The sequence below is a fragment of the Octopus sinensis genome, linkage group LG2 (genome assembly GCF_006345805.1).
Source record: "Octopus sinensis linkage group LG2, ASM634580v1, whole genome shotgun sequence".
Taxonomy (NCBI): Eukaryota; Metazoa; Mollusca; class Cephalopoda; order Octopoda; family Octopodidae; genus Octopus; species Octopus sinensis.
Window position 1 is genome coordinate 147,591,329 of NC_042998.1, and position 66,524 is coordinate 147,657,852.

General features: G+C 37.6%; 1 protein-coding gene and 1 long non-coding RNA gene across 2 annotated transcripts in view; one reads left to right on the forward strand and one right to left on the reverse strand.

Annotated features, from left to right (window-relative positions):
• Positions 1–17,752, reverse strand: part of LOC115232421 — a 71,396-nt gene extending 53,644 nt beyond the window's left edge. Inside the window, exon 1 of the mRNA XM_029802284.2 lies at positions 17,610–17,752. Within this exon, the coding sequence (XP_029658144.1) occupies positions 17,610–17,641 (32 nt within the window). The 5' untranslated portion in view covers positions 17,642–17,752. The remainder of the gene's footprint in view (positions 1–17,609) is intronic.
• A 23,350-nt stretch (positions 17,753–41,102) lies between these two features.
• LOC118761949 lies at positions 41,103–60,674 on the forward strand. The gene is made up of 4 exons (XR_004997750.1): positions 41,103–41,288; positions 50,293–50,305; positions 57,159–57,163; positions 60,663–60,674. It is a non-coding gene; the product is annotated as an uncharacterized LOC118761949 (long non-coding RNA).
• Positions 60,675–66,524: the final 5,850 nt, after the last annotated feature.

Sequence of the window (66,524 nt, forward strand, 5' to 3'; positions counted from 1 at the left end):
ATCATAGTGTGTGTGTGTGTGTGTATATATTTTATCTTACATCACTTAACTTTATTCAAATCATTTTAAATATATATAAAACAAAAAATAGAGGTATGTTCATGGCTGAGGGGACAAGCTACAAGCTATATTGAATGATTGGAGAAGACCACTTAGTTTACCAACATAAACAGCCTTGACCTTTAATCAATCTCTCTCTCTCTCCCTCTCTATAATCAAGTTAATAAAACAAAAATATTAGAAATAAAGGTTTTAGGTAAAATAAGGGAACTTTCTCCAGTGATGTTCCTCAAACTTCAAACAGTTGCAGTGACATGCTAAGGATGACTTACTGTCTTCTCTTATGCACACCTTGCAGATCAAAATATAGGCACAAGAGTGGCTGTGTGGTAAGTAACTTGCTTACCAATCACATGGTTCCGGGTTCAGTTCCACTGCATGGCATCTTAGGCAAGTGTCATCTACTATAGCCTAGGGCCGACCAAAGCCTTGTGGGTGGATTTGGTAGACAGAGACTGAAAGAAGCCCATTGTGTATATATATATGTGTGTATGTTTGTGTGTCTGTATTTGTCTTCCCACCATTGCTTGACAACCGATGCTGGTGTGTTACGGCCCTGTAACTTAGCAGTTCAGCAAAAGTGACTTATAGAATAAGTACTAGGCTTACTAAGACTAAAGACGGTGCCCTAGCATGGCTGCAGTCAAATGACTGAAACAAATAAAAGAATAAGAGAAAAATACTGTTAAATACATCAAGACAGCCACACCCACAGTCTCTCTCTTTCTCTTTCTCTCTCATACACACACTATCTACCTTTGTGATAAAGACACCCTCTCAAATCTGCTACCTATTCAACTTTCTAACAATCTACACAAATCCATTTGTCACATATTCTGATAGAGTATGTGCCTGTGTGCATACAGCCTTAACTTAAGTAATAGTGCTCTCTCTTTCTTTCTCATATGTGTAAGTGACGGGGAGGGGCACACACATGCGTGTGTGTGTGTGTGTGTGTGTGTTACTTCAAACCCACAAAAGCAATGTCATGTCAGAACTTTTGTGTATGTGTTCAAATATATATATATATATATATCTACACACACCCACAATATATATTCATGTATGCAGCTCTCCAGCTTGCCGGTCAAACAGTCCAACCCATGACGTTAAATGACAATGATGATGATATATATATATTATATATATATATATCATCATCATAGTGTGTGTGTGTGTGTATATATTTTATCTTACATCACTTAACTTTATTCAAATCATTTTAAATATATATAAAACAAAAAATAGAGGTATGTTCATGGCTGAGGGGACAAGCTACAAGCTATATTGAATGATTGGAGAAGACCACTTAGTTTACCAACATAAACAGCCTTGACCTTTAATCAATCTCTCTCTCTCTCCCTCTCTATAATCAAGTTAATAAAACAAAAATATTAGAAATAAAGGTTTTAGGTAAAATAAGGGAACTTTCTCCAGTGATGTTCCTCAAACTTCAAACAGTTGCAGTGACATGCTAAGGATGACTTACTGTCTTCTCTTATGCACACCTTGCAGATCAAAATATAGGCACAAGAGTGGCTGTGTGGTAAGTAACTTGCTTACCAATCACATGGTTCCGGGTTCAGTTCCACTGCATGGCATCTTAGGCAAGTGTCATCTACTATAGCCTAGGGCCGACCAAAGCCTTGTGGGTGGATTTGGTAGACAGAGACTGAAAGAAGCCCATTGTGTATATATATATGTGTGTATGTTTGTGTGTCTGTATTTGTCTTCCCACCATTGCTTGACAACCGATGCTGGTGTGTTACGGCCCTGTAACTTAGCAGTTCAGCAAAAGTGACTTATAGAATAAGTACTAGGCTTACTAAGACTAAAGACGGTGCCCCAGCATGGCTGCAGTCAAATGACTGAAACAAATAAAAGAATAAGAGAAAAATACTGTTAAATACATTAAGACAGCCACACCCACAGTCTCTCTCTTTCTCTTTCTCTCTCATACATACACTATCTACCTTTGTGATAAAGACACCCTCTCAAATCTGCTACCTATTCAACTTTCTAACAATCTACACAAATCCATTTGTCACATATTCTGATAGAGTATGTGCCTGTGTGCATACAGCCTTAACTTAAGTAATAGTGCTCTCTCTTTCTTTCTCATATGTGTAAGTGACGGGGAGGGGCACACACATGCGTGTGTGTGTGTGTGTGTGTGTGTGTGTGTGTGTGTGCTGTATCTCAGTGTGGTCATTTTGGTATACAATGACCATTTGAGACACGTTTGTTCTTTACTCTCAATATTTTCTTTCCATGGGAGAACATATGCTCAAAAAGTCAAAGATTTCTTCCAGTTTTCTTTAACATCCACCTTGTTTGATTTCTGTCTTGTCTTCATGTTTTTCAATTTTGTGCTATCTAAAAGTCGTGTGTGTTTGAATGAATATTTCTATAAAATTTTACAAACACACACACACACACATATATATATCTTTTATCTTTTACTTGTTTCAGTCATTAGACTATGGCCATGTTGGGGCACCACCTTTGAAAACTTTTTAGTCGAATGAATCAGCCCCAGTACTTATCTCCTTTTTTAACCTGGTGCTTATTATATTGGTCTGTTTTGCCAAACCATTAAGTTACAGGGACATAAACACACCACCACTGAGTGTGAAGGTGATGGGGGACAGACACACTTTATGTACAGACACACACACACATATGTTTAATAGATGGTTCTCTGTTTAACAAGTATGTGACTGACTATTCCCCAGACACACGTATACCCAGTATTGATGAAATGTTATAGAAAGTATCAGAAGTCACAAGCCCTATGACATGCACATATAGTGCAAATTTCAGATACTTTGGTACAAAATAGTGGTATACAGCTTGATACATGGATATATGCATATAGACATTTGCTCTGTATGTTTGAGTGTGTTTGTGTGTGAGTGCTCGTGTGTGTGTGTGTATATATACATACATACATACATACATATATACATACATATATATATATATATATATATATATATATATATATATATATATAATATATATATATATAATATATATATATATATCCAACCCATGCTAGCATGGAAAACGGACGCTAAATGATGATGATGATGATGATGATGATATTTATATATTCTTTCTTTTACCTCTTGTTTCAGAAATTTGACTACTCGAAGGGTTTTAGTCAAACAAATCAACAACAGGACTTTTTTTTTTAAAGCCTAGTACTTATTCTACTGGTCTCTTTTAATGAACCACTAAGTTATGGGACATAAACACACCAACACTGGTTGTCAAGCAGTGGAGTGGGGAAAACAGACACACACACATGATGAGCTCCTTTCAGTTTCCATCTACCAAATCCATTCACAAGTCTTTGGTTGGCCCAAAGCTATAGTAGAAGACACTTGCTTGTGGTGGCATGCAGTGGGACTGAATCTGGAATCCCGTGGTTGGGAAGCAAGCTTCTTACCATACAGCCACCCTTGCACCCCACTCCCCCACACTTACTAACTCACATACACATGGTAAGCCTGTTGTCATTATCAAACCTCACCATTCAACATCTGGTTTCCATGCTGGTTTGGGCTAGATGATTCGATATTAAAAAATTCACCTTGTACACTATGTAAAATGGTTGTTGATAGGAAGGGTATCCATTCATAGAAGCCATGCCGGAACTGAAATATGTGACTCATTGTCCAATGACTTGTGAGTAGATACTGACTCAAACTGTGATGACACATCTAACATCGCATGGAAACTGGTAGTAACATGATTATGAGGTTTTATAGTGTTTTGGTATGTAAGGATGAAATCTATGAATAGCAAGTGAGTTATCAGGTCTGATAGAGTGCAAAAACTTCTGTGAGAACTGTCCAATTCCAGAATGTCTATAAGTAGAACTAATATTGACAAAACAATATCTGAAATGGAACAGAGCGAACTGGTGCAATCATAAAATCTGAAACTAAATTAGAGACTGAGAACCATGTATCTCTCTCAGCTCAATTTTGTCATTCTCAAAAAATGCATTCCCTCTTCTCACCTTCTAAACTGAGTTTCCTTAAGCTTTCTACCTTTTCACTACGACTATCTCACTTTCTGAATGAGACAGCATGTTTGTCTCTTTTCAAATGTTTGACTATTCTACCCTCTCTTTATTTGAATCTTGCTATGTTTTACTCTCCCCCATCAGCAGCACTTTCATTCCAATTCTCTAACTATTTTTATCTATCATCACTCACCCTCCTACCTTCCTATGTCTCTCTGTCAGCCTCACTGCTTACACTACATAACAATATGTCTGACTAAAATAGATCGATTTGATGTGTGGTGACTATATAATGTTTATCAGTTCTCTTATAGATTACACACACACACATAAACACAAACATGCATACATATGTATATAATTTCCATGCGACCCAAATTCTACCCCTTGAGACAGAGATAGAGCATGACAGACACAAAGAGAGTAGAGAGCTTCACATAGAGAAAGAGAGAAAGAGAGTAAGAGAAAGAAAGAAAGAGAAGAGGAGTGAGAAAAGAAAGAGGTACGGGGAGAGGTGACCTAACAAAGGAAGGCATCCTACTGGTGTTGGCAATGTGCGGACCCACTGCTAATTCTGCGGAGTTTCCTTATGTCCAAGTTGGAAATGTAACAATCACAGAACTGGTCGATGAGAAGTTCAACTGTGCTGTGGAGGGGCAACACAAACTGCTGGCTTCTAATATATCCTGCTGGATAAATGGCTGCCTGCTACTTTTGTGAAATGAAATGGTGGTTATATATAGTGTTGTGTGTGTGCTTGAAAAAAAAAATAATATCTATATCTATATGTATATCCTCCTGTGCATAAATGTATATATCATTAATTTTGCTGTGTGTGTGTGTGTATTTGAATGTACATCCTCTCTATGTATAGACATGTACATCAATAATTTTACTATGTATATGTTTGACTATACATGTATATGCTTGAGTATGTATATTGTTCTGGAATAAATAAGTGTACAGCAATAATTTTGCTCTGTGGGTGTGCTTTGACAGATGTGTGTGTATGTGTATGCCGGTGAAAATAGTGTCTATGTATGTGAATTGTTTTGTATGTATGATGGAGTGTATAGAATTAAAATGGTGCAAGTGGGTGATGTGTGCATATGTGTAGTAGTATGTGTTTGTGTTTCTATATGTGTTTTTATATTTGTGAGTGTCTATGCGTGTGTGCGCACACATACAAGATTGCATGTGAGCACAGGAATGTCCTAATGGTTAAGAAGTTTGCTCTGCAATAATGAGGTCTCAGGATCCAATGACTTCCTGGGCATGTCTCTTTTTACCTAACCTCAGATGCCCCACAAGCCTTGAGTGAAACTGAGTAGATGGAAACTATGTGGAAGCCTACTGTGTAATACTGATTTTGTGTAAGGATCACAGGAATATTCAACCATTTATATAAACCAATGAGTAGGTAGCTCATTTGATCAAACTGGAACACATCTTAAAAAAACAATAGCAGATTCATTCATTTTACTTTTTATATTTGTTTGTATATGAGGTATAGGCATAGCAGTGTGGCCAAGAATGTCCCCTTGCATCAATATGGTATTAGGTTCAGTTTCACTCTGGTAAATTTTGCATTAAATTCCGTTGCACAGAAGCCAGTGAACATGAAATCATCATCGTCATCATTTTAATATCCACTTTTTCATGCTTGCATGGGTCAGATGAAATTCCTTGAAGCAGATTTTGTATGACTAGATGCCCTTCCAGTTGCCAACCCTCACCCATTTCCATGACAGAATATTAGAAATGAATGACACTGCTTGAAAAATATAGAAAAGTTGGATCATTATTATTTCATTTGCTCCATCAGATTTTGTTCCCATTTTCTAGACAGTTGTATTTTGCAAGACAACAAAGTAAATCACATCCATTTTTCATTGAATTAATAACAGGAAAAAGTTACAAACTATCACTATAGAAAATTTCAACAAAACTTGACAGTGCAAATGAAACCATAAACATTTACTCTTTTACTCTTTTACTTGTTTCAGTCATGTGACTGTGGCCATGCTGGAGCACCACTTTTAATCAAGCAAATCGACCCCAGGACTTATTCTTTGTAAGCCTAGTACTTATTCTATCGGTCTCTTTTGCCGAAGCGCTAAGTTATGGGGACGTAAACACACCACCATCGGTTGTCAAGCGATGTTGGGGGGACAAACACAGGTACACACATACATATATATACATATATATGACAGGCTGCTTTCAGCTTCCGTCTACCAAATCCACTCACAAGGCCTTGGTCAGCCCAAGACACTTGCCCAAGGTGCCACGCAGTGGGACTGAACCTGGAACCATGTGGTTCGTAAGCAAGCTACTTACCACACAGCCACTCCTATGCCTAGGAAACTTATAGGATGTAAAAAGTTAAACATACTACCTTCAATTTGGTGTTTGTACCTATTGTTACCTATGGTCATGAATCTTGAGTAATGACTGAAAGAATAAGATCACAAATACAAGCAGCAGAAATGGGTTCCTCCAAAAGTTCTTCAGAATAATGTTACTTGATAAAGTGCATAGTTCAGAGATCAGAGAGGTGCTCCAAGTAGAGCCATTACTTCTCTGAACTGAGAGATCAGTTCTGATACAATGGACATGTGGTAAGAATGTCCTAGGAATTGCTAGACAGGTTTTATGGGAAAAACCAAATGGCAGGAAACACAGGGATAGACTGCAAACAAGATGGCTGGATAACAGCCATGAGTGCAGTTAGTCTCAGTTGGGGTTCTTGCCAGATCAATTGGAGGCAGTTGCTTCTGAGTGGACCAGATGGAAGGTGCGCTTAAGGACTCTGTCCCACAACCTCCCTAAAAATAAATGGGAGAAGAAAATGTGATAAGATGAGAGATAAAGATGGATTATAATTCCAAAAGATACAACCTTGTGGATTCTGTCTCAGAATTACATTAAGGCTACATGTGTTTATAGAATGCTCAGCCACTAAAATATTAATTCAGGAGTACATAATTCAGTTCCTCAAAGAATTGAATTTTCTTTGTCAAATGACAGGAATCCATCATCATGATCACTCCATCACTTACATTCATGAATCACTACTGCAACAATCAATGTTCAACTCATTCTAATAAAAGTGTCTTTCAACACAATAAGTCTATGAAAAGATTTTCTCTTAGACAAAAGACTACAGCATCATGCCTTTCAACAGTGTATATATATTTACTATGATACATAGATGGTGATTTTAATTTAATGCCATTTCAATTGTGTATACTAAATTTTGTACAGCATGTCAAACTTACTGCAAAATCAGTGAATGTATTATTTCCTTTATATTAAAGCACAAATTCCATCTTAGCAAGTAGCAATAAAGTGCATAGCAATGATAAATCTCAAGTAGGGCAAAACATACCTGTCGTTCTTATGAGTCATTGCCGGGACGATCTCCATCTCGCTCTGATATACAACGTGTTTTTAACACAAATCTCTGACAAAACCACAGCATCATGCCTTTCAATGGTGTATATACATTTAGTATGATGCATCAATGACAGTTACTTTATTTAGGCAGTTTTTTTAATTAAAAAACAGGAACATGATTAAAACTTATGTGAGATCTAATTGTTTCCCTTTCTCTTTCTTAATCCTAAAGAGCCTTTAAGGGCTCAAAGTTAGCTCCTGTTTCACATTGTAAAGCAAATGTGAGATAAATTGCTCTTTTGGTTAATAAGACAGCTATGTATTGAACAACTATGTGTGAAGCATGTGGCCTAGTAGTGAAGGTATTGGGTAGACGATCTTAAAACATGGATTCCTGGTCTAGGCAACACAATATACCCTTGAACAAGGTACTTCTTTTCATGTTGCACCAGTCTACTCATCTGAAGAGCAGTGAATGAGTGCTTCCGCAACCCTGTTACTTGGATGTACTGCTGGGTAGGGTGAGAGGACTAAGATGATGTCTACGTCTACCTATAGCTACACAAACACCTAAAACAATGATGCTATCCACCACATCATATTCACTGGCACGTGACAGCTAAGCTATTTGAATAATTTCCAACAACCTCATCAACTGAAGGAATGTAGATTGAAATGGTCTTCTCAGAAATATGAGATGCTTGCAGTAAAATAAGGATTCACGTTTTATAAAAAGTAGGTAGTTTCATGACCTACACACCTGACAAATTTTCTGACATCTATTATGTGAGAATATTATAGTATTATGAGAGAGAGAGAGAGAGAGAGAGCAAAATTCAGAGATAGAAAGAATGAAGTAATCCAGTAGGTATTACCCTTAACTAGGTAAAAACACTGTTATGAACGACAGAGTGGACAGGAGAAAATATTGAGGTATCTCTATCTCAAAATCTGTTATCAGCTCATCTGTTTGTATTACCAAAACATTAGCATCCTGTGGAATATAAACCAGCTGATGAAATGTTTTGATCAGTTCAACGAGCTCATCCTATATTTTTTTTTTACCCCACTCCTGCACTCTTTCTTTCTAATTCTAATTCATTCACAAACTCTCCCGTTTTCTCTTTCTCTTCTCTCCGTCAATGACAAAAACATTCTCAGATTTTTATTTTTCTCGTTTTCCTAAACTGTTTACCATTTCGTCTCTTCTCTCTTTCTAACGATATAATGTATACATCGACAACTACATAATTACTTAGTCAGGTACAAAAGCGACGCAGGCACACGTCTATACACACAATCATTTATACAAGGGGAACACCCTCTTATAAACACACACACATGTAAATACATTTAAGGAATTATATAAAATACATATGCATCCGCTTACTACACACACACTCCCAGTACATTTAAGATTTTATAAGTAGCAACATGCACATAAGGTCGAAATTTAAAAAAATGAAAGGAAGGGGAAGGAGTTGAAACCCTAACAGATAAACAAGGTTGAAAAGGTAAAAGAAGAATGATGTGAAGAATGTCGAGTAGGGGGTCGGTGAGGTAGCATCGCTGGTTCTGGAGATGGTGGTCGTGTTTACAGAGTAGTAACAGCAGCGGCATTGACCGTGATACAGGTTGTAATATGTATTGGAAGTGGTTAGTGGCAACGGTGGTGGTATTCACTGGTTGTAGAAAAATTGGTAAGAACCAGCGATGGGAGGGAGAAGTGTGAAGGCGGTCGGAATTTAGGGAACAGCAACGGTGGTTTGAGGGGTGAGGTGATTTTTTTTTGAACCTGAGAGATAATTAGTTGGTGTCATTAAACATACAGAATCAGGAATCCTCGTGTCAATCATACACACACAATCAAGAATTCTCACCAATCACACACATATGCACAGAGTCAAGAATTCTCATGTCAACCACACACACACTGAAAGTACGCGCACACGCACAGTCAAGAAGAATTCTGTCAATTACACACACACACTCATACACGTTCCTCAGGTGATGCTCACACCACCACAATTGGAACCAATAATAAAACGACACCAGATGAAGTAATGTCCTTCGTTCGCTGTTCTGGCGGCGACTGACGAGATAAACATAAATGGTGATGGTGGTAGTGATGGCGGCGGTGGTGAACACGTAAGATTTGGTGGAGGCGACTACTGTTAAATTTCGTTTATTCCTAATAAATGACTTTCTGCCGTTTCTCAGTTTGTAGTAGTAGTAGTCATCGGGGTAGTAGAAGTGGTAGTTGTAGTGTTAGAGATGTTTGCTCTATTGCCATTACAACTCTAATGGGTTAAACCTTCATTAGTGGCCGATAAACGAGAATTAATTATTATTATTATCAAGGAAAGCAATAAGATGGTAGAATCATTACTGCATTGAACAAAATGCTTAGCAGCATTTCTTCCGATTCATTACGTTCTGAGTTCAAATCCCATCGAGATCAACTGTACCGTTTATCCTTTCGAGGGTCGATAAAATAAAGTACCAACCAAATACTGAGGGTCGATGTAAACGACTTAACACCTCTCCTCAAAACTACCTAAATCACAAACCATTATTATATTTGTCTCTTATGATGATGATGATGATGATGACGACGACAACGATGATACTGCATCAGCTTCTAGATAATGTGGTTGTTTGTTGGCTAATGTTGTATCGGTTGATCATCGTTTGACAATTTATTGATGATTATATTGATTGTTGGTCGATACGGCTAGTGATTGATTGGCTGTTACGTGCCTGTGGTTGTTATATCAGCTGTTAAATAGTCGCTGCTGTTGATATTGTACTTTATAGTAACATCTGTTCTCTTACGTACAGTATGTTGTTATTTAACCCCAGCGTAGCTTTCACGAAACACACCTAAGATGGAAGGAGCTCCGGTCGTGGTCACCCCCTCCTATATTCGGAGTATCCAGGTGATTATCCGATGTGTCCTTCTCTTCTTAAAACAGTAGTTGCAATTTAAGGGCAATTTGGCTGCTATTTCTAGCAAGTTGAAAGACCACATAGAATGCTCCCCTGCAGTTGGTTCGTCGCGAGATCCATTGTTGTCAAAAATCAGGTGTGATGTTATTTAGGTCCGCTGTTGTTATGCTTCTAGGAATATTTTTTAACAGTGATGGTATTACATCAGTTGTTATGACTGTCTTAAAATTGATGTGAGGTTTCCAACAAGAATTTAAAAAAACTATTATTCAGTTTGACAACTTCGTACATAACAATAAAATGGTAGAGAGCAAGATTAGTCACTCTCGACTTAACCTTTCTTTGTGAAGGTAATACTATACCAGTAATATACTAATGCCAACTCAAATGACTACAAATCTTTCCAACATATGTTAGTCTAGTATCAAGGTGAGAAAATTATTATTATACAAGTGGTAAGCTGGCAAATCGCCTACTGGACAAATTACTTGATGGAATTTCGTTCCTTTTTAGGTTCTGAATTCAAATTCCCCCAAGGTCGACTTTACCTTTCATACTTTCAGGGTGGATAAAATAAGGGCCAGTTGAGCATTGGAGTCATCACAATCGACTAGTCTCTTCCCCTAAAACATTTCAGGCCTTGTGCCTTTGACAGAAAGGGTTGTTGTTCAAGGCAATGAGCTGGCAGAATTGTTAGTGCGTCGGACAAAAAGCTTTTGTTCTGAGTTAAAAAGCTACCAAGGTCAACTTAGGTTGAGGATACCAGTCAAGTAGTGGGTTTGGGTGGGGGGAGGTCAATGTAATCGACTTCCCCTCTCTTCAGAATTGCTGGCTTTGTGGCAAGATTTGATACAGTTATTATCATAAGGTGACAAGCTGGCAGAATTGTTACCATATTGGACAAACTCCTAAGTAGCATTTCTTCCAGCTCTTTATATTCTGAGTTCAAATCCGACCAAGGTCAATTTTGTCTTTTATCAGTTTGGGGGTCAATAAAAAGAAAATGCACCAGTCTAGTACTGAGGGTTGATGTAATCATCATCCCCACCCCTAAATTTGCTGGCTTTGTGCCTACAGTAGAATTATTATTATTTACTCTGAGGAAGAGAAGTAATGCATCAGTGGCATATAGTGGTTGTCATTGGATGTGCTGCCACACTGACCATACTACGAGTAACATTAAAATTACTTAAATTAGGCATCCAAACTGTATTCCTATTCAAAATGCGGGATCCAAAATGTAAATAATATAAACTTAATTCAATTGGGATACATATATGACACTAAAGTAAAAAACTAAAATTCAACTCTGTTGGTCATGAATAAGAGCTTTCCCTCTGGGATACAAGTCCGGGCAGAAAGTCACCTCACCAGCGAACACACAACCTAGGGTTGCTTTTATGGAAGACCAGCAGTTATCCGTGCATGCCAGCCTCCCCTCTCCACACTGCTGATGTTATCCAAGGGAAAGGCAAAGGCCAATACAACTTGGCACCAGTGATGTCGCAATTCATTTCTACAGCTGAGTGAACTGGAGCAATGTGAAAATAAAGTGCAGCCCGGTTCGGGAATCGAACTTACAACCTCATTATTGTAAGTTCAACACTCTAACCACTCATTAAGCCATGCGCCTTCACACACTAAAGTAAACTGAATTAATAACACCCTACAAATCATAAGTATTCTAAAATAAGCCATATTTTTTTTATGTGCACACACTGAAAAATAAGAAACCATATAATTTTACTTTACTTAAATTATATGTAAGTTCTGTTCTTCTTCTTTGAGATGTAAAATGTTCAATAACCTCATCATACAATGAACCACTTTATTCATAGTTTTGAAAACAAATTAAAATCAAAGTTATATGATGATATTGTAAGAAAAAAATTCTTGTAAAAAATTAGTTTTAGTTTAGGAATCTTAAATTAATTTAAACATATTTCTTCTCACAAAACTGGAATTTAAGACGTATAGTTATTGTAAAAGGTTATTAAAGACAATGAAGCCTTGCATTTATGGCAAACTTGAGATGTGTTTTAAATGCAGTGACATAGCTAATGTGTGTGTGTGCACCTCTTGAGGCAGCCTTTGAGTTTGCAGCACCAACCCCATAAAACAGACCCAAAAGTGCTACCTGGGGCAAAGTGTCCTCATCACCTCACTAGTCACACTATTATTTTAGATGTGTGCTGTTTCTTTATTCACACGAGTAAATGTTGCCTTAAGTCACAAACAGAACTAGAGAAGTTACAGCCGTGGAAGCAAGGTCTAGAATCGAAGGGCCTTAGAGTTAACCTAGCAAAAACAAAAGTTTTAGCGAGTAGGAAGGTGGACAAATCACAAATCCCTTGAAGTAGATGCCCCTGCTTGATCTGTAGAAAAGGAGTAGGTAGAAACTCCAGAAGATTTTTAAGAGGTGCAGCAATAGGTTAATTGGGAAGATAGTTTTTGTGTGTGGCAGATGCACAGGTGCAATAAACATCAAAGATGTAAGGAAAACAGATTCCATCACATGCCGGGGAAAAAACTAGAAGTAGCTGATAGCTTCTGTTACTTAGGTGACCAAGTCAGTAGCAAGGGTGGATGTTCTGAGAGCATAGCTGCTAGAATAAGAATATCCTAGGCAAAGTTCAGAGAGCTCCTACCTCTGCTGGTAAGAAAGGGCCTCTCACTCAGAGTGAAAGGTAGACTGTATGATGCATGTGTCCTTGTTTGTCCCCTCTATGTTTAGCCCCTTGTAGGTAATAAAGAAATATGTATGATGCATGTGTGCAAACAGCCATGCCACACTGCTGAGGACATGCATAGGCTTGAAAGAAATGAAGCTAGTATGTTCTGCTGGATGCATAATGTCAGTGTGCATACATGACAGAGTGTAAGGACCCTGAGAGAAAAGTTGGACATATGGACATAAGAAGCATCAGATGTAGTGTGCAAGAGAGATGACTGTGCTGGTATGGTTATGTGTTGTATATGGATGAGGAAAGTTGTATGAAGAAGTGTCACACTCTAACAGTGGAGGGAACCTGTGGAAGAGGTAGACCCAGGAAGACATGGAATAAGGTGGTGAAGCACAACCTTCGAAAGTTGGGCCTCAAAGAGGCAATGACAAGAGACCAAGAACTTTGGAGATATGCTGTGCTTGAGAAAACCCAGCAAGCCAAGTGAGATCATAGTTGTGGTGGATGCCAGTGTCACATAACTGGCCCATTTAAAAGCACTCTTCAATTGTTGAGCAATATGCTGTGCTTGTGAAGACCTGCTGAACCAAGTGGAATTGTAGTCATGGCTGATGCCAATGCCACCTAACTGGCACATACAAAGCACTATTTGAATGTGACCGATGTTAGTGATGCCTGACTGACACCCATGCCAGTGGCACATAAAAAGAACCATTCGAGTGTGACCAATGACTGAGTTGACAAAAAGCCCAGCAGATTCAGTAGATGGAAACTGAAAGAAATTGTTGTGTATATATGTGAGTATATATCATCATCATTTTAATGTCCACCACCTTATCCCATGTCTTCCTGGGTCTACCTCTTCCACAGGTTCCCTCCACTGTTAGAGTGTGACACTTCATACAGCTTTCCTCATCCATACACAACACATAACCATACATGGGTCAGACAAAATTTATTGGGGCTGATTTTTCTACAGCCTTCCTCTTGCCAACGCCAACCCTTATCTGTTTCGAAGCAAGGTAATATTTTCCTATAGCCAGACATGTCTTCACAGAATATTGGAAATGAATGACATGCATTTACAACAATCGCATGATATCACAAGGAGACACAAACATACATACATATGGACCTTATGGTTAGGAAGCTGATTTTAAACCATACAGCTACATCAGTGCCCATTATATATATATATATATATAATTAATTTTGTGCCTAAAATTACGCACACACACACACAGAGTTTTGGGCCCAAAATTACAAACTTGAGATGATCAGTCTTAAAATTTAGTAACTCTTTTTCTTTTTGTCCAGTGGTACCTATTAAATTTCCAAATGGATTTATGTAAAATTGTTATAGAAGACAAGGCATGTCTTAGTTGGATAGTCGCATAAACTAACATCCATTTTACCTATTTGGGTGGTTTAGATACCAATGAGGACTCGTTACACACAGAGATTCAAAGGACAATACACAGAAGTAGTTTTACATTGTCCTTCTCTCCAAGAGTAGATTTGTTTCAGAGCTGTGAACAAATGAAGCAGTCATTAATTATTCACAGCATTCAGCTGTTTGAGAGTGAAGTGTACAAACATAGGATCTCTGTTCAAAGCTAAGTAAGTCTTTGAGAGTTAAGTATTTTTGTCAAGGACAGAGTGAAGCACTGAAACAGGATATGAAAAGCCAACTCTGTGATCAGAAGTTATGATTACGGAAGTATACTCAACTAAATATCAAGTGTTCACAAACCTTCTCAGACATAAAGAAATAATAAACAAAAAATCAGCCTCTGTGTGTGTGTGATTTTGTTTTTTCTTGCTAGCAACTGATGGGAAACCAGTAAGGTGTATTTAGTTAAACGTCATCATGGTGGTATAACAACTGGACATAAACATAAGGAAAAAATAATGTTTAAATCAGTCATGGGCAAACTGCAGCTAGTGGGACTTAGTGAATGGCACCCTAAATGAAAAATTACCTTGAATTCTTCTTTTAGAAGCGTGGCTCACCTGATGATGAGCTGTATCTCATGCAGCTCACTTCTCATAAAAGGATGCCCATGCTTAGTTTAAAACAACTGCAGTAAACAGTATAGCAATGCAAATTATGAACCAACAAAAGAGACTATGTGGTCAATCGACCTGCTAGAAATAACAGCCAAATCTCCCTTGAGCATATCCTATCATTATCAGTAATAACAATACTGTAGATAATACAGCTCTACATGTTTCTAAAATTTTCATAAAACTCCCTCAGCTGACAAACTTTGATTTGATTAGTCTTGGAGTAAATCAACTCTGGGAGAATCAAGTACCAAGATGCAACTTTTCAACAATATCAGAACTGGATCTTATGCAAGGTTTTGCAATAGTAAAATTGACCTGTTATTCTATGAAAAACTTTAATTGAAAAGTGGACCAAAACAAATAATTGAGTTTATGAACTCTTTGATGCTAACCATTCTGCTAGTTTAGTTGATAAATTGGTTACCTGATGAACCACTCAAAGAACAGGTGCCAAGTTTGTGTCAAACATTTTTTGAAAAGGGGTATAATCTCCATCTTGAAGGAAACTGGGCCTTTAAGATTCTTTAATGGTCCTCGGTCATTTTTTCTTTTAGTATTTATTATTGATAAAGAGTTAAAACTAAACTTGCAGAATTGTTAGCACATCAGAGAAAATATTTAGAGGCATTTCTTCTGACACTTATCAATAAATTAAATACCAGTTGAGCACTGGGGTTGATGTAATTGACTTATCCCATTAAAATCACTGGTCTTGTGCCAAAATTTGAGAACAATTATTGCTAAAGAGCATCTCTGGATATTATTTACTTGTTATTGATAAAGAGTAACAAGAGATATACAAATTATGACAGTGAAGCCTACCAGAGTCTCATAACCGCCTCCACTGCCATTGCCACCACCATCATTTAATGACCACTTTCCATGCTTGCATGGGTCAGATGGAATTTGTTGAGGCAGATTTGTTCAACTAAATGTGGTGCTCCAGCATGGCCGCAGTCAAAATGACTGAAACAAGTAAATGAACACACACACACATAAAATCATTCAGTTTCTATCTCCCAAATTCACCCATAAGGCTTTGGTTGGTTCAAAGCTATGGTAGAAGAGGCCCAAGGTGTCATGCAGTGTAACTGAATGCAAGACCATATGGGTGAGAAGCAAACTTTTTTAATCACACAGCCCTGCCAGTCCCTATATTTGTTACACCTCATCAAAAAGCTGATTGCTGGAACTGATGAGGTAACTGGACAAGCTAAATGTACTTTATTAAAAAGAAAACTGTCAGATGTTTGCAAAGATCAGAAAGTTGATTCCATTGAAAACCTAAATAGAGACTGAAAGATAAAGCAGGCACCAAACTCCATGAGTTTCTGAAAGATACAGTTCTCCTCATTCTATAACCAGTCTCCAATTACAACCAATATAATCATCATCATTTAGTGTCTGCTTTCCATGCTGACATGGGTTAGACGATTTGACTAAAACTAGTGAGCTGTAGGGCTACACAGGGTTCCAATCTGATTAGGCATGGTTTCTACAGCTGGATGCCCTTCCAAACACCAACAACTCCAAGAGTGTAATGGATGCTTTTTACATGCCACTGACATTGGCCATGACTATGATTTCACTTGGCTCGACGAGTCTTCTCAAAATATTAATTATAAATAATTTGAAAGATAATAAAGTGTAAATGGGACCTTTCTGGAAGGCTTTTGGTCAGAATAAACAGTGAAGAATGCATTTTGGTTCTCATTTATGGATCTGAGCCAAGGCAAGGCATATGCACTGCCAGAAATAAAAATAACAAACACTAATGCAAGTTCGAATCTAACTTGAAACCCACTAGAAGCACTAGATTTTCAAGAACCATACAAAACAAGTCCCTCATTTCTTCTGAAGACAAAATGATAACATTTAACTACAAAAGTACCAAAAAGTGCAACTGTAAAAAATAAATAAATTCAGTGGTTGCTTAATCTGCCACCTCATTTGGGGACACTGGGTTGCCAGAAACAATAAGTACCTATAATGTACAGGTTTGAATTAATCAACAATAAGCCTCTACAAACCCTTTACACATCATCAAAAGAAACCAGAATCCATCCCACAGATATAAATATGATATTGAGGCACAACGAATAAGATTTTACTGTATTATAGACTTTTATAAAGTCCGTCCATAACACTTTACACCCGGGTGTAACAGTAAACATTTATCCGTTAGAATAGTAGATTGTAAAATATCATATGTAAATAACTTTTAGGGAAACAAATGCCCGATTCGAACCGTTATCTTTCATTTAAATCGGATGACACATTATAAAAATTACTTTATAAACAATGGACAATCTACGTGTTACTTCGATCTATGGTGAGATAAAGTTCATGGCACATATAATATTTATAAATAATGAAATACAACTAATTACTAGCTATAACATTTATATTACCTGTAGACTTCTGCTATTTCTTTAGTCTCCATCGTCAATAATTTAAACCTGGCGCCAGCAACAATACCAAGGCCGCTTACATACTTTCTAAACAAAAACACTGACTTCTTCGCTGGTCAAAGCGAGCAAAATTATTTTTAAGCTTCATTTCATTTCTGATGTATGTATTTTAAACTTTTTATCGTATTTCTAATTTATAGTTTAAGTTAAAAGGAGAAAGTAAGGATTATTCAAAGAAATTAAAGTTTTTATCGTCTTCCCTCATTCCTTCAGATATCGCTTACGTAAAGGAAAGATAATCAATTCCGTTTCTGTCTTTACCTCTGGGATTTCTATCCCAACAGTAAATATACACTGATCGAATTTATCGATTATATTCTCTATTACTTACAAAAACAAAAGTCTCAGGCTTATATAGAATAATATGACTGTAGCAATAAAGGCTGCCGAATAGTGTTAAGCTTCCTGCGAACCAAGTTTTCGACTCGATATTGATTCTTGATTTTGGTTACTTTGATTATATCATGAATAACCTTGAGAAATGTCTGGGCAATTTTTCGGTTTAGCATCCCAAAATGAAAGTAAAGATTTATTGTAAGCAATGAGCATTAAAAGATTGAAATTTGAAAAGAATATTTTTTAGTTAATGTATACTATTACACATATTTCGTGAGTCTTGTGTGATCACTGATTGGCAGACTTTCGGAATAGCTATCTGTCCCTCATAGAGAAAACGGACAAGGAATTGGGTGGTTATTTTCTTCTGCCAAAAATTGTTATTGTTCATAGAATAGAATGTTTTTATAATCTCTCACCTCCAATTCCATGGTCTTTTTCAGTTACCTTTTACTATTACACCCGTCTAATTTTTTTTTTTTTTTTTTGAGAAGAACTGGCTTAATAATTTATCTCTTTATATGAAGTTATAACTTTTTTAGGAAAAAAATTAACATTTATTTACATGAAAAAATTACTGGAGAACTTTCATCTAATTCTTCCAAATCTCTGTTAAAACTGTATTGAAACCATTTGTGTGGAATTTCTTTTATCACAACAACTAGTTGCACACCACAAGGTTTAACAGAACCTACTGAAGCAAGCCAACACATTCACAGCATTACCACTGGCAAGTGGTAAAGCTAGGGCATTGTGAAAGCCAAGTGCCCTCATGGGCATCACCTGACACCTCAGTGGGGCAAGCTGCCAACATTGACAAGAACTTCATGGTTAGTGACCCAGTCTCTCCAAATATCTCAAATGCCACAGGTTGGAAGTGATAGTTCACTGTCAGGTCCCAATACTTCAGAGTTTTCTTCTTTTGAGTTACAGAAGCAGTGATCCTCCTATTAACTGTAGCATCTAGGATGTGGAAGGGAGTAAAGGAATCGCAGACTGTGGCATCCCAAATGAGGCAACTACCTCTAACCCAGAGACAGAGGGTAAGACCATCTAATCTCTTTCCATCACTTCTGGATAACCCCAACAGCTCCAGAACTGAGGGAATATTAATCTGATCCAGGGCCCACTTAATGATTAGGTTTAGCTCCCGACCCCTCCAGATGATCGCCTATACTGGCCCGACCCACCAAGTTTTCTACAAGCCATCTTCACCCCTGACAATGTAAGCAGGGTAACTGCTTCTTTTCCAGCAGATTCTGGCACTAGGATCGATGGCTTACAACCTCAGCATCTCAAGGATGGTATCTCCCTGCTCTTGGAGAACCTAACACAGTTCATAAACTTGTTTGCATCTGAGAGTGTCCTTGCCTACATTCGTCCTCTGTTCTTGGGGCCAAACTATTTGATCTCACCAAGCCCAACGGTGACCTCCACCCCATAACAGTTGGTTGTACTCTGCAATGGCTCACAGCAAAAGTGTGCCTGTCCTCAGTTTCTAACTGCCTGTCTGAGGAATTTTCCCCTATGCAGCTAGAATAGGTACTAAGCTAGGTTGTGAGGCTGCTGCTCATACCACCAACTTGCCTTTTGAGTCCCTAAAGGCCGTCCTCAAACTAGACCTTAAGAATGGTTTTAACTCCATCACTTGAGACATAATCTTCCATGCAGTAAGGGAGAATTCCCCCCACCATTTTATCACTTAGCTTGGCAAGCCTATCGGGAGCCCTCTCACCTCTTGTTTGGTGACCACCTCATCCCATCTACCTCTGGAGTCCAACAGTGTGATCCACTTGGTCCTGCCCTATTTGCATTGGGTATTGATGATGTTACCAAGATAGGAGCTGACCTAGACCTAAATGTCTGGTACCTTGATGATGTTTGTTTAAGAGGTTTTCCTGACAAGGTGCTTGTAACTGTGAGGACGACAATCAAGGAACTTGGTTGTAGAGGTCTAACAAGTTGGATGATATAATATATAAATACCATTTTTTTTTAATATTGTAATTTCTGTGTTAGTTTTCAAAGTGGAATCCAAAAGGTATAAAAAAAACTGAGAATGGGTAAGTATGAAAAATTTGAAAAGCAATTCCTTCTCTCCACAAAAATTATAATTCTCATTGTTGAAAGAACAAATAAGTTGGGGTGCTTATTTCAACATCTGTTGGGTAAATACTGTTGATATTTCCACTTTTGTTTGTTGATTACAGACCAAATTAATGTCAAGACATGAACAACATTCAATCTCCTATTTTTTCTCACCTGTGTGGATCATAAATCTAGTGACTGCATAGGAATACAATATACTAGAGTTAACATTGTACTTGCTCCTCCTGCCCCCACATAAGGTCCTGCACTTACCCTTATATTGACCCTTTAGAATTCCCTCCCTGCATAAATTTTCCCTGCAACCATTAACTTACAATATTCCAGCCAGAGCCATTTCACTAGTATCACAGAAGCTATGGACACAACCCCTTCCCCTAAAGCAAACTAATGAAATGGAAAAAAATCTTGATAAGACTACAAACTCAAAACCATTTGGCTGAGTTTAGAAGTGGTGGTGATGGTGAAGATACTTTATTCATTTAGTCATAGCAACCCTCACCACAAACGTAATTAGCAGTAATGAATTAATGAATACAAATGTGTGTACATGTCAAGAATATTTACAGATTTGATTACCTTGGTTTAGTTACATTTTTGTCAGACATCTATTTATATGTCCAAAATTAATTTTATATTGACTTGTATCTGTCATTAAAACATCCAAAATGATGTCAAAATAAAATAAAATCTTTTTAACTTGGCTTCTAAATGTTTAGCAGAATTTGCAGTTAAAAATCCAAGTGTTACTTGGAAGGATTAGAACATTAATGCATCTACTTTGATCTCTCAGTCAAAACCAAGTGGGGAGCCACAGCATAATTATTAATATCTACTACACTGGCCTTGTGCCATTTCTCTACAGAGTATCAGGGAGAGATCAACCTATGTCAAGAAACTTGACCCAGAATTGAACAATGCCTCCTGCCTGACCTCTGGTGACATGAAACCCACTAACTCAAACAACCTGCACGTCCTTGCTGGTATTGCTCCAAATGGAGATCCATAACACACATATTAAGATATCCGACAGGAAATGGCCAGTTGAGGCAAGATGACAAAAGCTACTAGTGATGGTGGTCAAACTCTGGCCCAACAACTGGGGCCAAGAAGAAACTTCCTCAGCTCTGAATGGAAAAACTTGGGAGCAAACTGCACTCTGACTGACATGGAAATCCCCACCCTCTGCTGAAGACCTCTCTCCTGGCCCAGAAGCATCATAGATTCAGTGGAAAACACTCAACCACATGAAAAGAACAGGACAATCAAAAGTTGCTTTGGTCAGATGTGGCTACAAGACCAGCCCAATCAACTCTGAATATGAAGAAGCAGACCATATTATGGAGCACTGCCTTGTCTGCCCACACTACCTAATTCCTGCAGCTCTAAAGATTTTGCAGAGTTCAATAAAAATGCAAAGAAATGTATAAAGAAATAGGAAACTGTCATATAACCACTTCGCTTCAAAGAATCAAAAGAAGAATAAAATGAAATAAAATAAACTAACTACCTAAATGAACAAAACTAAAAGAACAGACAATAAAGGTAACCGTGGTAGTTATTAATAACTTGTCTAAAAATTACATTTATTTAGAACAAGCTGTTGTGTTTATTGAAAGACTAGCATGCAATTAGAAACAATGAATTCCTTTGAACAACAACAACAATAATAATGTAGATAATAAGTCAAAATTAATATAAATTAATTAGTGATTGTTTGTATATTAGCATCTTTTGATGGTGTATTCAATTATTCTTTATTCCATCATACATACACTTATTCCTTTATTCATGAATTCATATTCATTCATCTCTTCATTTAATCTCATAGAAGAAGAAGGAGGAGGAGGAGGAATATAAACCTGATCACTGGAAATGATCAAAACTTTTACTAGTGGTTTCCACTGAGGTCATTGTCTGGCTACTGATTGATGATTCTCTCTCTCTCCCTCCCTTCCTCCCTCTCGTTATCTCTTTCCTTCTCTTTATCTCTCTGTTTTTTTCCACCTCTTTCCTTCTCTTTCAAACTTGCTGTCCTCCTTTTCTCTCTCTCTCTCTCTCTATTATTCTCTGGCTCCATCACCACTGTCCCCACTCTCTCTGCCCTTCTCCCTCCCCCTCTCCTTCTCATCACTCATTCTCTTGTTGACTAATAAAGAATAGAGAATAGCAATAATGACTTTACACAGGAAACAATACTACTCTTTATCAACATCATTGTCGTCATTAACATCATCTTCATCGACATTGTCATCGTCATCATCATTACCACCACTACCATTAACTCCAATACCACTTCCACTACCACAAATCCCACCATCACCACTGCCAATACCACTATAACCAGTTCTATCACCAACATCACCATAACCATCCCTGCCACTACTACCACTGACACACTAATACCAACAACAACAAACACCATCACCACCACTAGCAATAATAACCATGGGTGTACAACCAGGTAGACTGAAGTAAGGTGGGTTTTGTGCCTTTCTAGGAATACAATACCAATAGCTGCAATAAGATTTGAACTTAAATCCATATCATCACTAGAGTAGCACCTTAACATCTACAGTTCATCGTATCTCTGATCACATTTTATCTTTCATCTTTTATTATTTCAGCCATTAGACTGTGGCTATACTGGGGCACCACCTTGAAGAATCTTTAGTCAAATGAACTGACCCCAGGACTTTATACTTTTTTTCTTTAAGCCTGGTATTTATTGTATAGGTCACTTTGCTGAACCACAAAGTTATGGGTACATAAACACACCAACAACAGTTGTCAAGCAGTGGTGAGGGACAAACACTGACACAAACACACACATACATACAAGGGTAAGCACACTAATGCAAAACAAGGTGGAAAAAATAGTACATGAATATCGAAGGTAGAGTAATATGCTTTTATTAAATCCGTAAAAATCTACATAAATTGTTATTGACAGTTTCACGTGACAGTTTGTTGGACAGTTGTTATCATTCTCTCTGTATATGTATATATATATATATATATACTACACGGAGTGGTTGGCGTTAGGAAGGGCATCCAGCTGTAGAAACATTGCCAGATAAGACCGGAGCCTGGTGCAGCCTCCTGGCTTCCCAGATCCCCGGTCGAACCGTCCAACCCATGCTAGCATGGAGAACGGACGTTAAATGATGATGATGATGATGATGATGATGATGATATATTATCATTAAAGGCATGAAATTTTGCTTGACCCTTTGGATGATAACTGATGAGAAGTTGGGGACCTTCTGTGTTTGTTTTCCATTCGTCTGTGCATTTGCTATATGTTTTTCAACTTGCCATTCTGTGTCTGTTTTCCATTTGTTTGTACATTTACTATACGTTTTTAATGTGCATATATAGATATACACACACATATGTGCAAGATGGGCTTCTTTTAACTTCAGTCAATCATATCCACTCACAAGGCTTTGGTCAGCCCAAGGCTGTAGTAAAAAACACTTGCTCAAGATGACACAGAATGGGATTGAATCCAAAACCATGTTGTTGGGAAGTAAGCTTCTTATCACACAGCCACACCTGCGCCTATTCTTTTATATTATTTAATACAATACTGAAGTGAAAACATAATATGTAAATATATTATCTTGATTTAGGAGGTTGGTGCTGGGGAGGGCATTCAGCCATAGAAACTATGCCAAAGGAGTCATTGGAGCTTGGTGCTGTCCCCTGGCTAACCAGCTCTTGTTAAATCATCAACCCATGTCAACAAGGAAAATGGACATGTAGATACTAGATCATCATCTTAAAATTCTTTTGCATAATTTGTTATTACTTCAGTTCTTCTGATGTGACATGAACTCAGATGTGCTGTGTCCTGTCTCGTTATTTTTACCACTACTTCAACATCCTCTGCTATCTCTAGAGTACATACTCTGTCTGCCTTATCTCTCTCTCTCTCTCTCTCTCTCTCTTTCTCACCTAACTCAATTGTTTTATTTTTCCCTATATGCATTGTCCAATATCAGTGCCTCATTAAATACTAACCCGGCCATCTTTCCCAAAGTTTGAAATTTGTTATGAAACTTCACTATGGGGTATATCCAAAAATTTTACTTCTCACTATATTCATGAATTAAATTAATTTACTATTAATTAACTTAATTTAATATTATAAATTAAATTATTTACTTGTAATTTATATAAGATAGATGTAAATGTCTGCAAAGTTTATAAAACCTACCATGGACATTAAAATATAATCAATTATGACAGCTAAAATCTTTGGGTATACCACATAGTAAAGCTTGCCATCAACAGTAGCTTTATCTCGTATCCAAAAATTTATTTTCTTCTTTGCTGAACATTTCCTTTATGGTGATGCCATTGATGACTCTGTAGGCCAGTTCTTGCACAGAAGAGTTGATGGCATTGACAGCATAGCAATGTTAGTGGAAGATGAGGTTGATTTTGTTGAACATTTTTCCTGTTGCTTGATTTCTTCTTTTTCTCTTTGAAGTTTTTGGTTCCGATGGTGATGGAACACTGCCACTTGGCACAGTCTCGGGCTTATGTTTCAAACAATTTAGGCTCAATTCCAGTGGTTTTCAGTGTTGCTTTGAGTTGGTCCTTGTATCTTCAAAGAGGACAACCCCATGGTCTTTTTCCTGAAGTGAACTCACTGAATGAGACTTAGCATGAATACCTTGACTCTTCCATTCTTACATGTCCTGACCATCTAAAGACAGTGTGATTATTGATTTGATACTTTGACTGTTGGCTCTTTCCAGGACTTTGTTGTTGGTCACATAATGTCCTCATTTGACTTTCAAGATTGAACAAAGCTTTTGTTGGTGAAAGCGTTCTAATTTTTGGATGTCACGACAAGATAAAGTCCAGGTTTCTCAGCAATGTAGCCAGGTTGAAATGACAACAACCCTTATCTTATAATAATTCTGCTTGTCACTTTGTTACATAGCCTGCCCATAATGCTTTCACATGATTAGTTGAAATGGATGGGGGAGAGGTGGTAGTGAGTGAAATGTGTAATTTGTTTTTGGAATAAGTTTTTTTCCTCCGTTATTTAGCCCATCTGTCACATTTTCATGTGATTAGCTAAAGAGAAAGGTGAAGAGTGAGAGAGAAAGAGGGAGAGTGTTGAGCATTAAGTCTATAAAATTGTGCATAAAGTATATGAAGTGCATATATAATGTGCATTAAGTAATCACTATATTCCAGTTTCTTTCACTTTTCAATGAGTAGCAGATGAGCGACTGTTTTTTGATACATACACAACACAGGCTACGCTTTCAGGGTTTTGGGATACAGTTTTCAAAAATAGCCCAATGAGTTTACCATTAATTCTGTGAAATATACAGGGGTCCTGCTAGTGAACCATAATTTTCATTGCTAAGTTAAAATCTTTGTTGTTGAAGATGCATTTGATTAGCTTTCCAAATGTTCTGTGTGCAGCTCTAATTCTGTGTTCCACATCCTTTCCTGAGGTGCACTTTGTTTGATAAAAAGCTGCCTGGATATGAAAAATGCTCTACTTTTGTAAAAGGTGTATCTAAGATGGAAACATCAAAACCTAGTAAGATGGTACTTAGTGCCGGTTGTGCAAGGACCTTGGTTTTCTTGATGTTTATTGTAAAGCCAAAGCGATTGTAGGCCATAGCAGAGTTGTTCATAGACTGTTGGAGATTTTCTTTTGAATGACAGAGGACAGCATCGTTATTAGCAGATCAAAGTTCTGAGATGTGTTGCATGTGTGTTAGAAGTTTTGATCAAAGTCTACTAAGATTGAAAAGTCCTCCATTATATCTATATTTAATGTCAAGTCCTGGATTGTCTAAAGGAACTTCATGAAACACTGCAACCAGATACAAGGAGAATAGTGTAGGTGCCAAAGACATATTCTTGTTTTAGTCTGCATATAATTGGAAATTCTTCTGACAGCATCTTTTGGTGGAATACACTTCCAGACGTATAGTAAAGTATGAAAGATAAGCACTTCTGGCATATCAGTAATTTATGTAACAATACTAACTGCTGAATTGTGTCAAATATACATATTTGTCTACTTGATTTTATCTATAAGTGTATCAACAATAGTTATGAACACAGGTTCATGGTTACAAAAAATGTAAAGTAAATGATTGCTGATGAAACTGTAATAATAGTTGAAACAGCTTTGTCCGGTTGATCTCTCTCTTTCATTATCCATGATCTGACTGTATAAAATAGATGTTTCCATCTTTCTTACATATCTTGAAAATTTGTAACATTGATTGATCCTGCATGGTGGCAGGTGATGGTGAGAGTGGTAGTAGCAGTGTTGGGTGTTGGTGGTGGAGGTGGTGAACCTAAATAATGTCATAGGCATTGCTCCTGCTATTCTAACTGATAAATAAGCAAAGAAAATGATAACAGCACATTATTGTGGGGAAGAAGAAAGAAGAAGGAAAAGAGGAGGTGGAGGACAAGGAGGAAACAAAAAGTACTAATATCGATAAAAACTAAATTCGAAAAATTAAATGCACACAAACAGATACATGAACTCACACAAGACAATTTAATTTTAAGGTGGCAAATTGCAAATTCCAAGGTGGCAAGCTAGCAGAATTGTCAGCATGTTGGGTAAAATGTTTAGTGGCATTTTGTCTGTCTTTATGTTCTGAGTTTAAATTTTGCTGAGGTCAACTTTGCCTTTCATCCTTTTGGGGTTGAGAAAATAAGTATCACTTGAGCACTGGGGTTGATGTAATTGGCTTACTCCTTCCCTGAAATTGTTGGCCCTGTGCCAAAATTTTAAACCAATAATTGTTGCAGATTCTCTGAAGACAACTGTAGCTATGCTATTGTAAGGGACTGACATCACTCATTAACATATACCTCATTAATATATCTCATTTATATCTCATTAACATATACCATTTGCATATTTCATCAATATATACCATTAACATATATATTTTCTGTCTTAACCACAAATCCCTTTTAGTGTTAAGTTAATCATAAAAAGAAATAACTAACAAGTAAATTCAATATTATATCAACTCTTTGTATATATTATATCAATATTATATCAATTCCTGCTCCACTATTTGAATAAATAATGTTGCTTTACAGTTTGTCAAATTGTCTACAAGAGATTCTGGGCACTTATCCAGACGACCGCTTAAGCTAAACATTTTACCATTTTGTTGTTGTTGCTGCTGCTGCTACTGCTGTTGTTGCTGTTTTTGCTGTCGTTGTTGTTGGTGGTGGTAGTAGTGCTGCTGCTGTTTCTTTTTCCATAGCCTCTCCGTTCTGTTGTCTAGTGTAGACTTGGTACAATTACTTTTGAATTGAGCCAATATCCTTGCTTAGAATACTCTTGGTATTTATGTTTATACACCACACACACACACACACAATACATACTCTCTCATACACACACGCACCCTTATGTTGGGGCGAGGTCATTTGACCTTGTTATCTCCCCTACTATCCCTCTTGTGTCAAACGTCTGATCTCTGACTTCTGGCCGAAATCAGACTGCCATGTTGAATCGTTAGCTCCTGCATGCATTTTTTCCTCTCCTTGTTTCTCTCCGTGTATCTTTTCTGTGTATCTTTCTGTTGAAGAGCGTAGGCTCGAAACGTAAAAGACTTGTTTTATTTCTATTCCTGAGCGCCATACTAATACAATTGTTTGTTTGTACTCCACCTGCCTTCGTCTTTTGTTTATTTTCGTAAGCTTTCCGTTATATATATATATATATATACTGGCACTAGGGCCCGGGCTAGTAGGGTGCCAAGAGCACAATCCAAGTGTGATCATTGCCAGAGCAGCCAACTGGCTTCCATGCCGGTGGCACACAAGAGGGTGCCATTTGAGCATGATTTTTACCAATGTCACCTTACTGGCACCTGTGCTGGTGGCATGTGTAAAAAGATTTGAGCCAGGTACCACCTGACTGGTACCTTGCCAGTACCACCTGACTGGCCCCTGTGCCAGTGACACGTAAAAAGCACCCACTACACTCTCGGAGTGGTTGGCATTAGGAAGAGTATCCAGCTGTAGAAACTCTGCCAAATCAAGATTGGAGCCTGGTGCAGCCATCTGGTTCGCCAGCCCTCTGGTTCGCCAAAATTGTACAACCCATGCTAGCATGGAAAGCGAACGTTAAAGCAGACGATGATGATGATATATATATATATATATATATCACTGTGATCACTGTGACCGACCAGGCTATCAGATGTTGCTACACATCACTGGTCACAATGCGCTTCACATAGTTTTAGTCTTCAAACGATGCCACCCCGCTGGCTAAGTGACCATGAAAGAGTGAGAGATGTTGTGGTGAAAGAGTACAGCAGGGATCACCCCCCCCCCCGGAGCCTCATGGAGCTTTAGGTGTTTCCGCTCAATAAACACTCACAATGCCCGGTCTGGGAATTGAAACCGCAATCCTACGACCACGAGTCTGCTGCCCTAACCACTGGCCCATTGTGCCTCTACACACACACACACATATATTTATATAATTATCATATACTTTCTTCAAACACATAATTTCCTACCTAGTGGTAATGAATCCCATTATCGTTAGATGGAAGAATGAGAAGAAAGATGACTTTCTCACGGAATTGTATAATCTAGGACAAGTTCAGCCTTGCAAAAGCTCACATCCTCTTACTATGTCATACATACACATACTCGGATTTGAACCCAGTTATTCCTGGCTCCAGCTACACAGTGATCCCTCTATTTCAACTTTATCTCTATCTTTTATCTTTTACTTATCTCAGTCATTAGACTGTGGCCATGCTGAGACACCGATTTGTTTGTGATGACTGTTTACATCTAGATAGACTGAGTTAGTGTGAGTTAAGTACCTTGGCAGTGAATAGAATAATGCCAAGGATAGGATTTGAACCATTAACTCTTCAGTTTATGCTGTGAAATTCTATTTGGCCAGCTGTGACCCTGAGCATTCAGTCACATTTCATGGTAAAGATTGGTCCTGGAAGACTGTAACATAGTAGACATGAGTCCTCAACAGTCACTACTTATGAGTGTATTCTTCACAAACCATTTATAGGGTGGATGGTAAACTCTTGACAGAGCCAGCCTCCAAAAGAACTTTCACAAGGTAGAACAAAAACTTCTTTTGAGCTCAGGCTGCATGTGTAGGAGTGATCTTTTCAAAATTCAAGGAAGATGTGAAATTCAATTCACTGGCATCCTCCTTGGCTTTTTGAACCACTGACTAATTTAACAGTTGAACTGAACCCTATTCTTATAGGTCCTGTCTCTTGGTGTGCTAAATTTACACCCTGTCTTTGTACCCTGCTAGACTATTCATTTCAATAACACCATTAATTTAAACATTTTCATATCACTTAGACACACCTATTTACTGCTGGGTACTTTCCTTATTGCAGTATACTCAGCCATGAAGAAGAGATAATACTTGATGCCATCCTTGGAAGAATGACTGCAACCCAGCTTTGCAACCTAGCTTTGCATCTCAAACTATTTCACTCTCCATCACAAAAGACCTGAATGCAGTTTATTTGCATTCATATATATATATGGGTTGGAACAAAAGTTCATACCATTTTTCAATTGGTAGTGTTTAAACATGTGATTTCATTTCTCAAATGACAGAAGTGTATGCCACATATATTTTGTAAAGGGTGACATATTTCAACATGTCTTTCTGTATGATTACCATGTGGATAGTTTATTTCTACTGTTTTTATGCTAAAAGTGAAAATGAAGTAAAATGAGATGCATTTTCATCATTTGATGCTCTCTTATTTATGGAAAGGAAAATTGCTGTACAAACAGCAAAAAAGATATGTGCAGGATATGTAAATGGTGCCATAGCTGAGAGGATTGTTTGTAAGTGGTGTTCTAAGTTTAGGAGTGAAAATTTTGATCTGGAAGACCATGAGCATTCCAGCAAGTCTACAATTGTTGAGGTTGATCAAAATGGAATGCTAATCAAAAATAATTCAGATCACATGACGTGAGACATCATAGAGATACTCCACACATCTCATATGAGTTTTATAAGACATTTAAAACAGTTGGATACATGAATCACTATGAGAAGGGTGCAAAAAACATGTTTGGATACATGAATCACTATGATGTTTCTTTGCTCCAATACAACAAAAAATGATGGACTTTTGAAAAGAGTGATCACAGATAATGAAAAATGGATAGTTTACAACAATGTGGAGTGAAATGACTCCTGGAGAAAATGAAATGCACCCCTTTAACCATTCCAAGAGCTGGTCATTATCCAAAGAAGGTGAAGCTCTGTATCTGGTGGGATTGGAAGAGCATTATGTTTTACAAGCTCCTTCTGTAAAATAATACATTGAATTTAGACAATTATTGTTCCCAATTAGAACAATTAAAGAAAATAATTGATGAAAAACATTCATCATTGACTAATCAAATGGTATCATATTCCTTCTGGATAATGCTAGACTTCATAAGTCCTTAAAGACCTAGCAGAAATTCATATAGTTTGGCTAGGGTGTCCTACCACACCCTCCATACTTACCTGACCTTGCATCTTATGTAACATCATCATTGTCATCATAATTTAATGTCTGTTTTTCATGCTGTCATGGGTTGGATGATTTGACTGGAGATGGCAAAGCCAGGGGCCACAACAGGGCTCCATTGTCTGTTCTTATGGTTTCTATGGCTGGATACCCTTCCTAATGCCAACCATCCCACAGAGTGTACTGGGTGCCTTTTATGTGGCACCAGCGCATGGCACCAGTATGAGTGCTTTTTAAGTGACACCAACATTAATGTCAATTCTGTTGTGGGAGACAGATCTTCTTGAGTACAGCAAGGCACCAGATATCTAGGTACTTTTTCATCTCCTTCATAAAGCAAGGCTCAGTGTCTTCAGATCGACCTTCAATACTTTGTCTTATGTCTTCACACAAGTTCCATCTTTTTAGGTGGTATATGTGCACATGAGTGTGTGTTTGTGTGTGTGTGTGTGTGTGTGTGTGCAGTTTTCCTGCTGGTTTACATGGTAGATTGGTACTGTGAGTCAACAAGCAAGCTGAAATTATGTTAACAGAGGGAAATGCATTTTTAATGATATGATAGTTGTGAACTGCCAGAATTGTTTGTACATCAGATAAATGTTTAGCAGCATTTGTTTTGGCTTTTTACATTGTGATTTCAAATTGTGCTAAGGTCAACTTTGTCATTCAGTTTTTCAGGGTCGATAATAAAGTATCAGTTAAGTAATGGGATTGATAAAATTAACTAGATTCCTCCCATTGTACCAAAATTTGAAAGAGTTGCTAAGAAAAAAAAAATCATTAAAAAATTTAAGTAATTATTTATTACAATGAGGGTAGTAAATATAATTATTGCTTATGTGTATGTGTGTGTGTGTGTGCATGCATATGTGCATGTGTGTGCATGCATGTGTGTGTGTGTGTGTGTGTGTGTGTGTGTGTGCGCACATGTGTGTCTATGCAATGAAGCCAACAAACTATATATTCCCTGAACAAGTCTAATCCTTATGAGAACCAGAATCTCAATGGAGGGTAACTCCAAAAACAATGAGAAAACAGGATACACAAGGTTAACAAGAAAGAACATATACATATAAACAAACAACGAATTTACATGTCCCATCCTTAGCTGCCAAAAGATACCATTATAGTTTTGACACATGGACAGTACCATTTATTCTGGCTGCACCTACATCAAAAATATAAATGTTGCTTGGGAATAATAGACATATTATGTGTGTGTATGTATGGTTATATACATATGTATATATGTTTGTATGTATAAATATGGGTACTGTTGTAATACTTCTGTACAAAATGATAGAGCTTTTGCCATTGTTTTCATAATGTGACTACAATTACTTAATGTGTAATCTAAATTTATTGGAGAGCCAATGATTATACTGACTCTGATTTTGTTTTTGTTTCCTTTATTTTTTCTAGCAGTTACTTTGTTTATATTAAACTGTTTTGTAGTTTTTGTTAAACCATTTCCCTTTAAAAGTTAACTTAAAATTTTCATTTTTCATTTTCAGAGAAATCAATTTTATTGGCATTTGAAACTCTATTATTCAATCACATAAGTATTTGTTTTTTTTAAAATGCCTAAGATAATTTAAAATTATATGTGTGTTTAACTTAGTCTACCACATCATTGTAGAAGTGGGATGAGAGTAAAATAAAAGGAAAGTTGAAAACCTAAACAGAAATGATGAAATAGTATTTCTGTATACATTAGGGTTAGACTTCAGTCTGTCCCTTGGACTCATAAGGACCTGATTTTCAATGTGTATTAGCAGCAGAGGTTACAACACTCCTCATCTTCTGAACAGGAAGCTAGTCCAAAGCAGTTATTGCTGGGACTCATTTATAGCTGAGAGGACTGGAACAACATAAAATGAAGTGTTTTGCTCAAGAACACAAATTGGTAGATAGAATCTCTAAAAACAAACAATTTTTACAACACAGTCCAGAATAGACACAATTTGGGACACAACTCTTCATACCTTACACTTTTGAAAATCAAATGCGAAACCAGTTAAGTGTATTTATATATATATTTAGTAGACATGTCTACTAAATATTAAATATGCGCATTATAACAATTAATAAATAATTTGTACGTATAATTTCTGAGTTAAATAAATTTTAATGATTTTAAGGGTGTCTTTTTACTTCTGTCATGTCTGTGTATATGTATATTATATTATATTATATATATGTATATATATATATGTGTGTATATATATATATATATATATATATATATATAATCATCATCATCATCATCATCATCAACATTGTTGTGTGTGTGTATCTTTTATCTTTTGTTTGTTTCAGTCATTAGACTACCATCATGACGAGGTCTGAATCGACCCCAGTACCTTTCTCTTTAAAGCCTGGTACTTATTCTGGTGGTCTCTTTTGCTGAACCACTAAGTTATGGGAATGTAAACACATCAATACTGGTTGTCAGACGGTGATGGGCGACAAACACAGACACGAAAATACACACACTCACACAATATACACGCACGCACACACACACACACATATGACAAGCTTCTTTCAGTTTCCCTCTACCAAATCCATTCACAAGGCACTTTGGTTGGCCCAAGGCTATAATAGAAGACACTTGCCCAAGATGTCATGCAGTGGCAATGAGAAGCAACTGAGACCTTTGGCAATATGCCATGCTTGAGAAGACCTATCAAGCCAAGTGAGATTGTAGTCAGGGCTGATGCCAGTGTCATGTAACTGGTATGTTAAAAGCACCCTTCAAATGTTAGACAATATGCTGTGCTTGTGAAGACTTGTCAAGTTGAGTGAAATCGTAGTCATGGCTGATGCTGGTGCCATCTGACTGGCACCTGTGTTGGTGGCACATAAAAAGCACCATTCAAGGATTGGACCTCATGAAGGCAGTGGCAGGTGATATACCATGCTTGTGTAGACCTGTCAAGCCAAGTGAGACCATAGTCATGGCTAATACTGGTGTCAGGTCAATGGCACCACCCATGCCAGTGGTGCATAGAAAACATCTACTAACTCTTGGAGTGATTGGTGTTAGGGAGGGCATCCAGCCATAGAAACCTTGCCAAATCAGATTGGAACCTGGTGCAGCTCCCTGGCTCACAAGTTTTCACTCAAATCATCCAATTCTTGGCAGCATCGAAAGTGGATGTTAGACACTGCTGCTGCTGATAATATATATATGTTACACTAACATCCAATTCAATACTAGACTAACTGGATTTCAATAAAAATCTATAATGGAGTTGGGCGAATTATATGATAAAATGAGAAGGGTGCAAAAAAGTATTAGTTGGAGTGAAATGCAGTAGCAGAGTGAGTGTGACTTAGAGAAGATGATAACAGCATTATGTAAGCAACAAATACTGAGTGACAATGGGATAGTGACTTTAATACAGCTGTCATATACATGCAATGCTGCATGCATACTTTTGTAAATACATACACAACACACACACATACACACACAGAAGGTGGGTGTGAGGAATATGTACCTTTAAGGAGAGAGGGGTAGGTGGCTTTTCTGATGTCTATCACAAAGAAACACTCACACACAGACACACACAGACACACACACACACACACACACACTCACATATATATATATCTACTACTAATATAGGACGAAGTTTTTTACAGAAAAAAATTTCACCAAAAATTTGGCAGCATATTAAAATACCTTTAAAGGTTAAAATTATAAACAACTTATAAACAAGGGCAAAAGAAAATTATTTCTATGCCAATATGCTAATAACAGACTTTTAAATCATCAATTTCCACATATTATATACCCACTACAGAAATACATTGTTAGAAATAATTTTCTTTTGCCCTTGTTTATAAGTTGTGACATATATATATATATATATATATATATATATATATATATATATATATCATCATCATCATCATCGTTTAGCGTCCGCTTTCCATGCTAGCATGGGTTGGACGGTTCAACTGGGGTCTGGGAAGCCAGAAGGCTGCACCAGGCCCAGTTTGATCTGGCAATGTTTCTACGGCTGGATGCCCTTCCTAACGCCAACCACTCCATGAGTGTAGTGGGTGCTTTTTATGTGCCACTGGCACAGGTGCCAGACGAGTCTGGCAAATGGCCACAATCGGATGGTGCTTTTTATGTGTCACCGGCACAGGGGCCAGGCGAGGCTGGCAACGGCCACGAACGGATGGTGCTTTTTACGTGCCACTGGCACAGGGGCCAGGTGAGGCTGGCAACGGCCACGAACGGATGGTGCTTTTTACGTGCCATTGGCACGAGGCCAGTCAGGGCGGCGCTGGCAACGGCCACGTTCGGATGGTTCTCTTACGTGCCACCGGCACTGGTAACTCAGCTGCAATTTCCATTGATCGATTTTGATTCTGATTCTGATTCTCACTTGCCTCAACAGGTCTTCACAAGTAGAGTTTTGTGTCCCAAGAAGGGAAGGTATGCATAAGTAGGCTGGCTACATCCCATGTAGAAGGCCACGGGTTATGGTCTCACTTGTCCTGCCGGGTCTTCTCACACACAGCATACTTCCAGAGGTCTCGGTCTCTAGTCATTTCCTCAGTGAGACCTAAAGTTCGAAGGTCGTGCTTCACCACCTCGTCCCAGGTTTTCCTGGGTCTACCTCTTCCACAGGTTCCCTCAACCGCTAGGGTGTGGCACTTTTTCACACAACTATCTTCATCCATTCTTGCCACATGCCCATACCAGCGCAAACGTCTCTCTTGCACACCACATCTGATGCTTCTTAGGTCCAGCTTTTCTCTCAAGGTACTTACACTCTGTCGAGTATGAATACTGACATTACACATCCATCGGAGCATACTGGCTTCATTTCTTGCGAGCTTACGCATATCCTCAGCAGTCACGGCCCATGTTTCACTGCCATGTAGCATGGCTGTTCGTACACACGCGTCATACAGTCTGCCTTTTACTCTGAGCGAGGGGAATGTTGTGACTGGTGAAACCTGGGTATATAGAGGTAGTGAGGGAAAAACAGGATAGCAGTGATACAGTGAGCAGAGCAATGGGAAGCAAGAGATAAGCATAAGCATAGTGCATGTACATACATACACACATGCATATATATGATTACTATACACCATTTTAAACTCGTAATTACCTGTGTGTACATTTGTAACTGTGTGTGTGTGTGTGTGATGTCCTATAACTGTCTGTCTCTACTTTTGTGGGGTCTTCCCTGTTGCTGTCACATTGTGAGATTTTAAAATTATGTCAAAATTTTCAAATTTGGTATATTGAAATAATTTTCCACATTAAATTCGATTTTGTTATTTAATTGTTCCAGAAACATTGCAGAAAAGTGTTACTGAGGTTTAAAGATTAATCAATTTTACCTAATCAGAAAACAGGATTTAGAATCTGACATTTTCTAAATGATAGCTGCATGATAGCTGTCTATCACAAAATGAAGGCAAAACATTAGGAGGAGGAGTTTATATTAAACAAAGCAAAGCATTATGGCAACCAAAGTTGTAAGAACTTCTGAAGTTTTAATGAATAAAGTAATGTGAAACAATCGAACAGACATGTAAATAATTTAAAAAGGGTAAAAATGATTTGTGATCCTCTTACTAACATACTTTGCCATGTGTTTAAACACAATGGGTGGGTGGCAGGAGGCTGTGTTGATGTACATTAGCCTCTCATTTGGTTTGCAGTAGGGTCTGTATGTACTGGAGCCCAAGTCGAGTATGATGTCTAAGAAGTCTGCAGTTGTGAGGTTGGTCTCTGTGGTGATTCTCAATCCCATGGAGGCAAGCATGCTGATTAGATCTGTGTATATATATATATATATATATATATATATATATATATATATGTATGATTGTGTGTATATATATATTTGTGTGTGTTTTTGTTTCTGTGTTTGTCTCTCACTACTGCTTGACAACTGGTTTTGGTATGTTTACATCCCTGTAACTTAGTGGATATAGCAAAAGAGATTGATAGAATAAGTACCAAGCTAAAAAATAAAAAAAGGTTCTGGAGTTGATTTATTTGGCTAAATATTCTTCAAAATGGTGCTCCAGCATGTCCCCAGTCTAATGACTGAAACAGGTAGAAAGAGATAGAAAGAAATATGCTAGAGGACAGAGCGGAAATAATGCTAAGGAACAGAATTTAATTAAATTACTTATGTTCCTGGGAACCAAGCAGTTATATTTTTAAAAAAACACTAAAGCATTCAAAACATTTCTTAAGAACATAAGAAGAAATGAAGACCTATTTATCACTCATTCTCTACCATTATCCCCATCACAACTGCTATGGCCATGTATAGTTGAAAAGCAAGATTGGTTCCACCTTCTTTCCACCTCAAGGACTACTTGGAATGTCACCCTAAAGAGCAATTGATTAAGTTTTACCACAAGACTGAAGGAAATTCTGATTAGGATTCCATTCACACATATGCGTGCATGTGCAAACACACACACACATGCACACATGCATGCACACAGACATGCACACACAAATAAAATCCTGATGTCATGAATTTGATTTGATAACACAGTTGACCTATTAACATTTGTATGTCTACTAGTATTACTGCCAATATTGGTATATCTGTTGATATATCTCTTAATATTGCTTGTAGACCTAATTGCATATCTATCAATATCATTGTATACCTATTAATACTTGAATATCTGCCTTCTTGGAGGATTAAATTCTTTTATCAAATCAAATATAAAAAAAAGAAACTTAGCAGTTGTCCATGTAGCAGATTGATTTGAAGAAACAACGCTAGAAGGATGTTAGATGTTAATTAAAACTTGGTGCCATAGACACATGTTTCCAATAAAACAGAAAGAATATAGATTAAAAGGAGAAAATGATAAGAGAACACCTCCACCTCCTTCACCCCATCAAACTGATTGTCAATATCAAATTGCACATAATTCCTAGGGCTGAGGTGATACACACACATACATGTATGCCTGTACGTATGTATATATATGTATATGTTGTATGTATACACACACATACATATGTATATATATGTGTATATGTGTATATATATATATATGTGCGTGTGTATGTATATATATATATATATATATATGTATATATATATATATATATATATATATATATGCATATATATATATATATATATATAATATATATATATATATATATATATATAATATATATATATATTTTTAAAATTAAGGATAAAATCTTTATAAGAAATTATCAGTAGTTAGCGAGAAAAACTTCGTAAGAGAAAAAATCTGTAAATTTTTCCACTTTGAAAATATTTATTTATATTATATAGAGGGTACTATTATTCATAGGTACCGCACGCTAGGAGGGACTCTCGCAGTCAAAACTACTAAAATAAACAAATTGTACCGAATGCAAAACTTCAAAGCAAGTCATTTAAAAACAGAATTTAGTTACATATCACCTGTGATTTCGCAATCAATGCAGAATATGCATTCTATGCTCTTCAGTGCAACAAACTCAAGACATGTAAGGAAAAAACACAATATAGCATACCCGACAGCCAACCGTAGAATTCATTGTAGCATGTACGAATGTTTATCTTTACATATCTATGAAATTGTGTAACATATCAAGACATGCCAAGAAACCAAGACTTGCCTCTATGGTGGACTGCAAATAAATAACACTGTCAGGAAGCCATTGTTTAATACCAGTGAATGCAAGGGAAATACAAACCACTCTCACTCTCTCTCTCTCTCTCACACACTCATGCATGCTCACATGCACACACACACAAAGAAGTTGAAAATACACTGAGAGTCTTTTAGATAGCTTATTTTTAAAGGCTTAACTAGTTTCACAAATTTTTCCGATTTTCAAAAATTAAGTGAGATAGAAAGATGTGGGGCTCTACTGCAACTGTTTCATTTTTTATTGGGGTTTGAAAATTCTCTTGATTTTATAGAGAGAACATGGTTCAGATTAGTATCTGTTTAGGATACAATTTGATTGGCAGACAATGATCATGTTATTAGGCTTACAAATGTTTGTAAGTTATCTACTAAACCCATGTGTTTAATATCGCTTGATAATATTCTTTGTGCCTTAAGTTAAGGGTGACACTGTTGAGTGAATGCTGGCACCAAAAATGTTGTCACCTGACATTAAGACACAAAAATTTGTAAGGCTAATCATGAGATCATCCTCTGTTCCACTTGACAGATTAGAATTAGTGAGACTTGATTGTGACAAACCCACCAGTGTTACATGATGGGTGTTGTCACATTGTGTGCTACTATACTAAACCTAACATACAAACTTTACTTACACTGTTTCTATACAAAATATGAGTTCAACCAGATTATTTTGTGACAAATGCAACAAGATTTTTATAAAAGGAATTTACTGTTTTCAGTGGGTGTGTGTATTTATCAAATATGCATGAAATATACAACCTGGATATATATTGTGTGTACAAGTATATATATATATATATATATATATATATAGGAGGTTAAAAGCTGAGTGACCATTGGTTTCTCACCTATAAAGCGCTTAGCAGTATCAATGATTGTCAGACTTGAATGTAGGTGCCCTAATGTTTTAGGGTGTGCTTCTTTTTCATATATATGAACTACTGACCATGTATTATATATTATATCGTACCTTGATACTGTGTGGACTAAGATACCCGTTCACAGACCATGGGTATTTATAAAGTGTGAAACACTTTCAGTATGCAAATTAGGGACACTTTCATAGGGTAACTGCTGTACTTGTTGAGTATATAAACCATTTGGCTGTCAGTTTCTCTGGAGACTGACAGAATGATTTGGATGCCTCTGATGAAAATCCAATAAGGTTTGAAAATCGATTAAGGTTGTTCAACAATTTTTCAGTCTGTGGAGAAATGGCTAAAATTTTCTGTTTCTAATTATACCATATATTGCATATATATATACATATATATACATGAAGGTATGTGGCCTAGTGGTTAGGGTGTTGTGTGCTCATGGTCACTAGATTGTGTGTTTGATTCCCAGATTTGACAACACATTGTGCTTTTGAGCAAAACACTTCATCCACTGTTGAACCAAGTGAAATCATAGTCATGGCTAATGCCAGTGCCACCTGACTGGCACCCGTGTTGGTGGCATGTAAAAAGCATCATTTGAGTGTGGCTGATGCAAGTGCTGCTTGACTGGTACCTGTGCTGGTGGCATGTAAAAAGCACCCACTACACTCTCAGAGTGGTTGGCGTTAGGAAGGGCATCAAGCTATAGAAACCTTGCCAAATCAGATTGGAGCATGGTGCAGCCTCCTGGCCTACAAGTTCGCAGTCAAGCCGTCCAACTCATGCCAGCATGGAAAGAAAACATTAAATGACGATGATGATATATATATATATATATTTATATGCAGGTGTGTGAATGTTAATTTCCTTCCTCACACTCAAACTGGGAATGAAATTTAAATCAGAGGCTAGTTTCATTGTGTTTACTAATGTCAAAATCGAAATTATTAATTAATTAATTGATTAAGATAACATATCAGGAGAGGAGAGTTGTGTATTGAAATACCAAACAATCAGTCAATAAGTTAGTGGCTGATATTATTACATCATATCTTCAACAAATACTCTGCACTCAAATGACCCAATTTCACAGAGGGACAACTCATCATTGTAACTGTAAGTAGCAGTAGCATTACAAAACCATTGCATTCACTTTTTGAGGCACAGTATAACTAGGACTATATTTTTCAATACATCCTTTCTTCTTTCAGACATTGAGGTCTGATTTAAGATTCAGTAGTTGTAAGGACATGCCGTCATTGTATGTAGTGGTAGCATTACATGATTAAGAGTTTTGTTAGCTTCCAGTTACTTTCCATAGATTGACATTGGGATCAGAGAAAGATTATCTGACCTGTTTTATTGATTTCATGGAGTGGGGTTACTAATTAGATAAGGTGTTGATATTTTTTAAAGATGCAGCTAGAAAAGGAAAGGGTCTCAGAAGCATATCATGTATATCATCATCATCATCATCATCATCATTTAGCGTCCGCTTTCCATGCTAGCATGGGTTGGATGGTTCAACTGGGGTCTGTGAAGCCAGAAGGCTGCATCAGGCCCAGTCTGATCTGGCAGTGTTTCTACGGCTGGATGCCCTTCCTAATGCCAACCACTCCGTTAGTGTAGTGGGTGCTTTTTACGTGCCACCCGCACAGGTGCCAGACGGAGCTGGCAAACGGCCACGGACGGATGGTGCTTTTTACGTGCCACCGGCACGGAGGCCAGTCGGGGCGCCGCTGGCAACGGCCACGATCGGATGGTTCGCTTACTTGTCACCGGCACTGGTATCACAGCTGCAATTTCCATTGATGTTGATCGACCTCGATTTTGGTTCTGCTTTCTGATATCTGATTTGATTTGGTTTGATTTTGATTTTGATTTTCACTTGCCTCAATGGGTCTTCACAAGTGGAGTTTTGTGTCCCAAGAAGGAAAGGTATGTATAAGTCGACTGGCTACATACCAGGTAGAGGCCACGGGTTATAGTCTCACTAGTCCTGCCGGATGTTCTCACGCACAGCATACTTTCATAGGTCTCGGTCTCTAGTCATTTCCTTGGTGAGACCTAAAGTTCGAAGGTCGTCCTTCACCACCTCATCCCAGGTTTTCCTGGGTCTACCTCTTCCACAGGTTCCCTCAACTGCTAGGGTGTGGCACTTTTGCACACAACTATCTTCAGCCATTCTCGTCACATGACCATACCAGCGCAAATGTCTCTCTTGCACACCACAACTGATGCTTCTTAGGTCCAACTTTTCTCTCAAGGTACTTACACTCTGTCGATTATGAACACTGACATTACACATCCATCGTTAGTTTAGGAATATCTATTGTTGTGCTGTTTGTTTGTCCGTTTTTACATGTTAGAGGGTGTATAGGGTTATGTTATAATTTTTTAGGACAGTTTTGTTTTTGGTTTTTAATTTGTGTATTTTTTATTTTAACATGGATTGGGAGTTGTCCAGTAGAGTATCCGTATGAAATAATTGGTCGTATTTTTAGTGTTTTATATTTTACTTGCTTTTTAATTCGACCTATTTTAGACATATGAATATATATATTAGATTATTAGGCTTCATTTCTTGCGAGCTTACGCATATCCTCAGCAGTCACAGCCCATGTTTCACTACCATGTAGCATGGCTGTACGTACACATGCATCATACAGTCTGCCTTTTACTCTGAGCGAGAGGCCTTTTGTCACCAGCAGGGGTAAGAGCTCTCTGAACTTTGCCCAGGCTATTCTTACTCTAGCAGTTACACCTAGGTAGCGGAAGCTATCAACTACTTCTAGTTTTTCTCCCTGGAACGTGGTAGAAGTTAGTCTCTGCAGATTTTCAGTGTTTATTGCTCCTGAGCATCTGTCACAGACAAAAACTATTTTCCTAGTTAGCCTTCCTTTGACATTGCTGCACCTCTTATGTGTCCATAGCTTACACTTGGTGCACCTTATAGAGTTTCTACCTACACCTTTTTTACAGATCGAGCAGGGCCATCTACCTGAAGGCGTTTGTGATTGGTCTACCTTCCTACTTATTAGGACTTTGGTTTTGGCTAGGTTGATTCTAAGGCCCTTCGATTTTAATCCTTGCTTCAACACCTGAAACTTCTCCTCCAGTTCTGATAGTGACTCAGCAATTAGAGCAAGGTCATCAGCATAGAGGAGCTCCCAGGGGCATTCTGTCTTGAATTCCTCCATTATTGCTTGGAGGACTATGATAAGTAGAAGGGGACTGAGGACTGAACCTTGGTGGACCCCAACCTCTACCCGGAATTCTTCACTGTACTCGTTGACAACCCTCACCTTACTAGCAGCGTCTCTACATGGCTCGCACAGCTCTCACTAACCATTCATCTATCCCTAGTTTCCTCATTGACCACAAGATAAGGGATCGAGGGACCCTGTCAAAGGCTTTCTCCATGTCAACAAAAGCCAGGTACAGGGGCTTATCTTTGGCTAGGTATTTCTCCTGCAGCTGTCTTACCAGGAATATAGCATCAGTAGTACTTTTTCCCTGGCACGAACCCAAACTGCATCTCATCTAAGCTAACTCTCTCTCTAATTAGTTGGGCTATAACCCTCTCCATAACCTTCATTACCTGATCCAGCAGCTTGATACCCCTGTAGTTATTTGTATCTAGGACATCACCTTTAACTTTGTAGCAGTTGACTATTATGCTGCTACACCAGTCATTGGGTATGACTCCTTCATGTATCACCTGGTTAACTATATGGGTGACTAGGCTATAGCCAACACTACCAGATATTTTGAGCATCTCTGCAGTAATTCCTGATGGGCCTGGGGCTTTCCCTGTTTTGATGCTTGTAATTGCCTTAACTACTAAGGAACTGTCAACTCGGATTGCTGGTCCCTCTGTTGGGTCGACATTCGGCAGACTCTCTTTATCCCATTCATTTTCCTCATTCAGCAACCTTTCAGAGTGGCGTCTCCAAACCTCTCTCTTTGCATCCTCATTTAGCGCAAGTGAACCGTCATCCTTGAGAACACATTTCTCTCCTACCACGTCACGATTCTCTCTCACACACTGTCTTGCAACACGAAATATCTCAAGTCTTTCATCCTCACGGCGCAGAACATTGGCAAATTTTTTCTTATCTGCTTCCCCTCTGGCTAAATACACCTGCCTCTTAGCTTCCCTTCTGGCAGTCTGATACACTTCCCTGCAACCACCGTTCTTCCAGTCCTTCCAAGCCTGTTTCTTTTGTCTAATAGCCCTGTCAACAATATTGTTCCACCACCACGTTATTTTGGGTCTTGAGGGGACTTTGCACCAGCCACAGATCTGGTCAGTGGCTTTCAGCAGGTTGTCCCTCAGAAGCGTCCAGTTGTCTTTTACCCCATGTGTAGTTATACCCCCTTCTATTTCGTCAAAGGCTTCAAGTAACATGTCTCTAAATCTCTGTCCATTCGCAGGATCTTTAAGCTTCCAGACCTTTCTTCTCCATGCTGGTCATCTTCTAGTCGTCCTCTTAGTCCTGATCCTAAAGTCACTAACTACCGGTCTATGTTGTGGGGTAATCGAGGTAGTCAGAGTATGTGACAGAATACTTAAGATTAGATTAGTGCTTCATCATAGCACTAATCTAATCTTAATTATTCTGTCACATACTCTGACTACCTCGATTACCTTATCTACCCATTTTTCGGCGATAAGTATACCCACATCCCCGCCCCCGTCAGTATACCCAGCCCAGAAAATCTTGTACCTCTGTCCTTTGCCTGTGAGGAACCTAGCAGAACCTCCTCTCCACCTCACTTCTTGAATGCAGCATATATCAACACACCTCCGTTTAAGCAATTCAACGATCTCGCCAGACCTGCCTTTCAGTGTGCCAATGTTGAGGGTGCCAACCCTGAGGGTGTGAGAGGTATTGGCCCTAGTAGTTTCATGAACCTGAAAAGAAAACTTGCGTTTGGCAGGATTCATAGACAAACAATAAAACTCAAGTTCAAACCATGTACACTACATTAACATATCTTGCAATGAATGACCACTACCTTTTATGGAAGGAGGTGGGGGTGGCGTAAGACTTTGAAGTGTACATGGGAGACAAGGATGAGAAAATTTAGGACTTCCTGTACCGGTGGAGGGGGTGGGAGGACTTCCTGTACTGGTGGAGGGGGTGGGAGGACTTCCTGTACCGGTGGAGGGGTTGGGAGGACTTCCTGTACCGGTGGAGGGGGTGGGAGGACTTCCTGTACCGGTGGAGGGGGTGGGATGACTTCCTGTACCGGTGGAGGGGGTGGGAGAACTTCCTGTACCGGTGGAGGGGGTGGGAGGACTTCCTGTATCGGTGGAGGGGGTGGGAGGACTTCCTGTATCGGTGGAGGGGGTGGGAGGACTTCCTGTATCGGTGGAGGGGGTGGGAGGGCGGGTGCACCTCGAAAACTAGCAGCCATGTAGGGGCGCCACTCATTTCTTTGAAAAGGAATACTTATTAGTAGGTATAAAATACCTAAATTTGAGAGAGATATTTTGCAGATTTATGGGAGATACGTGAGCTAAATTTATCTTAGACATCGATAAGTAAGGAGCAATAAAATTATAAATATATTTATTCTATATTTAACAAGACGTGAGGCTGATCGATAAATTAGGGAGCGAGCTATAGGATTATATATATATTTAACACAAGACATGAGACATCGAAATATTGAGATGAACTATCGAGAGAGAGAGAGAGGGAGAAAGAGAGAGAGAGAGAGTTATGGCCCAACTAATTAGGGAGAGAGTTAGTTTAGACGAGGTGCAATTTGGCTTTGTGCCGGGGAGAAGCACCACTGATGCTATATTTCTGCTAAGACAACTGCAGGAGAAATTCCTAGCTGGATAAACCGCTGTACTTGGCTTTTGTTGACATGGAGAAAGCCTTTGACAGAGTCCCCTGGTCCCTTATCTGGTGGTCAGTGCAGAAACTAATGATAGATGAGCGGTTGGTGAGAGCTGTACAAGCCATGTATAGGGATGCTGTTAGTAAGGTGAGTTTGGTAATGAGTATAGTGAAAAATTCTGGGTAGAAGAAGGGGTTCACCAAGGATCAGTCCTCAGCCTCCTCTTATTCATCATAGTCCTCCAGGCAATAACAGAGGAATTCAAGACAGGTTACCCCTTGGAGCTCCTCTATGCTGATGACCTTACTCTAATAGCTGAGTCACCATCAGAACTAGAGAAGTTTCGGGTGTGGAAGCAAGGTCTAGAACTGAAGGGCCTTAGGGTCAATTTAGCAAAATCTAAAGTCTTTGAAAGTAGGAAGAAAGACAAATCACAAATCCCTTCAAGTAGATGGCCCTGCTCGACCTGTAGAAAAGGCAAAGGTAGAAACGCCATAAGATGTACTGTGGTTTCTATGGCTGAATGTCTTTCCTAATCTCAACCACTTCACAGAGTGTACTGGGCACTTTATACATATATATATGTATGCATATATGTATATATATATATATATATATATATATATATATATATGTGTGTGTATCTCTTCCTCCCATCCTCCTCCCCTCTTCCTCCCATCCTCCTTAATCCCTTCTTTCTCCTTTTCTCTTGGTCACTGATTCTGTCCCCTGCCTTCCACCCTCTTTGATTCCCTCTCTCTCTGTCTCTCTTTCTCTCTCTCCTGCGACCTGCTGCTTCTTAAACCATTCTGTTGGCCTTCGTATCTCAACCAACATGTGTCCCTGCTACCGAAACGGTAATTATTTCTACGCCAGCTATGTTGTTGTTGTTGTTGTTGTTTCTGTCTCATTTGGTCTAAAGTCGTATGACAACCACCGTTATATATATTTTGTTTATTCATTACTGTTTTCAATTTCGTTTTCATCTCTTGTATTCACATCCGTCTTGTGCGTTCACATTCCTGTCTTCTACCAAGAAATCTAATGCTTACAGCTTAGTTTTTTTTTTCTTGGGGCTGGCCGAGTTGGAGCAAATATCAGAATTGAACAGCCGAAATTTGCTATGATGATTCGGTGTCTGACTGAAGATTGAAGGCTTCGAATGATTTGTCTGTGTTCCGTGTTCGTCCCTTCCTGTATTTCACGTTCATTATATATAAAAACATTCATTCTTATATATATATATATATATGTGTGTGTATCTCTTCCTCCCATCCTCCTCCCCTCTTCCTCCCATCCTCCTCCCCTCTTCCTCCCATCCTCCTTAATCCCTTCTTTCTCCTTTTCTCTTGTCACTGATTCTGTCCCCTGCCTTCCACCCTCTTTGATTCCTCTCTCTCTGTCTCTCTTTCTCTCTCTCCTGCGACCTGCTGCTTCTTAAACCATTCTGTTGGCCTTCGTATCTCAACCAACATGTGTCCCTGCTACCGAAACGTAATTATTTCTACGCCAGCTATGTTGTTGTTGTTGTTGTTGTTTCTGTCTCATTTGGTCTAAAGTCGTATGACAACCACCGTTATATATATTTTGTTTATTCATTACTGTTTTCAATTTCGTTTTCGTCTCTTGTATTCACATCCGTCTTGTGCGTTCACATTCCTGTCTTCTACCAAGAAATCTAATGCTTACAGCTTAGTTTTTTTTTTCTTGGGGCTGGCCGAGTTGGAGCAAATATCAGAATTGAACAGCCGAAATTTGCTATGATGATTCGGTGTCTGACTGAAGATTGAAGGCTTCGAATGATTTGTCTGTGTTCCGTGTTCGTCCCTTCCTGTATTTCACGTTCATTATATATAAAAACATTCATTCTTATATATATATATATATACATATATATATATTAGGTTGTCCGGAAAGTTCTGAGCATTTTTTCATATGCAAAAAGGGATATAAATAATCGACCTCTCAATAAATTTTATTCAATGAAGTCATTTCCATTATTATTAATGACCTATGCCCAGCTATCAGGCAGTTTAAATATTCCATCAACATAAAATTTGACTGGTTTTGCAAAAAATAAAAAAATTATCTAGATGCATTTTGACTCCATCCAAACTTTTCCTTGCTAAGTGTTTTGTAGAGACAAAAACAAGTGTTAGTTCGAGGGCACACTATCAGGAGAATATGGTGGATGGAGTAAGAGATCCCAACCAAGTTCATGTAACTTTGTTTGGGTAGCCAAAGACATATGTGGTCGGGCATTGTTTTATTGGGACACTACCCCTTTCCTGGTGGTAATCTCTGGCCTCAGTTCTTGGATGTTTTGGTTCAAATTAGCCAGCTGATGACAGTACACATCAGAATAAATGCTATGGTTTTGTGGGAGAAGCTCATTATAAATAATGCCTTGTGATCCCACCAAACACAAAACATAGAATTTTTGGCATGGATATCCATCTTTGGTTGCTGTTTTGGAGGATCCTTATGCAAACTTATGGATCTTTTTCACACTACATTTTCTATATAATTTCTATATATACATTTTCTAAACAATTCTTTTCTGAGAGTTTGCGAGGGACTCATATATTATAGTGAGAAATGTATCCTAGATTCACTAGGTGTTCATGTGCTGTACTTCTAGAAACTTCAAACTCCTCTGCAAGTTCTCTAGTTATGACATTTGAGTTTCCTTCGGTTTTTTCCTTTCAAAACATCTTCCTTCAATTTTGAAGGTCTTCCACTGCGACTGTCATTTTCCAAGCTAAACTCCCCAGCTTTAAATTTTACAAACCACCTTTGAACAATTGATTCACCAACAGCATCATCACCATAAACTTCACAAATGCTTTTGCGATCTTTGCACCATTTTCTCTTTTTTTAAAAAAAGAAAAGCATTACAATGCAAATATGAACTTTTTTTTTATCCACTTCAAATGTCAATAAAGGGTAACTGGAATGAAAGACAAATCTATTTTTAGTCAAGAACGAGGAAGAGATGCACTACCACTTCAAGCAATGCCAAAGTTTTTACTGTGTTGCGTTTCAGGTGTGTTCAATGAAGCGTTAAAAGATTTAGCTCAAAAATGCTCAGAACTTTCTGGACAATCTAATACATATATAACAATAGACAGAAATAATGGGTTATATACACTTATGTATTTATTATAGGCTTACATCCCTTTCAGGTATATATTTGGTTGCAGTCATGGTTCAATCTTATATTTTTCAGTTTGATCAACTGAAAAATATAGGGAACCAGTACCCCGAACTATATTTTCTTCAGAACCAAAACAAAACAACTACCAAAGAAAAAGAAACAAAGAAAAGAAAAAAATAATCGAATTTGCTCAATGTGGCATTTCTATAGAGCTAGGCCATCTATTTAAAGCCATCAACCTAAAGCCATTTGTGGCTCTTACCATGAGTGAATAGTATTCACATCCAATAAAGAAATTTGATACTCTATTACTTTCTTATGGTCAGAGGCAGATTGTTGGCATTAACTACTATATTTTGAAAAATATTGTCAAGGGTAAGTATTTGCAAATATATAAACCAAAAGGCAACTAGAGTACTACAAATCATTTTAAACCTGAAATATCAAAAACCCAAAGAAAATTTTAAGTATGTCAGCTGCAACTTAAAATCATTATAAATGTATTATAAACAAAGACGTTTGCCAATGTTTTGTGGTGTGAGGATCAACAGCTTGAGGTGCTTCAGTTTGCAAGACAGTATGTCAGGGAAAATCGAGATGTTGTAGGAGAGAAGTGTGTTCACATGGATGATGGCTCACTTGCAATTAGTGATTCTGCAAAGAACAAGGCTTGGAAGTGCCACTATGAGAGGCTGCTAAGTGTAGAGAATACAAGAGAGAAGGAGAGCCTGCCTAATGTGGATCCAATGGAGGTACCAGCCATCTGAATAGACAGTAGCTTGGTAGATAAAGCTATGAAGGATATGGAGACAAGGAAAGCCCCCAGCCCATCAGGAATCACCACTGAAATGGGATACTGTCTAGTCATCCACATAGTTAATCAGGTTGTCCAGGAGGGAGTCATACCCAATTACTGGTGTGGCAGCATTATAGTCAACTGCTACAACAGTAAAAGAGAAATAATTGCAGAGGTATCAAATTGCTGGACCAACTGATGAAAGTTACTGAGAGGGTCATAAGCTCAACTAATCAGAAAGGAAGTCTAGATAAGATGCAGTTTGGTTTTGTGCCAGGAAGAAGCATTATTGATGTTATCTTCCTGCTTAGGCAACTGCAGGCAAAATACATAGCCAAAAATAAATCTCTTACCTGGCTTTTATTGACGTAAAGAGAAGCCTTTGACAGGGTCCCCTGTTCCTTTATCTGGTGGTCAATGTTGAAGCTAGGGATAAATGAGTAGTTGATGACAGCTGTACAAACCATCCATAACAGGAATTTAGGACTGCCTGCCCTTGGGAGCTTCTCTATGCTAATGACCTTGTTCTTATAGTTGAATCACTACCAGAACTAGAAAAGTTGATGTCATTTGGTTTTGCTCTCACATGTACTGCAATTTTTAAGCTATAAAGTATGGGTAATTTTATTCTTGAGAATTAAATCTGAATAAATTAAGTTCTGGCCTCTATTTCTACTTCCAGAAAATTGTTGAATCTTAGGTAGATTTATTTTTTGATCTTGTTTTTTATCTTGTCATGTAATATGCATTGTCTGATGCTAGGGGGTTTTCTGTTCAACTAGACTTGCTGGCTTTACGTAATATTATCCTCAAATAGTGAATCTGGAATCTCATTTCTTGTCTTTTGTCAACTGGAGACCTTTGACCTTTAATCTTCAACCATCTTAAATCTTTTGCAGACATTATATTGACCGACTAACTTTTATAATGTAATTTTATTTCATGGTCACACAAAACGTCTTTTCATTCATTTTTTTTTTTTTGTTCAACTTTCTTGTGTCTTTCAAAGCATTTTAATCTCTGTTAACCAATAAACTTTTGAAATTGTAAGCATTCTTTCTGATTTGGAAGTTTTTCTGAAAATCTTCAACAGATTCACAATGCAAATTAATATATCAATTCATATAAGTTCCTATGACATCCAATGTTATTTGCTTCATAAATACAAAAATATCTTTTTTGGCTCTCAATTAAAACTTTGAATTATTACTATACAAGCATTCCATACATAACACATACATATAGACTTCTCCAGTATATATATATATGTATAACATATTTGTATAGAACAAATTTCATGTCAATAATTTGTATCCTCTTACCAGTGCAGTATATCTTTCAAAGCTAATTCATCTAACATTTTTTGTTATTATATTTCTGTTGAAATTCACTGTTTTTGTTCCAATAAAGTTTTGAAAAGAATGAAGAATGTAATAAAATATCTTTGTAGTTATTAAGTTTTTGTTTGATACTCAAATTAACATGAAATTTTGATGGTAAGGTTTTAATTCAGATTAATTTAAAATAACCAAGTTTATATCATAAAACCATGGGTGGACTAAGATGGTTCAGCATCAAAAGAGTCAATGTTTGTTGGTTCAGTTCAATTTGCTATGAAAAGGTGCCATGAGTGGCTAGAATCCAAGAACTTTTTTAAATTAAAAAAAGATTTTTATTATTTATATTACAGTTAGGATGCTGGGTCAATAGAATTGTTATAGCATTAGTAAAAGTACTTTGCAGTATTTTTTCCAGTTCTGAATCCAGCTCCAGAGGATCTGGATTCATTCCTCTGGGGCCAATAAAATAAAGTACCAATATAGTATTAGTACTATAAAGTACCAATATAGTATTAGGTTGATATACTTGACTGCCAGTTCCTTAAAATGCCTTGTGCATTACAGTTTGATTTCAAGTTTTTTTATAGGTTATGAGAAAAAAACCCACTCTATAATCGTGAGATCAGAGTCTCCACTTACCTCAATAAATTTTCTTCATTAGAACAAGTCCTAGTTCCGATTCTTGTTGTCTTAAATAGCTGATACTCAACTTTTCTTTATTCATTCACCTTATGACATTGACAACAAACCTCACCTGGTTGACATCTGTCAAAGTAGAGCAGCTTTTTTCTTAGAGTTATTATTATTATTTATTTATATATTTTGGTACATAGTGGCAATACCTGTTTAGATTACTATATTGCTCACAGTTTAATAAATTGTTTCTGATAGTAAAACTATAAATAGGATCAAGGTTTTCATTTTACCTTTTATGAAAGGTGTGTAGGTTCTTTTTTTTAGTATTGCATTTTTTTCTCACTCTCCTAAAAGTTATTACTCAGTCTTCACCTCTCCTTCAATCCCATTGTAAATTCATTCCACATATTCTGTCTAGTTCATGCATGATACCAAGGTTATCCAAATTATCTTATCTAGTGTTATAATCATGCACAAGCATTGAAATTATCTCACCTGATGTGGTTATTGTGCAGGTGTGGCTGAATAGTTAACAAGTTTGCTATCCCAACCACATGGTTTTTGGGTTCAGTCCCACTGTGTAGTACCTATGGCCAAAGCCTTGTGAGTGGATTAATTTGGTAGAGAGAAACTGAAAGAAGCTTGTCTGATGAAACTGATTTCTAGAAGTGCTGTGTATTACATGCTCTCCCCCACATGTTAGATTAATCTCCAACTCCTCTCCCAATGAACTAAATTACATCTCACTATGCACTGTGCTCTCTCTCTCTCTCTCTCTCTCTCTCTCTCTCTCTTTGTTTCCCTGCTCTCCAATGCCACTTTGTCATATCTCTCTTCCCTGTCTTCCCCCTGCCAATAAATATCATGGCTATCCTTCCACTTCCCTATACACATTGTATTCACTATTTCTTACATTTCTCTACCCTGCTCCCTCTGTTTTCTTCTCTCTGTTTGCACCCTTATGAACTCCTTGCTCACTTATGGAGGTACATGTCTTAGTAGGGTGTTGGACTCATGATTATAAGATTGTGATTTCAATTCCTGGACAGGGTGATGCATTGTGTTCTTGAGCGAAACACTTCATTTCACATTGCTCCAGTCCATTCAGCTGGCAAAAATGAGTAACCCTGTGATGGACTGGTGTCCCAGCCAGGTGCAGAATTTATACATCATGGAAACAGGGAAATCAGCCCTTATGAGTTGGCATGGCTCAAGAAGGAAACTTTATTTTACCTTGCTCACTCACCCTGTTCAATCCTCTGTGCAACTCCACTTACATTCACCTCCTTGTACCTGGAGGGTGCACCCTGGCACATTTTCACTACCCTCTCTCCCTCTCTCTCCTCTGGCACACGGGGTAGCCATGTGTCTCCTCTACAGAAAGACACTTGTTTCTATCCCTTAACCTCTCATTACCTGGCACCTCTCTTAATACTACTCCTTCATCACTCGAGGGTCCTTTGTCATTGTCTTACATATTACTTAATGACCTTATTGGTGCTGGTGTTGCGTAAAAAGCACCCAGTACATTCTGTAAAGTAGTTGGCATTAGGAAGGGAATCACGCTATAGAAACTATGCCAAAACAGACAGAAGAGCTTGGTGCAGTCTTTTGGCTATCCACCTCCTGTCAAATCATCCAACCAAATTGTCCATGCCAGCATGGAAAATGGCTGTTAAGTGATGACAACACTGATGATGATTGAAATATATGCATATATTTGTGTATGAGTGTGAGTGTGTGTATGCTTGCATCTCCTTGCCTTGGTATCACATGACAACTGTAAATAAACATCACCATCATACAAGCTGTGTCATTCATTTCCAATATTCTGCGAAAATGTGTCTGGTCTAGGTGAAACATTACCTTGCTTGGAAACAGGTGAGTTTTGGTGGCAGGAAGGGCATCTAACCAAAAAAACTCTACATCTGTTAAACTCCGTCCTACCCATGCAAACTTGGAAAAGTGAGCATTAAAATGATGATAGTGATGATGATGATGATGATGATGGTGGTGGTGGTGGTAGCGGTGGTGGTGGTAATGATGGTGGTGGTGGTGGTAGTGATGGTGGTGGTGGTGATGCAATCATTCATAAAAATTAAAATTATTTTACCTAGACTTACAACCATCATCATCATCATCCTCATCATCACCATTTAATGTCCAGGTTTCAAGCTAGCATGGTTTGGATGGTTCGACAGGATCTGATGGGTTCAAGGACTGCAACATGTTCTATTGTTTACTTAGGAAATAGTTTCTATGGCTAGTTTGCCTAATGCCAACCACTTTACAGTATGTTCTGGGTGCTTTTTTTTCATGCTGCCAGCTCTATTGAAGTCACCTTATATTGTGCAAGACTAGGAGGCCTGAGGGAGTGCCGTTGCACTAGGCAATGAGGGGTTAAATTATGTGGGAAGAGGCCAGAGCAGAGTAGGTTTCTTGCTGTAGAGGAGCTACATGGTTACTCACTCTTTAGAAAAGAGGAAGGGAGTGATTGTATGGAACTGGATAAAGAGATAAAAATAATGGTGATAAAGTGTTCGGGTGAATGCTCAACCTCAGCTATGAGATGACTAAAAGTGAATGGGGATAGAGGAATCAAGAATGGGAGTGGGTGGGGGTTGCAAGAGTGTATGGGGGTAAGAGATGGGAATGGAGAGGGGATTTGAAGTAGGTAATAACTGTAAAGTTTGAGCAGGTTTGAAAGGTAGATGTAGTGAATGGAAGATAAGGGATGGGAGATGACCAATGATGTATCAATTGGGGGAGATACAGAGAGTAGGAGGTAACTGGCAGTACAGAAAAATAGGTTGGATGAGCAGTAGGTTAACAACGATGATATAGTAGACAGGAGAATACCTATTATTAGAATCATTTGCATAAACTACATACAGGTAGTTTATGCAAATAATTATGTATAATTATGCATATTTTTAACGACAGGTATCAGGTTTGTTATTTTTCATTGTGAAGAAATGAGGCCAAATTGAAAATCTCAGAACTTTAATTAGGAACTTAGAAATGTAAAATAAAATATTGTACAGAATTTAGTCAAACATTTCTTTGATCTCAACCATTTTTTTGCTGCACTTCCTTCAGTTTCTACTACAAGAAGTTTCCATAATGTTTATATGGTGTTTGTGTGTTTACATCCCAGTAACTTAATGGTTTGGTAAAAGAGACAGAATAAGTGCCAGGTTTTAAAAGTAAGTATATTTACTGAAGCAAGTTAAAGATAAGACTCCAATCATTAGTGCTAGGAAGGACATCTAGCTGTAAAAATCCTGCCAAAACGGACAGTGCAGCTTGGTGCAGTCTTCTAGCTTGCCAACTCCTGTCAAACCATCCAACCCATGCCATGGGTTAAATGATGATGATGATTTTATTCTTATTGTCATTATCAACTCAGTTGCTTCAGTAATCTGTTATGTGTATTTCTGATACTTGTTTCCATCAGTGTAGCTTGTAAACATTTACACATGCACACACACACATGCACACATGCATGCACAAACCCAACCACCCACACACACAGAACTCAAACAAGTGTGTGTGTCTATGCATATATGAAAGAGAGAGAGAGAGAGGGAGAGAGAGAGAGAGAGAGAGAGAAAGAGAGTCAGAATTAGGCTTCTTTCAGTTTCTGTTGACCAAATTCCCTCACAAGGCATTGGTTAATGTGGAACTACAGTACAAGACTCATGCCATGCAATAGGACTGAACTTAAAGCAACATGATTGAGAAGCAGAAGTTTTAAGCTGACATTCATGAAAACAGAGGTACCTAAAGGAGTTAGTGAAAGATTCCTTGGCAGGATCCTGTGCTGCCCATTCTCTTATAGTAATCCCCTCAAACCTTTGCATGAAGCTGATTTCCCCAACCATCATCACTTCCTTCAGAGCACATAATCCTGTGAACTACTTAGCAAACACAGTAGTGCAGATTAGCATAAAAACAAAACACCCGATCCACACTGTAAAGTCGTTGGTGTTAGGAAGGGCATCCAGCTGTAGAAATCGGACCAAAACAGACATTGGTGCTTGTTACAGTCCTTGGATGCATTGGATCCTGTTAAACCATCCAACCCACGACATTATGGAATATAGAAATTAAATGATGATGTTGATCATGATGACAATGATGATGATTATGACAATGACAACAAAGATGGTAAGGGCGATGGTGGTGATGATGATGACAGTGGTAGTGATGATTATGATGGTGATGATGATGAGGATGATGATGATGATGGTGGTGATGATTATGATGACGGTACACACTATCATGTAATATTGGTTTGTGAGTAAGAGCTATATATATATATATATATATATATATATATAGTGGACTTCATTCACAACTGCTAGTACCCCTACCATGATTATTCCAACTCTTATGAATTTATAGAAATGGTGGTCAAGTTTGAAATATTTGTTACTAGAATGGTAAAAATGGTTGACTAGCAGAAACTATAGAACACCAGAATGAATTGCTTTACTTTGCTGTATGTGAAACATTTAGAGACATTCTGCAATAATTTTCTACCAGGGTTAACTTTTCTTTATAATGTCATCAATAAAAATAGGTACCAGTAATGCACTGATTTTGATTCAATCATACATGTTTCTCTTCCATAAATATTGCTGTGCACCTAGTAAAGAGAAATTATTTTTGCAATAAAAGTACATTGTATAAGTCAGTATAAAGACACTAATTAGAATGGTTTATAACTAATAAATGCACAAGGTAAAATAGAAACAGATAGAAATAACACACAGATGAGGAAAAAATAGCATTTAAGTATGGCTTTTATTTATATAATGGCCTTAAAACAGAACATTGTGTTGGTTATTTGTAGCCAATGTAGTGTTGGAAGAGAGGGAATGGAGGCTGCTGCAGCAACAAAGAAGGGAAATAATGGATAGGAAATTAATTGCATCAAAAACAGACGAGAAAAGGTAAAAAAAAAAAAAAAGAATATAAAGAATAGAAAAAGTAAGATGCATAAAGTTAAGTGATTAAAGCTAACATCACTCTTATCATGAAAGCCCAAAAAAGCACACACATTTATGCTTGCATTAGCAGGAAGATAAAAAGACTTTTGGACATATTCATTGATGAAATATAGAAAATTCTTAGTAAAATGAAGGATCAAACATATTCTTCATTTAGCCTTGGGAACATAGAAATCTGACTTTGAACTCTTGGAGTAACTTTACAAAAAAAAGAAAAGAAAAATCAAAGCAATCCCAAAACAACAAAAACAAGTCTCAATCATTTAAATATTTTGTATAATTTTATTTTCTTGCCAGTTCACAAAATCCTTGTATCAAATGAAATATCAGTGCAGGTATGACTGTCTAGTTATGTTTTCTTCATGACCATATGGTTTTGAGTCTAGTTCCACTGTACAACATCTTAGACAGGTATTTTCTACAATTGCCACAGGCTGACCAATGCCTTGTGAGTGAATATATGATTAAGTGTATATGTGCTTCATAATGTGTTTGTGGTTAAGGAGCTTGCTTTACAGGCACATGGTTTTGGGTTCTAACCTATGATACTGTACTCTAGGCAAGTGTTTTCTACTATGGTACTGGGCTGATCAATGCTTTGTAAATTTATTTGGTAGATGAAAACTATGTGGTAGTTCATCACTAACAAACACACACATTAGCACATGCGTGCACACACACACACATACACACACACACACACACACACGTGCACACACACACACACGCGCACGCACACACACACACAGACATAGAGTTATATATGTTGTTTACATCATAAGAATTTAGAAACGTAGGAGACATGAAATAGATTTTATTTTTAATTGTTGAACTTGAAGTAGATGAAGCCATAAATAGCATGTAAATAAATATTGGGTTAAAAAAAACCTTGGATGGTAAAAGCTGAAGACTTCAACTTACAGGCTATACATGAAGTTATTGCTGGCACCATGTCATCACAGTTATTCTCCATTGTGTAGGACAACAAACTATCTTCATCAACATCAAAATAAATTTTAATTTTGATTTCAAATTTAGATAAAATATAAATAAATAAAATAAAATTATTTGATTTTTGGATTTTTTTGTTTGATTTCAATCTCTTTCATCATCATCATCATCATCATCAGTTTATGTCTGTCGTCCATGCTGCATGGGTTAAATGGTTTGACAGGAGCTGGCAAGCAAGAGAGCTGCACCAAGCCCCATTATCTGCTTTGGCATAGTTTCTATGGCTTGATGCCCCTCCTAACACGAATCACTTTACAGAGTGTGCTGAATGCTTTTAATGTGACCCCCAACACCGGTGCTTTTTACATGGCCCCAACACCAGTGGGGTCATCAAGTAACTTGTGAGATGGGAGAGAGAGTGAGGGAGAGAGAGTGAGGGAGAGAGGAGAGAGCGAGGAGAGAGAGAGATAAATTATTCCTATGGGAGATGCATTGGGATTTACCCACAGGGAACAGTGGAGGGGAGTGTAAGTGGTACAAAGGGGACAGAGGGGGATGTTCCATAAGATTGTGAGGGGAAATATTTAGATATCGGGGTGGGGGGAAGTGACTGTAGCAAGTGATGGTGAGAGAAATTGAAGTGGCTGAGAGGAGGATATGGTAAACATGTGAGGGCAGGGAGAGTGTGCTGATAGGCACATGAGGAAGAATGGAAGAGCCTGCAGCAGGTGATGATCATGGGTAGTGGGGGGGGGGTATTGGAAAGATGAGTTGAGGGGGAATTTTGACAGAGGACAGATTGTGTGTGTGTGTTGTGGTGTGTGTGTGTGTGTGTGTGTGTTGTGTGTGTGTGTGTTGTGTGTGTGTTGTGGTGTGTGTGTGTGTGTGTGTGAAGTGGGGTATGGCCATAAAGGACATGCTTGTATGTATGGATGGCCACAATTTTACTTAGCAGCAAATCGCCAGCAGTCTCATTTTCTTGTCAGCAGTCTCATCCCCTTGTCAGCGGACTCACCCCCTTGTCAGCAGACTCATCCCTTGTCAGCAGTCTCATCCCCTTGTCATCATCTCTGTGAGGGTCAACATTTGAAGATCATTTCTCACCACTTTGTTTCACATCTTCCTGAATCTTCTTTTTCCACAGGTTCCCTCTACAGTTAGAGATTGGTACTTATTTATGCAGCTGTCCTCTTTCATACATATCACATGACCATACCAGCACAGTCTTCTCTCTTGTACACTACATCTGATGCCTCCTATAGACAATTTTCCTCTGTTGTATATGCACACTGACATTATTCATCCAGTAGAGCATGTTGGCTTCATTTCTTTCAAACCTTGCATGTCCTCTGTAGTCATAGACCATGTTTCACTACCATGTTGCATAGCTGTCCACACATAGGCATCATACAATCTGCCTTTCACTCTGAGGGAGAGGCCCTTTGTTACCAACAAAAGTAGAAGCTCTCTAAACTTTGCTCAATCCATTCTTATTCTAGCAGCTACATTTTCAGAGCTTCTTCCTCCATTGCTAACTTGGTCACCTCAGTAACAAATGCTGTCTACTACTCCTAATGATCCCCCCAGACATTTAAGAAAATCTATCTCCTGTACATTCTTAGTGTTTATTGTACCTGTATATCTGCCACACACAAAGACTACATTCTCTGTTAACCGTCCTGTGATTCCAATGCTCCTCATATGTGTCCATAGCTTGCACTGGTTGCACTGTATGTAATTTTTACCAACATCTTTTCTATATATCGAACAGGGCTATCTCCCTGAAGGGATTAGTAATTTTTCTGCTCTCCTTTTTACTAGGACTTAAGTTTTTGCTTAATTAACTCTAGACCTTGCTTCTACACCTGAAATTTCTTCTATAATTCATTTTTTCTTATATTTCTTTTGAACCTTTTGTTACTGTATTTCTGTTGAAATACATTAGTTTGAAAATAATGAAAATTTTAGTAAAATAATTTATATTGAGATCAAGCGGGTGTTTGGAACATAATTTAATATGAAATTTTGATGGAAGATTTTAATTTAGATCACTTTAGAACAGGAAGTCTGTGTCATGAGACCATGAGTGGTCTCAAATGGATTGGTATCAAAAGGTTTAAACAATTCTTTACTTTACTTGAGTCAGAAGGTATTCTTGTGATGGTTCAATCATTATTATTCACACTGGGTATCTGGTAATTAAATACTGCTTCATTAATAAGTCTATATTTATCATCCAGTCCATTCCGATGTGGAAAAACAGACATAAAATCCACAAAGAACAAAACAGTTTTGAAAGAGAGCTGGGTAAGTTGATGTCAAGGTTTCATATCCTATCATTGGTGGCTTGCTGTGTCTACAGTCAAAACATTTAACTTGTTAAAGGTCAGCTTCCTTCATTTTTTAAAAAATAAGTTAATCAAAGGAAGAGAGGCAGTGCACATGACCTTTGATAGCTGTTCCAGATAAGTGGAACTGATGTGGTTAATGCTCAGCTTTATTGACATATAAAAATATCATAGTCATCATTCACAAAAACAAGTGTGGCTTGGTAGATTGTGCCACACTTTTGATGTGTTGTGAGCTGACATAGACACCCTCATGGCCCTACCTCCCTCTCTTGATTCTGTGGAGCATGAAGGATGTGACAGTTGAAGGACACAATGCACTGACTGGTCCAGGAATTGAACCCACAACCTTACAATCATGAGCCTAATACTCTAACCACTAAATCACAAACCTTCACAACTGATGTAACAGTTAAATGGTAAATACAAATATCTCTCAATAGATTATTAGACAACATCACCTTTTAAGGAATAGCCCAGAAATTAACTTTTGACTTTTATGTTGGTTTTTGAATTGCTGCATCTAGTCACCAATTTTCATCTACAGCAAAAATTAGTAGAACCTTATGAAAGTCTACAAAAACAAGAGTTTAAAGAACATCAATAATTTCATTTGCCATGAAAAGTGAAAAGTCTAACATTTCAGGCTATTGCTCTTTCAAAGAAAAAAGGGGAAGACTAAATAATGGTTGGTGTGGCTGTAGACAATCAACTTCAACATCTCCTTTATGTTTGTTACTCTTTTTCAAAGAACAAGAGCTCCAGTTCGATGTTCCATGAATTCTGCTTTCTTGACCTATCATTGCTACGAGATAAATTTTACTTGAAACTGAAACAGTATTGAATAATTTGCCAAATATTTCCTTAGTTTTCAGTGCTGAGTTTATATTGTTCCATAAGTTTTGTGTGAAGAGATCTGAATGCCACCATCATTGATTTTTCTACATAAATATAGTTTCCATGTTTTTTAGCCATCATATATAATGTATATACACTGTCAAAGATGTATATATGTTAAGTATGTTGCATACACTAAGTTTCCTTGGACAGCTCTAGCAAGAGAAGAGTTTGGTAAAAAAGCCAAACTTGCTTCAGTTTTCATACCTATTCTCATTTATGGTCATGAATGTTGGGTAATGATTAAAGAATATGACAGAAGCAGTTGAAATGGGGTTCCTCCAAGGGATCTCTAGAGTGATGTTGCTTGACATGGTGTGTAGCTCAGGGATCAGGGAGTCACTTCAGGCTGAGCTGCTACTTCTCTGCATTGAGAGGCCATAGTTACAGTACTGTGAACATGTGGTTAGAATGTCACAGGAAGGGATTGCAAAACAGATTCTTCAAGCCAAGCAGGAGACCTAAGGGTAGACCAAGAACGAGGTGGTTGGATAATATCCATAGTCTCAGTTGGTTACTCTTGGGAATCCAGCTGGAAAGTGTAATGATGGCTGCATCTGACAGGATTCTGTGGAGGTGGTGTCTGAGGACTCTACTCCAGCAACCCACCTAGGAACACTGGGCAGAGAAAATGGATGGATAGATGATAAAGATTATGGGACTTTGTTCAAGATAATAATTTACTAGATGATTAGCATTCAAACTATTTATGAAGCAAAATACATATTTGGATGATTCATGAAAACTAATTTAAATTTAAAGAAATCATTAATTTATTTTATCATTATAAAACACAATGTTTCATGCTTTTCTTTCTTTTTATAATGAAGAATTTTCATTTTCCTACTTATGTATTTTCATTTTGCTTCCATTCAGGCCCCATCTTTATAAAGTACAGATTCCAAGATTCCTGTCAAATCACCATAAATTTCCAACATGCAACAGAAAACATTCAGTCTGACCAACATTTTTCAAAAAATGAAATATTCTTATATTAATGAAATTCTTTTATTTAATATTCTATTTTTTAGTTTATAATTTTACAGCTACATTAATCTTAAAAACTGGGGCCAATGAAATTACTTTGTTATCTCATAAATGATAGGTTATCTAAATTTATATCTTGAAACAGCAACATGGAACAATGGAATTATTCTCCATAGTTTTAAAACAGTCAATTATTTCTCTAGGGAAACCAAACTCATTGGTGTAAAATTACATACTAAACCTACCCACCTCTTTCTCTCTCTTTCCACTTCTCTCTTCTCTCTCTCTTCCCACTCCTCTCTTTCTCTCTCCCCCCTCTCTCTCTCTTCATGTACCATATCTACAGGAACTCCATGCCAAAGTTTGAAAATACATAATTTTTCTTGGGAAAGATACTGCAGATCCCAGAGTGTATAAACCAGCCTTCTGCTGGTGATCTAAATTAAAGCCTTCCAATAAAGTTTCATACTAATTTATGTTCCAGACACCAACTTAATGACGAAATTATTTTATTAAATTCTTCATTATTTTCAAAATTAATTGAAACAAAAACATTGTATTTCAACAGAAGTATGATAACAAAAGGTTTAAAGTGATCTAAATTAAAACCTTCCATCAGATTTTTCTGTTAACTTCCATTCCAAACACTACAATAATAATTATAATAGTTATTTCATTAATTCTTCATTATTTTCAAAATTAATTGAAACAAAAACTGCATTTGTCAACAGAAATATGGTAACAAAAGGGTTAAAGATGTTTTCCTTTGAAAATTCTCGTTCACATCTGCTTCTGTATTTATCCTTCAGACATTGATCTACAAAGATTTAAACTTAACACCAACCATGATAAACTCACAGTCTTAGAGAGTCTAAAAATATCATTAGCATTGACCCTCCTCTTCTGAAACAACAGAAATAACCGACAGGGTGAATATTATGAAGAACAAGTGTTGAGAGATGACAAGTAGTCAAGGTAGGGATGAGGGAAGGGTAGGTGACAACTGTAAAAATATAATTACAGATGACTTCAAACATGGCACACTGACATGACACAGAGGAATATTAACACAGCATCAAACAACTAAATAAGAAAATATTAAAGAAAACAAGAAACTGAGCAGATATGTGACATTGTAATCCTCCTCCTCCTCCTCCTCCTTGTTCCATACTTGCAGCTTGACAGGATCTGATGGGTCTGAAGACTGCATTGTGGTTTAATGTCTATTTTGCTATGGTTTCTGCAGCTGCATGTGCTTCCTAATGGATGCGAGAAGAGTAGACGACATCTGTAGAAATTGAGTTCGAGTGAATGGTTTAAGAGTTGACCAGTGATACATGAGTTGGTGGGATATAGGGAATAGATGACTGACACTGCAAAAAAACGCAGGTGGGGTAATGATGTGTAGTAGGATAGTAATAGTAATAATAATCCTTTCTACTAAAAGCATAAGGCCTCAGATTTTGTGGGAGGGGACTAGTCGATTACATCAACCCCAGTGTTTCACTGGTACTTAATTTATCAACCCCGAAAAGATGAAAGGCAAAGTCAAACTCAGTAGAATTTGAACTCAGAATGTAAAGACAGATAAAATGCTGCTAAGCATTTTCCCCGACATGCTAATGGTTCTGCCAGCTTGCCACCTTAGAAATAATACTGATAATAATAATTCTTTCTACTATAGAAACAAGGCCTGAAATTTTTGTAGGGTGAGTCTAGTTGATTCCATTAACCCTAGTGTTCAACTGGTACTTAGTTATTTTATTGATCCTAAAAGGAAGAAAAGCAAAGTTGATTTCAGTGGCATTTGAACTCAGAATGTAAAGCTGAAAAAAATGCTGCTAACAATTCTACCAGCTCACTGTATTAGTAATAATAATAATCATGATGATGATAATAATAATAATAATAATAATAATAATAATAATAATAATAATAATGATAATGATAATAATCATGATGATAATAATAATAATAATAATAATAATAATAATAATAATAATAATAATAATAATTATGGCAATAATAATAATGATAATAATAATAACAGCAATAATAAATGCCCTGATGCAGTACCAGGCACTGGCTCTCATGGCATCTGATCTTAACTGATTGGAAGTGTTATCATGTACATGTTTTGTCTTGGTTTAAAAGATGGGTTACAGCAAATATTCTGCTCAATACCACAGATTTGCTTGTCAGCACGACCCTAACCAGTTGAGCATGTCTCTTAGTTGCTGACAACATGTGCATCTCTGATTACTAGCAGAAGTAGTGAGGAAGCATCATAGCCATGTGTCAAGAGGAATTCTCTGGTGTTTGAATAATTCACCCCTTGAAACATGGGTGTTTTGTTCATCATCTTTAAACAAATCTTATTCAGGGACCTTTTGAGCAGGATGGGCTACTTGATCTGAAGAAAATTCTAACTAGGCCCCCACCTGCAGGGTCATGCACTGTTTATCTTGATATGGAGTTACCATGTTGCACACATATGGTTGTAATGTGTATGCCTGCTGTACCCTTATCAGATGGGTATTCATGATGGGTATATTGGGCTTCGTATATTTGTACTCCAGTGTCACTTTGATGGCATGTCCTGCACTCTCACTCAATAATAATAATAATAATATAGCTGCTAAAACTCGTTGAAAACCACAAGAGATGTAAGAAGCTTCATTCTGTCATGAAGGAGAGCAAAAGATTTGCTAGTGAGTTCATGCATAATACCCAGGTTGAACAGCATGATGGAAGTACAGCAACTATTGTTGCAAAGAAAGTGAAATCAATGGCAAAGGAAAAAGTGTTTGAACAATTGGTTGATAGGAAGGAGCAAAAACCTCTGCATGGCAAAGGTGTGGCACATAGCAAACAAGCTGATGTAGACCAAGAAGCACAATTATCAGTGGCTAAGGAGCTCAGGGCTATCGGTAGAAAGCAAACACTTTATCTTAGCTGCTCAAGATCAGAGCTTTTCAACCTGTAACTACCAAGCCAATGTGATGAAAAACCAACCCAAAGTGCCAATAGTGCAACAATGAGATTAAAACAGTGGACCACCTAATTTCTGGGTGTAAAGTTTTAGCACCTATAGAGTATAAATCAAGACATGTCAGAATTGACCAATATCTACACTGGTTAATATGTTAGTATTATAAAATTAAAACTGCTGACAAATAGTACAAGCACCACCCTGGGGCTGTTACTGAGGGAGAAAATATAACGATTCTTTGGGACTTTCCAGTATATACAGACCAGACCATCAAAGCTAATAAACCAGACATTGCTGTGAAAGACCAAAGCAATAAAGTCTACTGATTGACATGAGCATACCTTGTGATCATATATTGGCAAAAGAATTTGATAAGCTCAGAAAATATAAAGATTTGTTGATTGAAAACGAAAAAATGTGGCATCCCAAAACAGTTACAGTACCAGTGATTGTAGGAGCACTTGGGATGATCAAAACAGGAACTGAAAACTATTTGGAGATGACCCCTGGCTTACCATCCATGCTAGAAGTGCAAAATATTGTATGTCACACATATTGAGAAGAGCATTGTTGCTGTGAATTTTCTTTCCTTTTCCTCCTTTTTTCTTTGTTTTTTTTTCATTTCTTTTTCCTATTTAAAAATGTTCTTCCTCTTCCCTTTTTCTTTTTTCTTCTCTTTTTTCTATCACATGACTTTGTAAATGAGCCATCTGCTGTGTTTATTTTAATGACCTACCAATGTATACAGTGAGTTTCTTTTCCCTATGTGTCGGGATGGCAAGAAATGGAAATAAAACTGAAAGAAGAGGATAATGATGATGATGATGATAATAATAATAATAATAATAATAATAATAATAATAATAATAATAATAATAATACTCATTATTATTATTTCTAATACAGGCACACATGGCTTGAAATTTGAAGAAAAGGACCAATTGATTGCTTCAATCTCAGTTCTTGGTTGGTACTTTATTTTATCAATCTTGGAAGGACAAAAGGCAAAGTTGGCTCCAGTAAAACTTGAATTCAGAATATAAAAAAATCAAAACAAATATCACAAAGAATTTTTCTATTGCTTTAATGATTTTACTAGCTTGCTGCCTTAATAATAGTTATTTTTGATATAGGCACAAGGCTTGAAATTTTATGGGTAGGACAAGGTGATTACATCAACCCCAGTGCTTGGCGGGTACTTATTTTATCTACATAAAAAGGATGTAAAACAAAATCAACACCAGAAAGAAAGAAAGAAAGAATAAACGTTAGAGGAAGAGAGAAGAGAGAGAGAGAGAGAGAGAGAGAGAGAGAGAGAGAGAGAGAGAGAGAGAGAGAGACTAAAGCCAGTCCTTTATTATTTGGGTAACCTACTGCTAATATAGATACCTTTTAGTTCTGGTAAATAACCACATTAATTGTTTGTAATAAAGAGGGAGATACTATATAATTGTTGATAGAGACAAAGCGAGAGAGACTAAATAATATAATATACATATTGTTCTTTGGTTGGATATTCCTTTACAAGTTCATTTTCCCAGTTCCAAACCATTTTGCAGTTGACTTCTTTCTTCAGTTATTGTTGCTATTATTCAATTGGCAGAGTCATTAGAGTGTCAGATTGATTGTTTTGAAGTAATCATTATAACTCTCTGCACTTGAGTTAATTCTTTTGAGGTCAATATATCTTTTAACAAGCTCACTGGCTAATTGCAACACCAGCAGCTGTTTTGGCACTGTTTTTCTATATATTGTTGGCAGAAAGATGAGTTACTGCTATCTCTAGCAGTCAAGCATCTATCATTGATGAGACTAAAGAAGGTTGAAATCACGAGATCTGGTGGTCTCCGTGCTGGTGATGGCAAGGATTTATCTCCCTGCTAGCAACATAAACAAGAATGCATTTTGTATCAAAGGCCAATATGAGAGTTTCTCTTGTGGTATCTACTACAGTACAGTTTGTTCTAACAGAACAAACTGTTTATCATCATCATCATCATCGTCGTTTAGCGTCCATTTTCCATGCTAGCATGGGTTGGATGGTTCAACTGGGGTCTGTGAAGCTGGAAGGCTTCATCAGGCCCAGTCAGATCTGGCAGTGTTTCTACGGCTGGATGCCCTTCCTAACACCAACCACTCCGTGAGTGTAGTGGGTGCTTTTTACGTGCCACCCGCACAGGTGCCAGACAGAGCTGGCAAACGGCCACAAACGGATGGTGCTTTTTATGTGCCACCGGCATGAGGGCCAGATGAGGCTGGCAATGGACATGAAACGGGGCAGTGCTGGCAACGGTCGCAAAACGGAAGGTTCTCTTACATGC